Source organism: Lactuca sativa, chromosome 2 (assembly GCF_002870075.4).
Source record: "Lactuca sativa cultivar Salinas chromosome 2, Lsat_Salinas_v11, whole genome shotgun sequence".
Taxonomy (NCBI): Eukaryota; Viridiplantae; Streptophyta; class Magnoliopsida; order Asterales; family Asteraceae; genus Lactuca; species Lactuca sativa.
In genome coordinates, this window is record NC_056624.2 from 149,062,144 (window position 1) to 149,134,232 (window position 72,089).

At 38.7% G+C, this 72,089-nt stretch overlaps 1 protein-coding gene across 1 annotated transcript; it reads left to right on the top strand.

The window, feature by feature from the left end:
• Positions 1-30,362: 30,362 nt before the first annotated feature.
• Positions 30,363-31,151, top strand: LOC111909657 (pollen-specific leucine-rich repeat extensin-like protein 4). Its single transcript, XM_023905436.1, has one exon. The coding sequence runs from the start codon at positions 30,363-30,365 to the stop codon at positions 31,149-31,151; it is 789 nt and encodes a 262-aa protein (XP_023761204.1).
• The last annotated feature ends 40,938 nt before the right edge of the window (positions 31,152-72,089 follow it).

Genomic DNA, 72,089 nt, shown 5'->3' on the forward strand with positions numbered 1-72,089 from the left:
AATAGTTAAATAATTGATTTGTTAATTTATATGGTTAATAAATTAATAAGAAATCAATTAAAATTAATTTATTATTAATTAGAATTAATCTGAAATTAATTCAGGATTAATTGGAATTAGTTAAAGGTGTAAATGATGGATTGTAATTGTTTAATAGTTGAACAACAGAAGCAATTCTAGAACCCTTCATGTCATGAACGGTTTTGGAGGGGTTCTTAGGGTTTCTGGAAGCCTTCTAGATGCAAATAAGGAAATTATTTGAATGGTGATCAAATCTATTATTTAATTAATTTAAATCTAGCTTTTCCTACAATTTGTCAAAACTATAAATAAGACCCCTTGGATCATTATTTTCGTTCAAACATTTTCCTACAAAATTAGGAACGAAATATCCCTCTCCTCTCTCTCCTTTTCATTCTAGGGTGTCTAGGGTTTTGTGTACAAACCATTAGAGGCACTAAGCTTTTGGTGCTTGCTTTCCAAGGTTTTCAAGAATGATATTGTTGTGATTATTTGTCACAATAATCAAGAGGTATGTAACCCTAATCCTATGTATAATTCGTTTATAATAGTTTACCATTAGGTTTCTTGATTTTCATAGTTTATTACTATCAACAGAAAACACATAGATCCGAACAGGATGCATGTGAACTTAAGAGTTAAATATTTTTCCGCCTCATGCATAGATTTATAACCTATAAAACCTATCAATGGTATCAGAGCCTTGATTTTTTTCTATTGATTGTGTATAATAGTGAATGGATCAAATTTGGGGTTTATAGAAATTAAACCCTATATCCTACGCATTGTAAGGACAAATTCCTATTTTCAGTTTACTCTTGATAAAAGTGAAGTTTTGGTTTGTTTGGTTGCCTTATTTTATATTTCCTTGCAAAGGAATTTATGGAAGTGTTCGTTGTGTTTCTAATATTAGAAATATTAATTGTGGATTTGATTCCTATGATATCGCTTGTGGTATTGTCATAATTGATTAAGTGAAATGAAATCTCATCACCAAGTTTCAATTAGATAGAAACTTGGAGTCATACCATTCTAATTGCATGGTGCATGAGAATCTTGTTCATTGGAAAATTATGACTAATTCATGGTTCATATGTTTATGTGAGTCAAGTGAATGACTAATGGATCTAGTACATGTTGATATGAACTCTTTAGATCCACCATAAAGGAAGATAACTCTATTCGTCATGATTTCCTGATGTCTCAGTAAATATGGTTATATTTATAAGATTAAGCATAATTCTGATACTTTGAAAAGATTCAAAGAGTAGCAGAACGATAGAAGAGGAATCAGATATTGTTGGAAATAGTTGGATCAAGAGATAAATCATACTTCATTCCAAATCAAGTTTTAAAGCCATGCTCTAGTAACTGTGAATCATATCTTGAAACTCATTTCAAACTAAGAAGGTTGCAATCACCTAAAAAGATGTGGAGTAAAAGTGTTTTCTTACTCTAGCACATATAGAATTAGAGTTGTGATGTTTTTGTTAATTGAGAAACAAAAGATAAATTAAGACCTATTCTATGAAGTGTTTTCTTGACGACAATCCACATGTACTTTTGAATATTTGTTTTATATCGCCAAGGAATATTCCTTGAGAGAAAAATCATATGTCAAGAAGTCAGTGGGAGTCATATTGATCTTGAGAGTTTCAATAGTCAACCAAAAATAAACCTTTTAGTTATCAGTAGCATGCGACATGAGGTTGATAACATGTCGCGTTTGATTGACACATTCTTATTTTTGTTCAATTTGAGTTGAGTTGGCAATGCTTATGAGTACTATGTTTTCCATTTAACTACAAAAGCAAAGCGAGTTGGTCAGTAAAAGTACATTGATCAATATGGGTGAGTTGCTAACAACATGGAAGCACTAGTAGGCCCTTATACTACCAGAGGAAAAGAAATGTAGAATAGCAAAGTTCAGTCCATAAAGGAAAGCTAAATTCAAATTTGGTTTTGTCCTCAACCTTGTCTTATGATTTTTGGTTGGAAATGATAGATTCACATGGATGAACCATAAAATCTAAGTGGCAAATGTTTCACTCTAATTCATGAGAATGATTATGAGGAAATACTTTCGCTGATAGATTTAAAGATCTGATAAAGATCAATATGGACATTGTTTGTGTTAATTTTCTCATTCACAATATGATTACAAAATCCTTTTTCATATTTTGAATTATAAGGAATAGAAAAATATCGACTGAACTTTCAGGAGATATATTTTCCAGTCTTGAAGGATTTAAAAAAACACATATGTTATCCAATTTAGGTGTATAAGCTTAAGAATTCTAATTAGAGACTTAACGAAGCATCGCGTAACATAAATCTGTATTTCTGTAATAAATTCAAGAGTATTGATTTTTTGAAGTCCAGTTGATTTCTGGGTACATGTTATTGCTACTCGAAGCATAATTGTTATGCTGGTATTGCATGTTGACAATATTGTTCGTAAAGAACAATGTCTCCAATTTGCAAATTATAAAGTTTGGGAATTGTTTTGCTATAGTAGACTTAAGGGAGAGGGGTCTCATACTTCGTTTCGAGTCTAAAGGTTTAGATCCTATTGTTTAATAGGACTTAGTCAAAGACATATATGAATATCATGTTGAAATGTTTCAACGTAGGACATTCTATATGGAAATTTTATAACAAGATATTGAACACATATCAAATCCTTATGTGAGACATAATGAATCGAATCCCATATGCTTTGGATATAGGATAAATTATATATGTCATAATATTCACTTATTCTAATTTTTCAAATGCTCAAAGCATTGTTAGAAAAAGGACTAGATTTTTAATTGACTAGATTTGTTAAACAAATTGTCAAGAACATTCTAAGGTTTATCAAAGACTGGTTGCATATGGTCAGTTAGAAATATGATATTATTTTGGACGGAACATAGTGACACATTTTTGGATTGAGATGATTCTTGGTCATAATTAATGGTCATATGGAAATGTTTCTATAATGGGGTATGCTTATAAAATCTACATGTGAGTTGGAAGCTTTAATGCAAGAAAAGTATTCAAGGAGTGTACCTTGAAATTAAGACATTATTGTCATAGGATTGATTATAGTAACAAAATTATAGTGGAATATTCAGAACATCGAAGATTCAGTCTTTGAGACTTTGGAATCTCGATATCATAGGAGGTCAATACATGTAAAGATGAAATTCCACTACATCTTGAAATGTGATAAGAATTTGGAATTGTAAAATGAGCATCATTGGAAATATATCCAATCATTCGGTTCACAAAGAAAGGACCATAGATGCATAATATGGATGTTCATAACATGGCATGACTGGTGTTATTTAAATTAAATGGTTAGTTGATTACTCGAAACATTATAGAATGAATAAATTCATAATTGTTATGGTGATTAAATAACAATGATTTATTCATATTCAAAAGTATGATACCATAGTCAATTGGTTTATTATTGTTTTTCACTTTGCGTGATTTACATCCTAAAACATTTGAGTATTTAAACTCCACAGTTGCTCATACTTCTGGAAGTAAGTAATGAATTAAGATTGTCATGAGTTGAATTATAGATTGTCTATGGGGATTAAACATTGTAATAAAATTTGCTACAATGTTCATGACTACTTAGAAAAATAGGGATTTTAAGTATTGGATAAACCCACACTTAGGTAATTACTTCATGGATTCTATCACGAGTAATTCTAAGATGATAACATCTTTTATTCTTCAAATAGAGATATATAAGTTTTAATTTACAAGTCAGTTATACATTGGTATTGCAAAAACGCATCAGTAACATGATGTCATAAAATGTAATGTCATGTATGATTTTGTGTGTAAAAGATACAAGTATATAAGTCAAAGTTCATCCGTTCCTTTTGCCTTAATAGGCAAAGCAATATCTTTGGTCCCCTTGATCATTTGTTGATGACATCTGAAGTGGTTGGCCATGCCCGGACTAAATTAATGTGTTCAATTAGTAGTTAGAATTCAGTTATCATAAATTGGGAAAATTCGAGAAATAGAATCTTGGAATTTGAGCTTGATTTTAACCCATATGTCATGTACATACGATATCTTGTAGAACGAAGAAATATTTGGTCAATTATCTTTGGGCCAATGTCTAATTAGATCAGAGTTAGGCAGTGGCTTTGGAAAACACTCTTTGTTGTTTGGTTATAATTACAATTGTAGTTATAGACTTATCCAAGTGGGAGACTATTGGATTAAGGTGTCTAAGCTCATAACTAAATTGGTATAAGCTTGCAAATAGAAGCAGATTCCTTTTTGGGTTGCCCTCATAACAAAAAATAGCTAAAAATGATATTAAGAGAGAGAGAAATGATTTGTTAAAATATTATGTGATTAATATGTTAATTCCAAATAGATAATTGATATGTTAATTTGTTATGTGATTAATAAATTAACATTAGATCAATCGTAAATAACTAATTTGTTAATTTATATGGTTAATAAAGTAATAAGAAATCAATTAGAATTAATTAATTATTAATCATAATTAATCTGAAATTAATTGGAATTAGTTAAAGGTGCAAGTGGTGAATTGTAATTGTTCAATAGCTGAACAAAAGAAGCAATTCTAGAATCCTCCATGGAATAAACGGTTTTGGAGGGGTTCTTAAGGTTTCTGGAAGCCTTCTAGATGCATATAAGGAAAGGATTTAAATTGGGATTAGACTATTATTTAATTAATTCAAATCTAGCTTTGCCTGCAAGTTACCAAAACTATAAATAGGACCCATTGGGTCATTATTTTCATTCATACCTTTAGCTACAAGATACAAGATTAGGAACAAAAATTTTATCCCTCCCTTCTCTTTCCAATTCATTACAGGGTTTCTAGGGTTTTAGGTACAAACCTTTACCTACAAGACTAGGAATGAAAATTATATCAATCCCATCTCTTTTCTCTTCATTATAGGGTTTCTAGGGTCTTGGGTACAAACATTTACTTACAAGATTAGGAATGAAAATTATACACATCCCCTCTCTCTCCTCTTCATTCTAGGGTTTCTAGGGTTTTGCGTACAAACCTTTACATGCACTAAATTTTTGGTGCTTTCTTTCCAAGGTTTTCAAGAAGGATATCGGTGTGATTATTTGCTACAATAATCAATAGGTATGTAACCCTAATCTTATGTATATTTCGATTATTATAAGTTACCATTAGGGTTCTTGATATTCGAAGTTTATTGCTATCAATAGAGAAAACATATATCCAAATATGTTGCATGTGAACTTAAGAGTTAAGTATTTTTCTCCCTCATATGTAGATTTATAACCTATAAAATTCATCATATTGTTGTATTGGTGACTTGTAGTACCAGTTCTTGGATTGTGTGAGTTATGTTGCTATGTTATAGTGATCTTTTAGATTGGTATATATGTTAGATTACATGTATTGCGGCTTATTGTTTGTTTGAAAATTTCGACATATTGTGGTAGGGTTAAGGCGGTCCTGCTTTTTATTGTTGGCCAAGATACGTGGGCGGTCCAGGTGTGTTGTAGGCCTTACGAGGCAGTCCAGGCAGACTATACGCTCACTAATGCATAAAATGTGTGTAGGGTGGGGAACTCACTAAGCTTTGGTTTACATTTGTGGATTTAAATGTTTCAGGTACTTCAGATGATATGGGGAAAATGAAGGCATGGTCGTACACATCGTCCTCATTATTTTTATGTGAGATATGTTTTGATACTCTGATTTTTATGGTTATGTTTTGAAAAAATGGTTTGGATACTTGATGGTTTCTATGATAATGTCATTTGAAAAATGAAAAAAAAAAAACTATGGTTTTTGGGACGTTACAAGTTGGTATCAAACTATGGATCTGTAAAAAGATTTTTCATAAATAATTTTAAATTAACTAAAATAGGGGATGGGATGTGTACAATTAGCTAAGCTCAAGGAAAAGTTATTTGCTAAGATATCCACACTCGTTATATGTATATTGGTGATATGTTAGAACTGCATGCTAGTTCATAGGAATTGCATGATACCAACCAAAATTGTTAGTAGAAAAAGATATTGGTACCAAGTACACTTGGTATGATACTAGATGCAAATTTTTTTGATACCAACTATAGTAGGTATGGTATACGGTATAGGGAAAAAAGAATCAGTACCGTATTGTCACACCCTTGGTCGGCAGTGGAAACGTCGAGCTGTACGGCGTAGGGACATTGGAACACCATGACAGGTATACAGAACAATACATGAATATTGCACAAACATTTCTTCTATTTATTATATATTATTCTGGGGTTACATTATTGGAGTTTAAACACACTTCCTACTCATAACCAACATAAAACAAACGAACACGACTTCCAAAAAATTCCTTGATGACTTTTTTCCTTCCACAACTATTCTCCACACTCATCTTCCTGACAATACATGTATTTTGAAAATGTCAACAGAAAGTTGGTGAGTTCACGATTTTATAGTTTTCATTTTTTATTATTTTATTTGATCGAAAGCTATTTTAGTTTTAAAACCCTTTCTTTCGTTTAGGATATATTTTCTATCCTAAATCTTTATAATTTTATCAAATCGGATGTCACACCCCCAAACCGGAGCGGCAGAAACATTCGGGGGTGGATGACTTCATGTTAAGTACCACAACACATGCATCATAGTAATCAAAGTACAACAACCATTGCATTAATAATGTATAAGTTTTACATAGTGTTCAAGTCATTGAATATGACATCAAAAGTAGATATAGCAAAAGACAAAAAAAAGCAACTCTATACTGCTCCGTCTTCTCAAAATCCTGGGAATGTACCTTTCTACTGGTTCCCTGAGAATACAAGTGTTTTGAAAAAGACAATATCAACATTTAAGTTGTTGAGTTTATAAGTATTTATGTTTAGAAGTTTGTTATTTGTTCCTTGAAATAGTGAGTATCTTTACTATTCCAGAAAATCTAATATTTTCTAAAATAACTGACTGTAGTTTTAATACCATTAAACCATTATGCGTAAGTGTTGTTGTACTATGAAATAGAGTAACATAATTTTAGTTCACAATAAAACTATAAAAAGAATGTTTTTTGTATTGTTATGTTTTCCTTTGTTGTAAACTAGATTATTGTATTTGTACTCATTCCAAACCCTGTAATTGTGAGTGTTCCTGGCTCCACCAGCTGTAATTGTAAGCTGTAATGTAATACTGCAATTCATATTATTGTAAAATCAGTACGTTGTATTTGTACTCCTTTGTTTAATTATTCACACACTAATCATGTTGTTAATATCTTTTTGTAAGTTATTATAACCATTCTATGACTGAGAAGGCCTGATACGACACTTTGTAGACGTCAGAACTGTAACAAAACTTGTCACCCCCAGGCATACCAGCCTAACTGTAGCTAACAGTTTGGATGCAGGATTGCCAATCCTGTATAGATCTATACACATCAGTCTCGCTTTCTGATGGGAGATTCTGGTTATAATCACCAGGTCTTTAATAGTGTTTTCTTAAATAATTTAGCGAGTGAACATTCAATCATAAAAACCATATTGATGCTTATGTGTGTAATAATGATGAACAGTCATTCTGAAATAATGAACTGATAGTACTTTCCTTTTTTAATGTAAAGTGAATTGTACTTGTGTGCTTAGTCCTGTATTGTATTTATGTCTTAGCGAAATAGTGTAACCTTGTATACTTGACTTAGTAAAATAGTTTTGTATTGTATTTCATGAATGTACCCCTTTGCTCGGCATGTTACCAAGGGCAATGAATCTGATTGAAGTAACTTTTATATTCATATATATATATATATATATATATATATATATATATATATATATATATATATATATATATATATATATAATTAAAATTGAAACGACATTCGGACAAATAACTCTACCCTAAGCCCACACACAAACAAGGAAAATGAAATAAAGAGAATTATTAGTCCTAAGCCCTTTAAATCTTATATATATATATATATATATATATATATATATATATATATATATATATATATGATGTTGGTAAAATATATGTTAAAAAGACTTTATAAAACATTTAAAAGAGTTTAACGACATTTAAAAGGGTTTTATTAATTTAAAGTCGTTTTAGAATTATTTAGAAATCATTTATTTGTAAACACAATATTCATGTGTTAGACTTGTATCCCCCCTAAAACAATGAAAAATAGTAAAAACGAGGGGTATGAACTCACATTTTGTGAGTTTCCGGCGGAAGATACGATGTAGTAGAGCTAAATCCACAAGTTAGAACTCGTGATAAAAATAGAATCCTAATTTATATTAACATCAAATTAAGTATAAATTAGATAATCTAGAAATGTTTAAAGTGTTAAACAACACTTTATTATTGTAAGAAGACTTACAATAATTCTTAAAATAGTGTGTGGGTGTTCTTGGTGTTCTTCGTGAAAACTAGTGTAATTTGGTGTTTTCGGCCCAATATAAGAAGATTGGAAGGTGTTTTGGGGGTGATATCAAGCACAATACTTGATACTTGCAAGATTCTAAGAAGAATCAAGGGATTGTCGCATGATGATCAAGAAGATTGAGAGGTTTCACATATTCTTGAGAGGATATAGGAGTTTTCGGTTGATGTTCTTGAGAGAAAAGATGAAGATTTCGGCAGAATCTTGTAAGAATGAGGAATGTTTTCGGTTTACACACACACACACACACACACACACATATATATATATATATATATATATATATATATATATATATATATATGGGAGTATAGTGTGAAAGTTTAACATAAATATCCAGATATTTATGTTTTCGGTCGAGAACACAAACCGAGGAAAGAAGGTTCTCGGTTGGGAACTCTACCCGATAAGCTTCGTTTGTGGTCATAAGAGGATAAGATTTGTGAGGTTAAACGGTTTGCGATCCATCCGGGTTAGCGGTCCGAAGCGAGTTTTCAGTCCGAGGAGACAAGGCAATCCGAGGGTTTTCGGTCTAGATGAGAATCCTCGGTTTCTTGGGTGGTTTTCCTTCTTAACTTTACACAGTTTAACACAAGATTTATCCTAACCAAAATCATTAATTTAACTTTAATAAATTAATCAACACACAAAGTTGACTTTAATTTGATATGTTTGACTTTGTTTGACTTTTACATTATTGAAAAATAACAGGTTGTCAGATCGGATTATACAACTACTTGAAGGCATCCCTCTACGTAGTTAGGTTAAGATATTTAAAATAGTATTACCATGAGCCCCTATAATTGACGATGTGGACCAATATATCCCCCACACGACAATTCCTCGGACGTCGAATAATATTATTTTTATACTTAAGAAAATTATCATGTTGGGATTGTAGCTAGCAATCGCTGGTCGCGGTGTCAGTCTTGTATAGATCTATACATATCGTTCTGGCTCTCGCAAGATTAACGATTATAAGTTCGGTTTTAGCCGGATTTAATTAGGCTATAGGATGAATAATAACAACTCACCAACACGTATTTACTAATCTTAAATATGACTATCGTTTTATCTTTTTCCTTACTTTTTCTATCTTTGATACTAATTTCTTTTACATATTATTCATATAGACTTAACCATTTATGTAATAGTTATCTTTTATAGATATTTTTTATAGGTTATGATATAGTTAAGTACATTGCCTATCCCTACGTTTTCTTCCATAATTACCGTTTTATGTATATATACTTAATTTTACTATATATATATATATATATATATATATATATATATATATATATATATATATATATATATATATATAAAAGAAAATTATAATTAGTCAATATTCCATATCCGATCTTGTATATATATACTTTTCTTTTATCATATATAAATATATACAGTAATTATGATTTTTTGGATATCAAGATATTAGGGAAGAGTAAAAGTAAGCACAATGTCTATCCTAAAACTTGGCCAACATTACTTTTAGGTATTAATTTATCCTAGGAAATCGGCTAACATAACATCTAGGTATAATCTTTTCCTAGTATATCGGGTAGCATAACAACTAGGCATAATATAATTTCTTAAGTCTTGGCAGAGTTTCTACCGGCATATTACCCTATCTTTTGCTGGTTATTTATATAAACTACAAATTTATTTACAAATATGTATTGATAAAGAAGTGTAATAAGTTTGTATCCCCCCTCACCCGTAAAATCTTTATTACCGTAAAAGTGGGGTCGTGAACTTACCCTCGATGCGAGATACCATAGGTGTAGGGTTGATTTGGGCTCGAGACTCCGAGGCACCTCAAGATCGCAGTACCTCCAAGAGAAAGGGAGAGAGAGAGAGAGAGAGAGTGTTTTGGGTTGCATGATAAAACTGTTGACCCCTCTATGTATAGTTTGAGGTTTTAATGTCCGCGCAACACATATATATGTGCGCTTCGCGCGTGCTTATTATGGCTCCATGAGGGAGTCGCAAGGTGTCACTCTGTCCATGGGTCACATCACACATAATATGATCAAATCTGGTGTAATATGCACGATGTCCAAAGATGCATACCTCGTGTGCACATAAAATATTTTGAAAATTTTGTATGTTAATTAGGACTGCAACTTTCCTTTAGGTTGTTTTGGCTAGTTTTGACTTTCATCTTTTTACATACGGTAGTAAAAAATGGTTTTACAAAAATCCTATCTTTCTCATGTGGATCCCATTTTTGACATTCTTTTTCCTAAAGTTCTTATCTCGATGAGTACTACGATTCTACTACTTATAACTTTAGTCAAAACTTAACCAATCTCTACATATCGTTTCAACGTCGTAATAATTATTTAATTGGGTGATTTCATGTTTTTCAAAAATTATAAATCCACCAATCGGATTCGGATTTTTTTTCCAATTTTACATCCTTGGAATCACTTCGATGAGTACTTTTCAAATATATTAACCGTTTTAAAAGACAATATAACTTTTTTGGATGCTTATTGTTAGTCTAAACATCGAATTATTTTTAAATGTAACAATATATTTAATTATAGTTATTCAAAAGATTACACATTACAATACTAAGCTATTATGTTTATATATTCCTACTATTTGCTAACGGTGGTTGGTGATGGAAATTTTCTTGATTGTCACATTCTCCCCCCGTTTTAGAAATTTCGTCTTGAAATTTTATCTTATCGCCGGGATTCCTTCGAACAAGTGAGGGTACTTTTTCTTCATTTGGTTCTCATGTTACGAGGTATACTCAGGTCCTCGCTTAGAGTTCCATCATACCTTGAATATGGAAATCTGACTCCGCTTGAGTCGTTTGACCTCTATATCCATAATTTCAACTCGTTCCTCGACGAAGTTCAACTCAAGATTGATTTCGATTCCATCGAGAGGAATGCCAAGTTTATCATCAGAGAGACATTCTTAATATTGGACACACGGAAGACGTCATACATTGAGCTCTTGGGGAAGTCTAAAGTCGATAGGCCACCGGACCAATTCATTGGAGGATCTCAAATGGTCCTCTCTACCTATGGTTTAGCTTTCCCTGCTTTTAAAAACTTTATAACCCCTTTCCATTGAGAGACTTTAAGCATAACACTATATCCAACTTGGAATTCAAGGGGTTTGCGTATTATATCAGCATAACTCATTCGACGATCATGTGTTGCCATCATGCGATCGCGGATTTGCACTATTATCTCACTCGTCTTATGGATAATCTTTGCGCATGTTCCTAAGTTGTTTCCTGAAAACTTCTTGGGTATTTGGCTGTCTCTTACTTCCTTGCAACAACTAGGATATCGACACTTTCGGTCGTATAACGCTCCAAATGGTGCAACCTTGATGCTCGTGTGATAGCTATTATTGTATGATAACTCGATCAATGGAAGATGAGTGTCACATGCATTTCTGAAATGTCTCACATACGGTATTAGCATGTCCTCAAGCATTTGGATTTTCCTTTCACTTTCACTGTTGGTCTAAGGATGATAGGCCGTACTCATATCCAAATGAGTACCAAGGGATTTTTGTAAACTTTTCCAGAATCGGGAGGTAAATCTACCATCTCTGTCAGACATAGTAGATAGCGGTACTCAATGCAATCTGACAATTTATCTAAGGTACATCTTGGCCAGCTTCTCCATCTTATCTTTGTCTTTTATTGGTAGGAAGCGGGCAGACTTGGTTAATCCATCGACAACTACCCATATAGTGTCATAACCACTAGCAGTCTTAATAAACTTGGTCAGAAAATCCCTTGTGATATGCTCTCACTTGCACTCAGGTATTTCCTCATGTTGCAACAATCCCGAGGGTCGTTGATGTTCTTCCTTGACCTTGGAACATGTTAGGCATTTACTTACGTAGGTCACAATTTCATCCTTCATGTTCAGCCACCAATAAAGAGTTTTTAAATCTAGATACATCTTGTCTGATCCGGGATGGATGGAGTACCTAATCCTATAGGCCTCCTTTAAGATTAGTCTTTTGACATCTCCAAACTTTGGAAACCATATTTAATCCATGACGTATCTTGCTCGATTACCCCTAATCTTTAGTTGCTTTTCCATTCCCCTGATGCCTTCTGCCTTGATGTTTTCTTCTGCCAGAGCCTCGAATTATGCATTTCTAATCTGTGACATTAGACTAGATTGTATAGCCATTGAAAGTACTTTGACTCTACGAGGCTTAAATCTTTTTTTACGACTCTAGACGTCGATTACAACGTTAGCATTGTTAGGATGATAATGGATCTCAGATACGTAGTCAGTAAGTAATTCTAACCATCTCAGTTGTCTCATATTGAGTTCTTTTCTTTTATAAAAAATGTGTTAGAGACTCTTGTGATCTATGTAGATTATATATTTTGTCCTAAAAAGATAATGACACCAGATTTTTAATGCAGAAATTATAGCTCCCAAATCCAGGTCATGGGTGGTGTAGTTGTTCTCATACATCTTGAGTTGTTGTGAGGCATACGTTATGAATTTTTCCCTTTGCATCAATACACATCCCAATCCCTGATGCGAAGTGTTTCAATACAAAACGAAATTATCAGTAGCCTCTGGAAGGGATAGTATTACCCTATCATTTCATGTTTATATATATAAACTACTAATATATTTACAAATATGTTTTGATAAATCTGTTTACGCATGTATTCCCCCCGTAAAATCTTTAAAACCATAAAAAAGGGGTTGTGAACTCACCCTCGACGTGTGATACCGTTGGGGTAGCATTGATTTGGGCTCGGGACTCTGGGGCGCCTCAGGATTGCAGTAGCTCTAAGAGAGTGTTGTGGGCTCCATAATGAAAATGACGACCCCTCTATTTATACTTGAGGTTTTGACATGCACCCGACACAAATATCTACACGTGTTGCACATTATTATCGTGGCTCCATCAGGGAGTCGCCATGTGTCACTCTCTCTCCATGTGCCATGTTGGGTATTATGTGTTGCGTCATGGGTTGTTCTTTTGTATATCCGGTATTGGGCCTATCCAACTATGATTATAGATTACGGTTATGTATTATATATAGTGCATGCATGTATGCCTTAGAAAGAGAGTCATTGATTATATTTTGCATTGTAACCCTAATCACCTCTACAGTCAAAGTTCTTAATCGAGCTCTTCTGAGGTGTCAAAGTTTAATCATTCGACATCATTCAAACCATTCTTGTGTTCTTTATTGCTTCATTTATTGTTTTTCTGCTTGAATCTATTGATCATTAAGGAATATTATTCCAAAAATTGGTATCAGAGCAGGAGACTGTGTTTCTCATACGCATCTCTTCTGTGTGAAGAATTCTTTAGGGTTTCCGCTTTTATCTATAATTGATAAAAACCCTAATCTTTAGATTACCAGTTTGATTCTAGCAGATCCGAAATACAAGCTCATCATGTCACACGATGATTTTCAAACCAATCCCATTAACATCTCAAACAGCGTTGGATCCACTACAAGGGTTCCTATTCTCTACACTCAAGACTACGAAGTATGGGCACATCACTTTGAAGATTACATGATAGGATCTGAAGATAATGGCTATCTCATCTGGGAAGCCATTACGATCGGTCCATTCATCCATTCTGGAACAAACAGGACGATAAAGACTCAAAAGGAATATAATCAGCTTTTATTGGATGTAGAAAAGATACCACAAGATGAAAAAGAAAAGCTAACATGCAATCTCAAAGCTTTAAGGATGATCCGGTTTGCCCTACAAGCAAACACCTTCCGTCTGGTCAGTTCATGCTCTACAACAAAAGAGATATGGGATAGACTGAAAGAACTGTATTCAACCGATGAAGATCTAGAGCACTCAATTCAAACCTTGTTGCTCTCTGAGTTCGGTTCCTTTTCTCAAAAACCTGACGAGACTTTTCTTCAAACGTTTGATCGTTACAATCATCTGCTCAGCAAGATGATGAAGCATGGTATTGAAAGAAAAGAGATTGAACAGAAAGTCACGTTTATGAATGGCCTAAGACCTGAGTGGATGGTAGTGGTCTCAACTGTAAAAGCTCATGAACAGTTTAAGTCTTACTCCCTGGCAAAACTGATGGGAATCCTAAAATCCCATGAAAGCACACTACCAAAAGAAGCGAAGGTTGTGTCCGGCACGGGCTCCTTAGCCCTTATCTCGAAAGGAAAGAATGTGATGGAAGAAGATGATTCAGGTTTGTCTGAGTGTGATCTTACAAGCGAAGAATATGCAATGATGGTGTCCAATCTTAAGAAGTTTGCAAGAAGAAAATTCCCTGCCAATAAGAACCGAAACTGGCACGGAAGCTACAGCTCAGAAAAAGTGAAAGAAGAACAGAAGAACGTCACTCAAAAGGATGATGAGAAGAGAGAAAGCAAGCTGGCAGGAGATTTTGGATATGATTGCAATAACTGTCATGGCAAGAACCACTTTGCCAAGGACTGTATACCTACAAAAGTTGGATGAAATAAAGAATATGAAAGCAACAAATAGCCAAATGAATGCTTTAGTTGTGTAGGAGAATCTGGAAAATGACGAGTTTGGAGGAGTTGAAGTCTGGTCAACCGACTCTGAAGATGAAGAAGTAAGAAATCCCTCGCATGGTAGAGCGTATGTGGCTAAAGAAGGAGTTAGTAGTTCGGCTGGGAAGTGTCTGATGGTGTCTGCAGAAACACCAACCGAAGGTGAAGATAAGGAGCCGAATCTGAAAAGAGAAAAGTGTTTTGCAGCCAAGCCAGTGAGCGAAACGATCAACGACTGCGATCGTTTGATCAAAAAGGTACAATCTATCCTAGAATCATTGAAAGTTCCTGTCACTAACTATGAAGAAGAGCTAAACGAATTAAAATTTAAATTTTCAAACTTAAGTGGTAGTATCAGGAAAATCCGACTAGGTAATTCTAACCTAACTGATCAACTCAGCAGGGAAGCTTCCAAGAGTGAGGAAAGGAGAGCATGGATACAGCTGAAGGAGCAAGAGTTAGCTAGGGCTAGTGATGAGATTATTTATTTGCAAAGAGACAGTTTAAAGTTTTTGAAACAACGAAATGTTTTCTGTTTAATTGCAAAACGCTTATACGCTAACATAACTCAACTTCATCTAGATTGTGAAATAGGGAAAAGGCTTCATAAGATGATTTTACCTTTCCTTGAATTTAAGGAGGATGAAGTTATTGCTAACTGTGAATCAATAATGTCCTCTGACGAAATCAGTCGCTTATAAATATGGACTGTACAAAATTGAGACCTTTAATGACTCCAAAAAACACAAAAGTATGCTTCAAAATCTGTTGGATGAAAATGATAGCTTGAAAATTAAGTCCGACACCATACGAACATTTGACTCGTCACATGCCAAACTTTGTTCAGATCAAAAAATAAATGTCGAAAACACATCAAAATTCGATGAGGAAAGTGAGTTGAGCGAAATATATGTGGAAGACGTAGTTGATTGTTCTGAGTTCTTAAAGAATGAAACCGAGAAAGAAGAACCCCTTATATCTGAAAACTTTGTTGAGTATGCTCGCTTGTCGAATGACAAGTCCAAGAAACTCAAAGAGAAAGCAGTGGTTTATCAGAAAGTTCAAATCGTACAAAATCAGGTTTATGCAGTTGCAAGAGTAACTGGAAAACAAACAACAGAACTAAAAATCCTAGTTGATAAAGACAATGCTGAAGGGTGCGATAACTATTTCTGGTCTGCTCCTATCGATAATGCAGGCGAGACTGTCGGTCTGTCAGAACAAACCTCATGGAGGGTAAAGGGCAGATACGTAGCAAAACCAATCAACAAACCCTCAAGCTTTGACAAACTAAGCATGAGTGGAACTAAAGAGATACCGGAAGAACCAGGAAAGAAACCGGAAGAATCGAAGAAAACATTGAATTTATCTCCTAATTCAACCGAAACTCAAAAGAAGAAGCAACAGTCAAGCTTTAACATTCATAAATCTCAAAAGATACTGGTTGAATAGAAACGGGATAGAAACCGGAGATACATGAAAAATCTGAGTGAAAGAATAAGGTTTTGGCAGTCTCAGAACCCTAACCACACCTCTACTCAGAAAGAAACAAATGTCAAAGGAAGTGACAAATTCAAAAACAAACAACAGTCTAGGTTCGGTCCAAACTCTTATTATTTACGAAACAGCAAGCCCAACTTTAGTACATGTTCCAATCAGAACCGAACTTCAGGTTTCGGTTCTTCCACCAAGTATGAGAACCGAAAGTCAGGTTTCGGTCATACTCCAAACCCTCAACAGAATCATTCAACGAAGGACGCTAAAGGAAAGGGAAAGCTTGATTCTAACACTGACATACATAATACAAAAAATTCTGACAAACCCACAACCCAAAAGAACATTTCAAAACCATCTAACACAGCAACATTTGAAACACTAAAGTTTAAACAAGATGAAACAACTTTAATAAAAAGAACTTATTTAGTCGATCTTTCTGTTGTTATTCCCTTCTCTGTAAAAGACTTACCTGGGCCCAAGAAACTTTGGGTTCCTAAATCTGCTTGAATTTGCAGGTTATCAGTGACAAGCAGTTCGATGATGAATGGTATATAGACAGTGGCTGCTCGCGTCACATGAAAGGGAGAAAGGAAGAATTGAGGGAGTTTCGGTCCCTTAAAAATGGTGGATGTGTAAAGTATGGCACCAAATCTTTTGGTACAATCAAAGGTTATGAAATGATAACCAATGGAGATTTCACAATTCGAAAAGTGGCATATGTTGAAGGATTGCAGCATAACCTCATAATTGTATCTCAATTGGTTGTGGGAACAGGACTAAAAGTCTCCTATGATGATGAAGGCTCAGAAATCATAGAAAAACAATCAAAAAGAGTCTTGTTAAAATCTGAACGAAAGGGTGAAAAGTACCCCCTTAACGTCAGTCCAATTAAAGAGAAACCAACGATATGCCTACTGTCCAAAGCTAATTCTGATGAAAGTTGGTTATGGCACCGACGGTTATCTCATCTAAACTTCAAAGACATTAATAAGTTGGTGCTTGGAGATCATGTGCGAGGCCTTCCTCTGCTCAAATTTGACAAGGAACACCTATGTGCAGCTTGTGAGAAGGGCAAACAAAGCCGAAAGAGCCATCCTACACGTATCAACACCAAGATCATTGAAGCTCTTGAACTTCTGCATATTGATTTATGTGGAACTTCGGCTGTCGAAAGCATTGGTTGTAGTAAGTTCATACTTGTTATTGTCGATGACTTTTCTCGTTTCACCTGGGTTTACTTTCTTAAACAGAAATCATAAGCTACTCCCGAGTTAAAGACGTTCATCAAGCAAGTGGAACTACAGCTACGAAAAGTAGTAAGAAACATCAGAAGCGACAACGGACTTGAATTCAAGAATAAAGAGTTTGAAGACTTTCTGGCTGATAAGGGGGTATCTCATAACTTCTCTGCTCCCTATACTCCACAACATAATGTAATCGTTGAAAGACGGAATCGCTCCCTTTGTGAAGCAGCCAGAACCATGCTGAGCTTCGCTTCCCTCCCATTATACTTTTGGGTGGATGCTATTGCCACTGCTTGTTATACTCAAAACATATCTTTACTCAACAAGCGATTATCAATTACTCCGTATGAGATTCTGAACAACAGAAAGCCCAACGTCAGATTTTTTCACGTGTTCGGTTCAAGGTGCTTCATTCTTAACTCTAAAGAGAACTGCAACAAGTTCGATGTTAAAGCAGATGAGGGAATCTTTATGGGATATTCACTCACTTAAAGGCTTATTGGGTTTTGAATAAACACTCCAAATGTATTGAAGAAACCTATTACGTAACCTTTGAGGACCTTTACATAAAGAAAGCTCAGGCAATGGGAAATTTTTCTTGAATCAGGACAGGTCTTGGTTCCCATTTCAAATTTGTTTGAAGAGTATATGAGGTTATTTGATGAACCAAAAAAAGCTACACACTCAGAGGCGAATGCAGTTGACAACAAAATCGACCATCTGAAAAAGATTATCAAAGATGCTGCAAAAGACATGGCAAAGGATCCTACAAACCAAACTAATGATCAACCCTCCGAAAAACCTCCAAGTAACTACCCTCCTTTAACTAAGTGGACTAAAGATCATCCCAAATCACAAATAATAGGAGAATCATCTGAACGCGTTCTTACACGTTCTCAACCGAAAGCGAAACAAACTGCATTATTCTCTCACGTTGAATTTTGCATGTTTAATTCGTTTGTCTCCAAAATCGAACCAAAGACGGTCAATACTACACTTGATCATGCTGATTGGGTGCAGGCAATGCAAGATGAACTCCATGAGTTTGAACGCAAACGAGTTTGGAGATTAATACCCACTCCAAAGGATGCGTCTGTGGTAGGATTGAAGTGGGTCTTTAGGAACAAGATGGATAAAGAAGGCAATGTTATTAGGAATAAGGCTCATCTGGTGGTAGAAGGATATTGTCAAGAAGAAGGAATAGACTATGAGGAGACCTTCGCTCCTGTAGCTAGATTAGAATCGGTTCGAATCTTTCCAGCATATGCTGCTCATATAAACTTCGAAGTTTTTCAAATGGATGTGAAATGTACATTCCTCAATGGAGAACTAGAAGAAATAGTGTATTTTGAGCAACCACCCAGGTTCATCAATGAGAAATTCCCTGATCATTGCTATGTTTTGGATAAAGCCGTGTATGGACTGAAGCAAGCACCAAGGGCCTGGTATGAAACACTAACTCGTTTTCTAAAAATGTCTAAGTTTAAGCAAGGTTCTGTTGACCCAACCTTCTTTCGCAAGAAAGAAGGTGAACACCTTATAATTGTTCAGATTTATGTCGATGATATGATCTTCGGCTCCATGAATCCTAGCTTAACAGTTGAATTTCGGAAGCTGATGGAGACTACATTTGAAATGAGCGCAATGGGTCCTATTAACTTCTTTCTTGGATTAAATATCAGACAGGGACCAGAAGGCATTTTTATTAACCAGGAAGCTTACACGAAGAATCTACTAGAAATTTTTTTATGAAGGGTGACTTAACGGTGAAGGTTCCTATGGCGTTTGGCACTAAGCTAACGTCATCTCTGGAAAAAACTGCAGTCGACATAACTCTCTATCAACAGATGATTCGATCGCTCATGTATCTAACTGCCAGTAGACCAGATATTATGTTCTTTGTCTGTTATTGTGCCAGGTTTCAAGCCAATCTAAGAGAACCTCACATGGTACCAGTAAAGAATATTTTTCATTATTTGAAGCGAACCTCATCGCTCGGTCTCTGGTATCCAGCAAAGTCGAGTTTCTTTATTCAAGCCTTTTCTGATGCTGATCTAGGTGGATGTAGTCTGGACCGAAACAGCACAACTAGTGGATGCCAATTTCTTGATGGAAAACTTGTAAGCTGGCAGTCAAGAAAGCAAACTTGCGTTTCTCTTTCAACAGCCGAAGCTGAGTATATTGCTGCTGCCTCATGCACCTCACAAGTAATATGGATACAAAGCCAGTTAAGAGACTATGGAATAAGTATGAAGAAGATACCTCTTTATTGTGACTCTGAGAGTGCAATACGAATATGTCACAATCCAGTGCAACACTCAAATACCAAGCACATTACACTAAGATATCATTTTATCAAGGACCATGTTGAAGAGGGGAACGTATAAGTCCATTTTGTTCGATCATCAGATCAACTTGCTGATATATTCACCAAAGCCTTACCTGAAGCAAGCTTCAACAAAATTTTGCAAGGTTTGGGAATGATGGAAGCAGAGTCGGTACCGAATCCTCATTTCTCTCACTAAAAATTAGACAAGCGAAATAGAGCGAACGCTCGGTCTATTTCGGGTTCGGATTTTTCGGGAACCGAAATGAACTGAACGCTCTGTCTATTTCGGCTCCATAATTTTTGGGGACCGAAATGAACCGAACGCTCGGTCCATTTCGGATCTGGATCTTTTGGAACCGAAATGAACCGAACGCTCGACTTATTTCGCTTCATTCTTTTAAGACAAGGTTTCGGTTGTATATTATGTTTTTTTTTTACTTTCTTTGCTACGTTATTTTCTTTTCCTGTTTTTCATACTTTTCAGAAAACTTCAAAAATCTAAAAATATTTTTTATTATTTTGAAAAGCGTTTTTTTGTTTTGTTTATTTTGTTTATGTTCATGGTTCATTTCTTTCTGTCCATTCTCTAGGTATCAGGCATTTCATAACCACCAAAGTTGATGTGAGGTAGGTATAATTTGTTGGATTAGTGTTTAAGTCCATAACTATTTTGGTATGTACTTGACCCGATGGTGCATGATCCTTTTGGGTTGCCTTCACCAAAGCAACTTGATTGGAGAAATAAATAAAGAGAGAGAGGTTATTATGATTTATTAATATGTTATAAGAATAATATATTAAAGGAGAAATCATATTTGTTTAATTAATATTGGTCAATAATTAATTAAGAATTAATTTTGTGATCAAGTGTAATTAATTAAACTAGAGGGGCTGAATTGTAATTATGTGATAGTTGCAAAATAGGGCAATGGTTATCCTTGTTAAAGGATGGACGAATTCAAGGATAAGGATATCCTTAAAATCGTCCAAGGTCCATGAGATAGGGGTTTTCTAAGACTTATCTTATGGTTACTTGGTGGACAAGTAACTAGATAAGGATAAGGACTGAAACACTAATCCCAACCCTATATAAAGACCCTTAAGGGTCATGAATTCGTCTAACCCTTCCCAAGAGGTCCTAAGGACGAATTCTTATATCTCTCCTCTCTCTCTTTATACCTTCTCCACTTGCTTATGGTGTTTGTAAGCCATTAGAGGAGTGACACTTGTGACTCTAAGCCTTCCAAAGTCAATTCAAGGAGGATTAGGATTGTTATTGCTATATAACAATCAAGGTATGTTCTTAAACCCATTTATATGTTAATATTGATTTCCATATGCTAGAATTAGGGTTTATAGTCTTGGATTCAAAGCATGTACAATAGAGAAACCTAGATCCAAGCATTAGGGTTTGTATGAGCACATAGGATGTCTTATGACCAAAACCCATCAGTGGTATCAGAGCCTAGCCTGGTTTCAATTGTATTGATGCATTGTATATCTAAAAAATTCATTTTTTGGTGTTTTGGAGGCTGGACTCGCCGAGTCCAAGGTGACTCGACGAGTTAACTCGTCAAATAGAGCTTATCTCGGGATTTCTTGTTGTTTTTGCATTGGGATAGTTACTTTATCATGTTAGATCAATATTAATCCGATTATATGATATATTTGACTATATTTTTGATCTAATTGAAGATATTTATCAATTAATAAGATAATTGTTTCCTTATAAGATAATTGATTAATTATTTTGAGTAAATTGATAAATTGTTTTGCAAGAAATCATTAAACAAATCAAATATGGATAATTATGAAATTAAATGTTAGTTTAGATTATTTGTTATTTGATCCTTGTTGTTATGAAAAGTTTCATATTTTGCCCTTTAGGTTTTATAGTTTAAATTTGAACCCAATAGTTTTGTAGTGTTGAAATTTAAATAGTTGAAACCCTAATGTTTTGAAAAAAGGTTTCAAAACTTGCCCTCAAGTTTTGGAATATAAAGGTCGGTTAAAAGTTTAATTAGGAATGTTAAATTCTAAAACTCTAGTATAGTTTTGAAAAAGTTCAAATCACACCCTTATGGTTTTGTTAATTAATTAAGGTGTATAATTAAAAGAAGTTTAATAAATCCATAAAAGTTTAGGTTTACAATTTAACTGAATTAAAAGTATAATTGTTAAATTAGACCACCTAGTATTTTGAAAGTATAAAATACACCCTATACTATATATAACATTAAAAGTCTAACATTATATATATGTATGAGTAAAAGTCAGTCTTACCGTTAGTAGGCCTCATTTACGAAGCTAGTCTATAAGGGGTGTTTAAGGAAATTGCCTATAAAATGACGATTGAATGGGTATCCACTCTTACCCACCGCACTCTTGACTAGTGGAGGGTCGTTAGCCGAACGGGTAGGATAGGACGAAACCTTCCATTATAAGTATAATAAAGTATAAAAGTAACTAAATGTTTTCATAAAATTCCCAATCTTAGTTACTTAGGCAAAAGTGAATTGATGCAATTCCATGAAATTACACTTTGTGCCCTTGCGAAGACGTTAGTGGAGCGTGTGTGGTTTACTGGCACACTAATTGGTTCTAAGCAAAGGTAGCAAAGGGTTACTCAATGTTTGTCATAGTTCGGTGGAGCGTGTGTGGTTTACCGGCACATCGAATAGGTGACTGTAACATGTGAGGGCACCATGTAAGTTTGCATGGTTATTCACACCCGCTTTGTGATCCTCGGCATCCCAGTCACAAAAGAGAGGAGCATATCGAGATTTAAACATGCCATTGAAAGTTCAATGAATCTCAAAGGATCTAGGAGTTTTCATAGATTTAAAACTTAAATTTCTTTTTCATTTTTCGTGGTGGAAATTAGTGAATCGTCATTCACTTACCTTCAAATGTTCTGCAATTAGGGTTACAGCATCCCTCTCCCGAGTTGTAGAATATTGTGTTGGGTCCTAGCCTTAGTATTTCATTTGGGTGATTTAATAAGGACTCAATCAATCAACTAACTTGAATTCGTATTCTCCCGTATTGTAGATGTCAAAGTTTGACAATTATGGTCTTCCCAAATCCCGTGGAACAAGCTTTCCACATGAAGATGATATTCCACGATTCGATCCAGGAACAAGAAATCATGCTTCACTTCCTCCTCCTCCTCCTATTATTCTCCCTAACCCACAAGTTCGAAGGCTTGAAAAGTTCAAGCTCACTCAAGCCCTTTTGGCAAGTAAACATAAAGAAGGAAAGTCCGTGTGTGCACACGTCCTAGGGATGAAGTCACACATTGATAGGTTAAGAATGTTTGGATCCGTTGTCTGTGAGGAAATGGCTATTGATTGGGTTCTTCAGTCACTTCCCAACTCATATAGTGAGTTCGTAAGAGAGTACTATATGATGAACTACGACGTGACCCTTATAGATCTCACCTATATGCTTATTGTTGCTGAATCAGCAATGATTTGGCGCAATAGAAAAGTAAAGTTGATTGGTGGATCTGCCTTCGAGACCTCTATGGATATAGACAATGGCAACGAAAGACATGCTATGATCGAAAAGTTTGATCATAAGAGAAAGGCAATGCCTGAAGTAGTTCCATGTGTTGTTCCAAAAGAGTCGATCTGCTTTTATTGCCAAGAGAAAGAGCATTGGAGACGAAGCTGCCCTATTTACCTAAGAGATCTAAGAGACGGGAGAGTCGAAACGTATGGCTCTAATTTAGGTAAAATCCATTGACTAACTCTTTTAAGCTTCTATTCTAGATTCTTAATACATAATGTGATGAGATTACAATTGATGTTTTGTAGGATCAAAGAAAAGAAAGGAAGCTTAAGGGAAGAAGTGAGCAGAATCTAACCGTGAAGGAATGGATTTCGATCACGTTTCTCGAAGATTAGATTCTTGAGCTACTACTTAGAGTTAGAATTGGATTGCTAAGAAAGATGTATTAACATAGGTTTTTTCAATGAGTTGCATTGTAAGGAAAAAATTTTCCGCAATAAAATAAATTTTGATTTTAAATTTTATTTATTTATCCTTACAATGGCGTGTATGAAAAATTGATGTTAAAATGTTTCTATTATTAGCAATAATGAATTTGGTTCTTATTATGTTATTTATGGAAAGTTGAGAATTTACCAAATAGGGAGAGTTTCTCATCGCCCAAGTTTCAATTGGATAGAAACTTGGAATCATGCATCTTGGTTGCACGATGAATGAGAAATTTCATATTTGGAAATTAGACTAATTCATTGACAAAGTGTCAAGTGAAGGACTTGGAGATCGAATACACAAAGTTGCGTGTTGATCGAGTCCACCATAAGAGTAACAAGATATTCGTCATAATTTACTAAAGGTTTAGTAAATATGATTATACTTATAAGATTAAGTGTAAATTGATTAAAAAAGGTTTAAATCAATAGTAGAACGAATAACAAGAATCAAGTAGGCAGAAAGATAAAAGTTTCTCCATTCTAAGAAGAAGGGAGAGTACCTTTTATGCTTTATGATAGGTCTTAATGATTAAGAACCATATCTCAATTGATCCTCTAAGTGAGTCTTGGTACAATTGTATGTCCAAGAAGAGGAATCAAAGATTGAAGAAATGGTCAAATCAAAAAGTCAATCATACTTCGTTCCAAAACAAATCTTAAAGTTAAGATTGTGACATTGAGTGAATAGTATTAAGAAGGTTTAAAACATTCATTAAATGTGGTAAGTTGTGATGTCTTAGATAAGACAAAGACCAACTAGGACCAATTTATGAAGTGTTTTGTTTTGATAAAAGCTACACTAACTCTTGAATATTTGTTTGTCAAGAAATGTTTTGACAAGAGAATCGTATATGTCAAGGAGTTAGTGGGAGTCTTTATAGTCTTGAAAAGTTTCAAGAACAAATCAAATTAACCTTATCGATCATCACTAGCACACGAGTTGAGGTTTACAACCTATCGTGATAACATTATTCGGTTTCTGTGCCAATCCAATTGAGTTAATTATGCATGTGAGTTATATGAGTTCTCATTTTGAACGCATAAAAGGCAAAGCACATTAATCAATGAAAGGTACATTGATAGGAAAGGGTGAGCTGCTTGACTACTTGGAAGACATGGTGGGCAGCTGTGCTACCATAAGGTAAGAAATCAAGACTAAGAAAGTTCGGTCCATATGAGTTTGAATTTTTTGTAAACTTTGGTTTCAACAAATTCACATGGATAGGAACACATACACTGTTTAAAATCTAAGTGTCATAAGATTTCCTCCTTCATGAAAATGATTGTGAGGAAATGCTTTCACTAAGAAAGATTTTAAGAAGATAGTGATTGTAAAATTGCATTCTCGAATTCAATTATGGTTACGGTATCCCTTTCCATAATTTGAATTGTGAGGTTTGGCAATTAGTCTTAAGTGTTTAGACACACATATGAACTATCGAAGGCAAAGGTGTATAAGTTCAAAAAGCCTTGATAAAAGATTATCAAAGCATTAAGTATTAGAAACATGAACTTAAAAATAAAAATAAAAATAATTCAATAAGTATTGATTTTTGAAAGTCAAGATGTTTATGAATACATGTCGAAGCTAGTGGGAGCATAAGTGTTATGTTTTATAATAATCATCATGATAGTGGGAGCATAAATGTTATGATTGTATGATTATTAAGGCACATATTGCAAAGTTGGCAATATTAATTATAGAAAACAAGAGTCATACTTTGCAAAGTTGTAAGAGTTGAAAGGTTGTTTTGCTATAATTAAGGGAGAGAATATTATGCTTCATTTCAAATCTAAAGGATTAGGTTGAGAAATGTTAATAAACTTAGTCAAGGGTACATAGTGTGTTCTTAAAATTTCGATTATGATTACGGTATTCCTCTTCACAATTCGAATTTTGAGAACATAGCAAATAAAACATTATGCGTCGTGTCCCATACGCTTCGGGTATAGGATCGATTGCAAATGCTTTAATGTTTGACCATTCTAAAATTTTCCAAATGTCTAGCGCATTTAGAGGGAAAAGGGACTAGAATCGGTTTTGACTAAAATAATTAAACAACTATCAAAGGACAATCCAAAGTTCGACGAGGATTGGTCGCTTGTGAGTAGTTGGAAGTATAGTATTGGAAGATATGGAAATGTTCCATATTGGATGGACCATATCGACATTATTATGAATAGATAAGATTCTATTAAGAATAAGTTGTCATATGGAAAATATGGAAGCGTGTCCATATTGGGAATTGAATATTGAAAATCTATGTCTAGATTAGAAACTTTTATGCAAAGGATGTTCAAAGGAATGTACTTTGAGAGAGAGACATCATATCTAAGGAATTGGCTTGTAACAATCTCCGATAGAGGACTTTGTAATATCATTAGCAATAGTCTTTGTGACTTTGGTGCAGTAACATTACGAAAGGATAGTTGCATAGAATGTTAGAATCTAGCATATTCTATAAGTAACAAGAATTTAATATTCTTTAACTTATGAAAAACGGATTTGGAGTTGTGAAATGAGAATGATTGGAAATGTGTATAATGTGATCTATTTCACAAAGTAAGAACCATAGGTAAACATTGTGTGCATGCTAGGAGCATGGGACAAGTGTTGGAATTCAAGTAAGAAGTTGATTACCCGAAATGACAAATAATGAGTAATCAATATGGTGATAAATAAAAGGTGTTTTATTTATACTCAAAGGTTTGAGGCCATATGGGATTAGTATTATTCTTGTGTTTCACATTTGCATGTTTTTGCTTCCAGAATAATTGAGTTTATTAAGAATAATCGAATTATTCGAACGGGTCACAGTCATTCATATGTTGGAAGTAGATATGAATGAAGACTGTCATGAATTGGTGTGTGGATTGTCTAAAGAGCATTAGACATAAGCAAATGTTTGCTGCAACGTTCATGAGTGCTTATGAATATGATTTGAGCATTGGATTAAACCCACGCTCACTTGGATCACTCCATGAATTGTATCACGAGTAATTAGTGAGACGATAACATCTTATATTCTTGAAACCGAGATGTGTGAGTTGTATCTTGCGAATCGGTTGCACATTGATAATATGTAAACACACTAGTAACTTGGTGTTATAAAACATATTGTTGTGTGTGATTTGGTTAGTGAGTGCAAGCAAGCATTGTATCAAAGTTTATCCGTTCCTTTTATTCAAAGTCGAATAAAAGCGATATCTTTGGGCCCCTCGATGGCTTAGTGATGACAAACGTAAATGCTCGGCCGGGCTAGGGCTAATTTGATTTGTTCAATTAGTCAGTCGTCATAAATCGGAAATCGAGATATAGTACAAAGAGAATGATTTGAAATCATATCTCATATGATATCTAGAATGGAGGAATATATGATCCCTTATCTAAGGACACACGTATCTGATATGATCAGAGTTGACAGCGGCTTTGGAAAGCTACGATTGCAGATCGGGATCCGAAGTCATACGCAGAATAGTTGTTAGACTTATCCAAGTGGGAGACTATTGGATTAGTGTCTAAGTCCATAACTATTTTGGTATGTACTTGACCCGATGGTGCATGGTCCTTTTGGGTTGCCTTCACCAAAGCAACTTGATTGGAGAAATAAATAAAGAGAGAGAGGTTATTATGATTTATTAATATGTTATAAGAATAATATATTAAAGGAGAAATCATATTTGTTTAATTAATATTGGTCAATAATTAATTAAGAATTAATTTTGTGATCTAGTGTAATTAATTAAACTAGAGGGGCTGAATTGTAATTATGTGATAGTTGCAAAATAGGGCAATGGTTATCCTTGTTAAAGGATGGACGAATTCAAGGACAAGGATATCCTTAAAATCGTCCAAGGTCCATGAGATAGGGGTTTTCTAAGACTTATCTTATGGTTACTTGGTGGGCAAGTAACTAGATAAGGATAAGGACTGAAACCCTAATCCCAACCCTATATAAAGACCCTTAAGGGTCATGAATTCGTATAACCCTTCCCAAGAGGTCCTAAGGACGAATTCTTATATCTCTCCTCTCTCTTTATACCTTCTCCACTTGCTTATGGTGTTTGTAAGCCATTAGAGGAGTGACACTTGTGACTCTAAGCCTTCCAAAGTCAATTCAAGGAGGATTAGGATTGTTATTGCTATATAACAATCAAGGTATGTTCTTAAACCCATTTATATGTTAATATTGATTTCTATATGCTAGAATTAGGGTTTATAGTCTTGGATTCAAAGCATGTACAATAGAGAAACCTAGATCCAAGCATTAGGGTTTGTGTGAGCACATAGGATGTCTTATGACCAAAACCCATCATAATTTTCTTATCTTGAACTAGCTAAGAGTCCCTAGAAGCATGCTGCTGCATGTAGACTGACGCCTCAATGACTATAAGTGAAGCCTTAATGAACTGATTCTACCTATCGGTTCTTCCCAATCAGGCTGCTAAATTCACTTTCGTCCTGAGCTACCTTTCTCCTCTCAAATAAGTAAGGAGAGTTCTGCTTTGTCAATCTTATTCAGCAGAGGTACTTTCGGTTCTTTAAACCCCTCCTCTAAAAATTTCTCCATCACATATCATTTCATAAAAGTAACCCTTGAGACTCTCAAAAATAACCACTGAGGTCTATGGTTACACAAACTCTGTGTTTATGATCTTGGATGTGAATACCACGCGCTAAGTGATATCCAAAATTCAACACCTTTATAGAATTGACGGAGATTTTTAATATTCAAGCTTTGACTTGTTACCTAAAGAAGTCTCATTTTATTTTCTTGCGTGATCTTTATGAAATTGTCTAAAACCAAGATATTTCTTCCCAAAATATCCAGTTTAGTTTTTGTTTTTGAGATTTCTATTCTACATTCTGCTACTTACCATGTATCCAACCTACTTGTTCAACATACCACATTGGTCTCACAAGTACTTCTTCTAACGTTCGGTCTTCTTTTAAGAATCGAAGTTCGATTGAAGTTTAACCACCCTCTAAAGCCTATGTTTAAAAAGAAGCCTTTCAATGTTCATTAACAAACAGTTGATCGTATTCTCACGGGAAACCATACAAGCACTTCAAGTCTCTCTTGACTTTGAAGGAAGAGATTCGTGCCCGGGATCCTCAGCTTTATGTCATACTTGACATCACTCGCCTCCCATATACTAATTGCTTTATTTCTTTTTCTTTGGCACACTAATGCACGAGAATCATTATGATTTTCCACCACACTTGAATGTATTGATTATGAATTTTCATAATGTTGTTGATCAGTTGAGAAGTTCAAACGTACTTTTGGATAAGGATGTGTGAATTTGAAACGACTCCTAATATCATTCCTGCTGACGTCTATCTGGGGAAACCAAACTGTCATATCCCTACTTTCCAGGCGCCTTTTTAGAGATTGTATCATCATTATAACAATATTTTTTCTCTCTTGGGAATTGTATATAAAGAATTTGTGGCACTGTACCATCTTATTACCTCCCTCAAAACTCTCTCCAGAATTACAAGCAACGTTCAACTGTTCATCTTCTTCCCAAAGCTCGACAATGGCGGATTCTTCATCAATTCAGGATCAAACTGCATCGCCATCCCTGCTTTCGATCAAGCCCAACCAAAATATTATCATTCAGATGACTCCATTCTTGTATGATCATTGCATGCTTCAAGTTGTGGAGTGCCTCAAGTATTCCCCTCTCGCAATTGCTCTAACTCAGGTGGAATCTGTTCCCATGTCACTCCTATCTCAAGTATACTCCACAGCCCATTATGATAAAATCAAAGAGTGCATCTACTTTCAGGTTCATACTCACAAAACTTCAATTTCCAAAGGACGATTTTGCTCTCTTCTAGGGCTTGCAGTAGACGCCTCCGTCATCTCCCCAGACTTCATCACTACAACTCAACTGTTCAAGATGTTCTATGAGATGGGATACACTGAGATCCTTACCACCTTTACCAAGTTCAAGAAATCATGCTTACCTCCATAGTAGAATGGGTTGCTCACCCTTCTGCACAAGGTATTAGCTGAGCGTGTTGGTGGCTCTGATGGATCCAACAAATGCTTCATGACGATCCTATACAGTGTCTACAATGGAATCAATCCGGACTACGGGACCTTGATTTGGTCTTAACTAGTGCAGAGTCTGTCCTCCTTGACCAAGCATTCTGAGATTTCTTGTGGTTGCTTTTGGACCATCATCGCTCAAAGGGCAATCACCTCTCTAAATGTTCCAATCATGAAGGACTATCTGCTTTCCTCCATTTCATCCTTCCATACCAAAATGATCATCGTTTCTGATCCAACCAAGTTCTTGCACAAAGGGTCTATTCTAGAATCTATGTACCGGTCTGTCTCTCAGGAGAGTAAACTCATCTCTGAGTACAAATTGCTTCCTCCGAAGAATCCACGACAATTAAAGCCAGAGATGCAAGCTGCTTTAGACGAGGTGGATAAAACGGCTAAGCGAGGAAAGAAAGTTGTTGATAAGAAAGAAGCTCCCGAAGAGCCCTCTTCTAAACCCTCTAAGTCAAAGAAAAGTAAAGCTGACAAGGGTGAATCCTCTGCTACTAAGAAAATCAAGAAAATGGCTCGTAGAAATCTCACTTCTTCACCTTCCCATTCAGACCCGAAGGACAACCAGTCTGCAGGTGATGATGATGAAGGGCAACATCAAGGTTCGCCTAGGGGTAATACACCTCCTCGGTCTCCAACTCCTGAGGTTCTTGTTAATGATTTTGTTCCAACACCCCCTCTATCTCCACACAAGACAACCATTCAGGTCACTGTTGCTCCTCCACCCCCATCTTCAACACCAATAGTTTCCACTATTGCTCCACCACCACCTGTCATTTCTACTCCAATCACTACTGCCCCATTACCACCACCTATTTTCTCTAACGCAACCGTCGCCTCTATACCTATCATCACTTCAACCGTAGATTCTTCTGTCAAAGTCAACACATATTATGTGGGGGCGAAGACTGAAGAATCTCCTAAAGTCACCACAGAGCCTCTTTCACCAACTCCTTATAATGATTCTAATCTAGTTTTTGGAGGAGCTGATTTTTAATGTGATTCTACATACTATAGTCCCTACCAAATTCCCAACGAGGAAGATGACTCATCTCCCGCAACAAAGCAACACATCGATAGTGTTCATGAATAGCTCGATAGCCTGATCGCTTCCACAACAAAGTATAATGTTGTTGTTCTCAAAGCCTTCATGGATACCGCCATGAACCAATACATAGAATCCATCGACAAATGTACTGTTGCAGTCGATGATTCTACCTCTCTGTGCAAACGAGCCTCTGCTGATGTTAAAGATCTCATTCAGGACTCTAAGGTTTTTCTTGACTCTCTCAAAGGTCATGCTGATTCCAATGCTACCAAGCTCTCAGGATCCATTGATTTGCTTTCTCAATCTCTTCAAGCGGAGCATACCAAGTTTGAAACTGTCAGGTCTGACCTCTCTGCTGACAACAAGACTTTCTTTTCTTCCATCGAATCTCGGTTCGAAAATCTCACTGTTGATCTTCTCATGGAAAGACAACTCAAAGATGATCATGCTCAACAGACGGCAATCAATGCAGTGCAGCAAGCAGCACTTGCTAAGGCTGAACACGAAGTTGCCTTGTTGAAAACCGAACGGGCTGTTTTTCATAGCTGTGCTTGGGATGTTTTGTCTCAGCTACATACTCTGCTTCAGGCTCATGATCCTATTCTCACGCTCACTATTCACAATCATTTGACCTCCAAACTTCTTCCCTCTATTGAACTCTTACGCAAAATGAAGGGTGTTTCGGAGAGAATTGTTCCTCAGCAACAAGGGGGAGAAGAGCAGCCACAACCGAAGGTCAAAACCGAACCGATGGATAATGTAGCTTCGGGTTATCGTGTCAAAGAAAGGAAAAAAGCGTGTTATTGGAGAAGATGATGAGGATGAAAAAGATCAAGCAACTATTTCTGAGATCTTGAATCGAAAGAAAAAGAATGAGGATGATGATGAAACTCTTCAGGCAGCTAAGGAGGCTGAGGAAAAAGAAAAGAAGAAGAAAGAAGAGGAAGATGCATTAAGTTGCAAGAAGGTTTTATTCCCTTACTGGACAAGAGAGACACTTATCAGGGAGGCGATAGAGTTTCCAAGCACTTACTGGCTGGAGCCTGTAACCTCTTTTAACTGTGAAAATACAAGGGACTCATAGTTCGACATGTCGATTACTGAAAGGCATTTGTCTTTCACTGTTTTGAGATGACAGTTGAGTTTAGTCAGCCTCAGTACCTAACCTGGAGTGCTTAGAAAATTACTATGGTTAAGGTGCTGAAACCATCATTTGTGGGAAGTTTGTCAATGTTTCATTCTGGATAAACTGAGGATCAAATAACTCAGTATCCATTATCTCCCTGGCAGATCTTCCTAACTTAAATCATCATGATTGGATTCTACTCTTCAATATTTTGCTTACTAATGCAACAGAGTATGAACCAATCTTAGGACATCTAAAAAGGATGCTGGCCTCTTATATTCATGAGGTTGCGAAGATGGATCAAGAGGTGGCGAATGTCATGAGGAAGAAACCGACGGCGAAGCCTACTGTGAAGCCAGGAGATGTCAACAAAATGACTCTCGGTCAGATTGATCCTGCTCACCTCACTGTGATGTTTACAAGAGCTAAAGGTCAAAGATTCGTTTTCGCTCTAGTGGACAAACATTTGTTTTCAACAGATTGCCTGAAACACATCATCGACATTATTCATCGGTGCAAGGCAAATTCTGAGACTGATAAGAAGAACTTCACAGACATGCTTCGGTGGTACATCACTTTTCGACAAACTCTTTTAGCCATCATACCGAGCGTGTTCAAGACTATCAGTAAGTCTGTTTCAGATCAACTGAAGTAAGCTCTCAGCTCCATTGACGCAAAGGGGGAGAGTGTTGGGTATTATGTGTTGCGTCATGGGCTGTTCTTTTGTATATCCGATATTGGGCCTATCCAACCGTGATTATAGATTAGGGTTACGTATTATATATAGTGCATGAATGTATGCCTTAGAAAGAGAGTCATTGATTATGTTTTGCATTGTAACCCTAAACACCTCTACAGTCGAAGTTCTTAATCGAACTCTTCTGAGGTGTCAAAGTTTAATCATTCGACATCATTCAAACCATTCTTGTGTTATTTATTGCTTCATTTGTTGTTTTTCTGCTTGAATCTATCGATCATTAAGGAATATTATTCCAACAGGCCATGTCACTCGGATTCCAATTGAATCCGGTGTCACATGTGCGCCCGACAAAGACGTCTACCTCGCATGCACAAAAATATTTTGAAAAATCTATATCTTAAGCATACAAGATCCGATCTTTACCCCCTCCATATCTATGTAAAGATCTCAACTAGTACTATAACTTTCCTTTAGGTTGTTTTGGCTAGTTTTGAATTTCATATTTTTACCTAACATGGGTATAAATAAATGATTTTATAAAAATCCTATCTCTCTCGTGTGGATCCCATTTTTGGCATTCTTTTTCCTAAAGTTCTTATCTCAATGAGTACTATGATTCTTGATAGTTTCATTTTATTTACTTCTTTTCCTAGTTAACTTTTAGTTCATTCCACCTTATTTTAGTTAATATCTATGCATATTTTCCCTTTTTGTTATTTTTCACCATTATTGGGTACTTTCTAGTCTTTTGATCTTAATTTCAAGATTTATCGAAGACTTTTCGACATGGAGGTATGGAAGGAGTGTGGGACCTTTGTAGGCTTGCGGTTTGCTTGTGGACTTGAAGTGGTGCGATTGGGCTTGTTGTCAACATGAACAAGAAAGCGAGATGGGCTTAATTTTTGGATAAATAATGATCATGAAGTGAAGAGGAATCGAGATATGGAAGATTAAAAGAGCAATTGAACATCTTGGAAGAGTTTGGAATGCATAATTGGGCTCTCAAGAACTTGCACAAATGGGCTGGATCATGGGTGAGAAGAGTAAACTATTAGTGCCAATTAAATGGGCCAAAGAGCCCATTCAGCAAGACCCACACGACCCGCATGGATCCTCAAACAGTCTGCATGGATAGTGCTGTGAAGAATCTAGATTTTTGCTATAAGCCTCTATTTGGGGAAAGTTGGTAGGATCTTTTTGGCCAACTTTTAGATCCTTATTTGTGACACTTTTTACTGGAGTTTTTGAGGTAGAGAAGGGAGAACACATGGAAGAACAACACACTTTTTCTCTCTATAAGGTTTTGAAGACTTGGAAGCTTGGAATATTTTTTTTGTTTCATCTTTGCATCTTGAATAATATTTGGTACCTCTAAACCACTTTGTATTTCTTTCATTTTGTCCATTCTTGGCTTGATTTTTGTTTGGTTAATTAGGGTTTAACCCATGAATGATTGGTTGCTTTGAAGACTTCATATTATCTTGTGTTTGAAATTTATGGAAATGTTTTTTAGTAAAACATCTTCTTCTATTTATTTGTCTTTGATCAGGCACTTTGATAAATGAATGCTTATTTTGTTGACTAATTTCTTGGTTATGTAATGGACAATCAAATTAGTAAGCAACAAATGCTTTCTAGGTTTGTGTTCATTTCAATTAAACCATGGAAATGTTTCCTCCGTAATCATAATGTAAGCATTTGATTATCTTTTGGACTTTGAGACTCTTAAAACTTAAAGCTAATTTATTTTCATAAGATTATATGCTTCATTGGTTTTGTGACTTTAATTAAGGGAATGTGTTTTGAGTTCCTCTAACCATTTTAATAACAAAGAAGAGTTAAGGTAATTTGTACTTATGAATTGTTATAGGTAAGTTAAAGTAACTCACAAATGTTGTTCCATTTAGTCTAAAGATAAGTCAACTATGTCATCAATGTGGTGTATTCCAAAATCAACCAACTTTAGTTCATTGAACTTAAACCAAATCATCTACTTGTTTATTTTCCATCTCTATTCTAGCATAGTTTTAATTCTCCCAAACAATAAAAGACTTAACCCCCCCCCCCCCCCCTCAATTTTACTTTTATTTTGTTTTAAAAGTATTTTGAGAATTGATTTTCATAGAGATATAAATTGAACCAATCTTCGTGGATACGATCCCATTACCACTATACACTATTTTAGTGTGTAATATTTAAGGTATTTATTTTGTTGGCCTCGACAACCACCAATTCTACTATTTATAACTTTATTCAAAACTTAACCAATCTCTACCTATCGTTTCAACGTCGTAATAATTATTTACGTGACTGATTTTACTTTTTACAAAAAATTATAACTCCTCCAATCGGATTCGGATTTTTCCAATTTTATATCCTTGGAATCACGTCGACAAGTACTTTCCGAATATATTAAACATTTTAAAAAACATTACAACTTTTTGGACGCTTATTGTTTAGTCTACACATCAAATTATTTCCAAATTTAACAACATATTTGATTATATTTATTCACAAGATCAAACATTACAATACTAAACTATTGCATTTATCTATCTTTATCTATTCCTACTATTTCCTAACGGTGGTTGGTGATGGAAATTTTCTTGATTGTCACATTCTCCCCTCGTTTTAAAAATTCCGTCCTGAAATTTTATCTTATCGTCGGGATTCCTTCGAACAAGTGAGGGTACTTGTTCTTCATTTGTTCCTCACGTTACCAGGTATACTCATGTCCTCACTTAGAGTTTCATCATACCTTGAATATGTAAATCTGACTCCGCTTGAGTCATTTGGCCACTATGTCCATAATTTCAACTTGTTCCTCGAGGAAGTTCAACTCAAGAATTATTTCGATTTCGTCGAGAGGAATGGCAAGTTTATCATCGGAGAGACACTTTTTAAGATTCGACACAAGGAAGACGTCATGTACATTATTGAGCTCTTGGGGAAGCCTAAATTCAATAGGCCACTAGACCAATTCATTGGAGGATTTTAAACGGTCCTCTCTAACTAGGGTTTAGCTTTCCCTACTTTTAAAAACTGTATAACTCATTTCCATTGAGAGACCTTAAGCATAACACTATCTCCAACTTGGAATTCGAGGAGTTTGCATCTTATATCAGCATAACTCTTTTGACGATCACGTGTTGCCATCATGCGCTTGCGGATTTGCACTATTATCTCAATCGTCTTGTGGATAATCTATGCGCATGTTCCTAAGGTGTTTCCTGCAAAATTATTGGGTATTTGGCTATCGCCAACTTCCATCCAAAAAAAAGGATATCGACACTTCTGACCGTATTAAGCTCCAAATGGTGCAGCCTTGATGCTCGTGTGATAGCCATTATTGTATGAGAACTCGATCAACTAAAGATGAGTGTCCCACGCATTTATGAAATGTCTCACATATGCTCTGAGCATGTCCTCAAGTGTTTGGATAGTCCTTTCACTTTGACCGTTGGTCTAAGGATGATAGCCCGTACTCATATCCAAACGAGTACCAACAGATTTATATTATCTTTGCAAGAATCTGGAGGTAAATCTATTATATCTGTTAGGTTTAATAGATAGTGATACTCCATGCAATCTGAAAATTTATCTAAGGTACGTCTTGGTCAGCTTCTCCATCTTATATGTGTCTTTTATTGGTAGGAAGCGGGCAGACTTGGTTAATCCATCGACAACTACCCATATAGTGTCGTAACCACTAGCAGTCTTAATAAACTTGGTCAGAAAATCCCTTGTGATTTGCTCTCACTTGCAGTCAGGTATTTCCTCATGTTGCAACAATCCCGAGGGTCGTTGATGTTCTTCCTTGACCTTGGAACATGTTAGGCATTTACTTACGTAGGTCACAATTTCATCCTTCATGTTCGGCCACCAACAAAGAGTTTTTAAATCTAGATACATCTTTTTGATCCGGGATGGATGGAGTACCTAGTCCTATAGGCCTCCTTTATGACTAATATTTTGACATCTCCAAACTTTGGAACCCATATCTAGTCCATGAATTATCTTGCTCCATTACCCCTAATCTTCAGTTGCTTTTCCATTCCTCTGATGCCTTCTGCCTTGATGTTTTCTTCTGCCAGAGCCTCGAGTTATGCATTTCTAATCTGTGACATTAGACAAGATTGTATAGCCAGTGAAAGTACTTTGACTCTACGAGGCTTAACTCGTTCTTTAAGACTTAAGGCTTCGACTACGACGTTAGCCTTGTTAGGATGATAGTGGATCTTAGATACGTAGTCATTAGGTAATTCTAACCATCTCTGTTGTCTCATATTGAGTTCTTTTTTTATCAGAAATGTGTTAGAGACTCTTGTGATCTATGTAGAATATACATTTTGCCCATAAAGGTAATGACACCAGATTTTTAATGAAGAAACTATAGCTCCCACCTCCAAGTCGTGGGTGGTGTAGTTGTTCTCATATGTCTTGAGTTGTTGTAAAGCATGCGTTATGACTTTTTCCATTTGCATCAGTACACATCCCAATACCTAAAGTAAAGCATCACAATACACAACGAAATCATCAGTAGGCTCCGTAAGGGATAGTATTACTCTATCGTTTCATGTTTATTTATATAAAAATACTAATATATTTACAAATATGTTTCGATAAATCAGTTTAATCAGCATGTATTCACCCCCCCCCCCCCCGGTAAAATCTTTATAACCGTAAAAGTGGGGTTATGAACTCACCCTTGACACAAGATATCATTAGGGTAGGGTTGATTCGAGCTCAGGACTCCAGGGAACCTCGGGATCGCGGTAGCTCTAAGAGAGAGTGAGAGAGAGTGTGTTGTGGGGTCCATAATGAAAATGACGACCCTTTTATTTATAGTTAAGGTTCTGATGTGCGTATGGTAAAAATATATGCACGCGTTGCACATGATTATCGTGGCTCCATCAGGGAGTCGCCACATGTAACATCACTCGCAATCTGATCGAATCCTCGATGTCAGTTGCGCATCTAGAAATGACGTGCACCTCGCGTGCACAAAAATATTTTGAAAAATCTATATCTTAAGCATACGAGATCCAATCTTTACCCCCTCTATATCTATGTAACGATCTCAACTCGTACTACAACTTTCCTTTAGGTTATTTTGGCTAGTTTTGAATTTCATCTTTTTACCTAAGATGGGTAAAAATAGATGATTTTATAAAAATCTTGTCTCTCTAATGCGGACCCCATTTTTTGCATTATGTTTCCAGAAGTTCTTATCTCGATGAGTACTACGGTTCTCCTATTTATGACTTTAGTTAAAACTTAACCAATCTCTATGTATCGTTTCGACGTTGTAATAATTACTTACGCGGCTGATTTTACTTATTACAAAAATCATAACTCCTCCAATCAGAGTTTGATTTTTACCAGTTTTATATCCTTGGAATCATGTCAAAAAGTACTTTTCGAATATATTAACCGTATTAAAAGACGGTACAACTTTTTGGATGCTTATTTTTTAGTCTAAACATCGAATAATTTCTAAATATAATAACATATTTGATTATATTTATTCATAAGATCAAGCATTACAATACTAAGCTATTACGTTTATCTATTCCTGCTATTTCCTAAAGGTGGTTGGTGAAGAAAATTTTCATGATTATCACACGTACCAATTCCACCCCTAGTATCAACTATCTTGGAAGGGGTAAAACAATCCCATAGAGACTGTTTCATTCCTTGCTTTTCATCGACACCATATGTAACAACCCGATATTTCAGGGCAATGTAATGACTAAAAGTCTAATATGATAATCCCTTTGTGAATTAATAAGAATCACATCAAAAATGAATGTTTAAAAATCTCACTTTGAGTGTACTAAGTGGTAGATATCGTAATAAGGTTTCCAAAAATATAAAGAACACTAAAATCCGAGTTATAACGAAGAAGTTATGACCAATTTAAGAACCGTAGCAAATCCGGTAAAAAACTGTTAAACATAAAACGAGAAATTTCAACAAAACACTTTTCAACCTTAGGTGTCTAAATGAAAGTCGTAGATCTCCCAAAACCCTAAACATACATAAAAAGAACGCCCAAATCTGACTTCATATGAGGAAGTTATGATTTTTCGAAGTTTCGGACATAACAGTAGACAACTAAAAACTCGAAATAGAGATCGAGCGACTTTTAGCCAATGCGACCTAAACGATAATCGAAGATCTCACTAGTACAACGGTAAAAAGACTGACAAAAATGGACATCATATGAAGAAGTTATAGATTTCTAACGGACTTTTCCTATCTCGGCCTGTTAAAAATATAATATAAAAATTAGTCAAAATTAGCCGACGAAGTCTAAACGAGAGTTGTAGCGCATAATCTCACCTATGCGTTCATATAAAGAATGTAAAAATCGGAGCTCGTATGCGAGAGATATGAATTTCTAAAGTTCGAGACATGAAAAATGAAGCTGTCAGACAGCTCACGACGTGATCCTGTGACTGATGGGTTCCAAAGCTGGCAACAGACATCTCGTCAATAGGAGAGGATAAGGATCGACCTCACGACATAAACAACTCTATTCTCACATCGTGAGACCCTAAAAGATGGCCTATAAATAGAAATCAAGGGTGTTCAGGGTTTAGTTGCTCACTTCTTCTCTTTCATATGCTTTTGCACTGCGTTCAATCCCTCGAAGCCATCCCGAAGTCCCAGTTTTCATATCCAAGTTCCGAAGGAAGTTTTACGCTCCCGAGATTCCCGAGAATCCCAAGAAATCAGCTTTCTCTAGTCAAAGTTCTGCTCGAGTTTTGTCTCCCCTTCTTCAAACTACCAAGTGAGTTCATACCCCCATCTCTACACTATTAAATACTTTTTAAATGCTTTTAACACGTTATGGGGGAGAATACAAGTAAACACACGGCTAAACTTGTGTGAAAACATCTATCTTACGTTATACATTTTGATGAGTTCAAAAACTCTTAGATCGATTAGATCTTTCACAAGTACAATAAAAGAAATCAAACAATTTAAGAACAATATGAGAATGAACACAGAACATAATCAAATATGTGCTTATGATTCAAAACTGAGTCACGCCTCAGCAGAGCTCGATGAAGAACTTTCGTTGTAGAGGCGAGCTAGGGTTTACAAAATTATGAAGCAAATAAACAATGAAAGCGATAACTACTAAGTCTGCATGCATGCAACTTATATACTAAACCCTAGTACAAAATAATGCACGGTTGGACAGGCCCAATACCGGCATTCAAACTGGGCTAAGGACCGAGCCCATGACGCAATCTAATAGACTCAACAATCTCCCCTTTGCGTCAAATGAGGTGAGAGAAGAGTCTGTCTAAACTGTATGTACCACCTCAACATGTCATTGAATAATTTCTTATCAGCAGCACTATTCTGATCGCACCTCTGAATGATCTCCAAGATATGCTCAAGGAAAGACGTTGAGAAGAGGTGTTTGTCAACAAGAGCGAACAGACATTTTTGACCTTCGCCCCTAAGGAACATAACTGTGTGATACTTTGAATCGATTTTCCCCATGATCATGGTATTAACAATGCCAGCTCTGCCCATAGTCTTGATCGTTGTTAGCTTGTGTATGGCAGAAGCAATCTCCTGGTCCATCTTTGCTACCTCATGTATGTAGCAAACAAGAATACGCTTGACATGATCGATTATTGGTTGATACTCCAGAGGATTCGACAAAACAATATTAATGAGGAGTATCCAGTCATGAAGATTAAGTTTTGGTAGATCAGCGAGGGTAAAATGGTAGACTGAGCCTTCGGTTCCTCGAGTCACCCTAAATTTGACATTAATAAATTTCCCTGGTGAATAGGGCTTCATCACCTTGATTGTGGTTATTTTCTTTGAGCTCCAAGTCAGGTATTGGGGTTGAGCAAACTCCAAGTAAAATTCCAGAAGATCCCTATCTACCTTCGGGTATGGGGATGGAATAGCAGCAGTTGAGTTGAAGTAGTGGAAGATAAATGCCTTTCGAGTGATTGGCATATCGAACTGTGCATCCTTGGAATTTTCAAGATCAAAGGACATTATTGGCTCAAGCCAGAGAATACTTGGCTCATTAATTGCAGATCTTTGAAGCGAGTCTTTTGTCCACACAGGAAACATGGACTTTTTTTTCTCTAGGAGCTCGGCCTCCTTTCGCTTTAGCTCTAGCTCAGCTTGCTGTTTCTTGGTGTTTTCTTCCATTTCTTTTTCAGAAGCGATAACCTTCTAGACGGGTTTCTTGGGATTCTTAACATAGACATCATCTTTATTGTCTGTGTTGTCCTCACCAATTTTCTTCTTCTTTTTGTCTTTGTTACTGAATGATGCTTCATTACCATTCGGTTCAGCACATGGTTTTGATCCAGAAGGAGGAGGTTGCTTTGACACTTTCTCTCCCCCTTGTTTCGGTTGGACCCCGGTCACTGGAACACCCTCGATATGGCTAAGAACGTCCAGTGCCGGTCTGAGCTTGTCCGCCAGATGACGTCTGACAGTGATAGTGATGATTAGATCATGAGCCTCAATAAGATGAAGAAGGATGGAGTGAACATCTGCAGCAGAACTCCTAATGACCTCCCTTTCTGACTTGAGGTCATTAATCTCACCATTAGCAGTACGCAGCTTGTGTGTTTGCAATTTAAGCTGGGCAGTACGTCTGTCGAGCTCATCCATAATCCAATTTTCCACTGCTAACTCCGCCTCTAGTTGAGTTAAGCATTCGTTGACATTAGCATGGAGCGTTTCGTTGGCTTCTTCAATTGCTTGGCGTGCCGCTTCAAGGTTCGAGCGCTCAGATTGAAGAGACCTTTGAATATTCTCTACTGAAGCGTTGACAGTTTGAGCATTTTTGGCAGTAGCAGCCTGCAAGCAGTCTAGAAATAAGTGAGCTTCGGAGACTTGTTTGTCGAATTTTGTAGTCGCTTCCTTGCACTCCTTAGTAGAGGCATCAACGGCTAGAGAGGCCTGTTGACATTGGGAAGTGGAGGCTTCGATAGCCTTGGATGCAGCAGATAAAGTAGCATTCTGTTCGGTGACGACCGAAGAGAACAAGGCCTTCAAGGCAGTATCAGAAAATACACCAGAGGAAGAGGATGAAAGCAGTTGATCAAGCTTATCGTTTACTGCCTTGAGATGACGTTTTGTAACAGGCTCATCGTCATCATCATCTCTCTGCACTCGATAAGGACTGAAATGTGTGGAATCGAATTCCAAGTCCTCACCGCCTAAAATAGGTGTTGTTTCAGTACATTGTGTGGGAGATAAGGGTTTTGAAGAAGGTGGAGGTTCGGTTGTGACAGGAGGTTCGGTTACAAGTGGATTGGGAACAGTAAAGTCAGGTTTTGTGGTAGTAGTGGTAATGGTTGTATCTGTGAAAATGGGAGTGGGAATAGGAATTGTAGTGAATGGTTGAGAGGTGGTAATTGGATAGATAGGAGGGATGGAGACTGGGATTGTAACAGGTGGAGGTGAAGGAGGAGAAGAGCGAACCAGAATTTCTAGAGTATGGGAGCGAGGCGGAGTATCACCTCGGCCCGAAGCCTCTTCATCAGTGCTTTCGCTCTCAGATTCAGAAGGAGGAGCATTCTTCTGCTTAGGAGGGACATATTCTGAATCCGAATCACTGGAGGATAGAAGAATAAGTCTCTTAGCGGGCTTCTTCTGCTTTTTCGGTTGAGCCTGAGAAGTAGCAGCTTTATCAGATTTTTGCTTCTTGGGGGTTTTCCCATTGGTTGGTTTAATGACCGATCCCTCTTTCTGTGTTTCAGGCTTCTTACCCCTCTTGGCTGGCTTGTCAGCCTCTTCAATTGAATGAACCATAGCCGATGTAAGCTCTCTTGGACCAACAGATGGACGCTTCATGTACAGTTGAAGAACGTTACTCGACGCTGAAATACGACCGAGCATTGCTTCAGGAATGGGTCCAATAAACGAAAACTTGGTTGGGTCAGTGACGATGATTTTCGTCGTATGAAAGGTAGCAATGGATGAGAGCAAGGAGTCCGCCATTATTGGAACACGAAGACGATCCATTGCCCAGTTGGTGATGAGAGACCAGAAACACCCACATGAGACCTCAGAATGTCTGGATGAAGAAACCAAGTTGTGAACCAATTGCTGCCAGATAATGGACCCATAATCTAGGTTAAGTCCATTGTACAACCCATACGGCACCGTCATGAATGACTTGCTTGCACCATCGGAGCCAGCGCTTCTCTCAGAAAGTCCTTTGAACAATAGTGTAAAAAGGCCATTCCATTGAGGAGGAAGGTAGGACTTCTTGAACTTCGTAACAATGGTTAGGGTTTCGGTATACCCCATCTGATAGAACATAGAAAATAGTTGACCAGTTGTAATAGAGTCAGGGTTTACCAGAGATGGATCTTGAGAAAGACCAATTAGGGCACATAATCGATTCTTGGAGATGGAGGTCTTCTCATCGTGGAGTTCAAAGTGAATCCGTTCATTAATATTGTCATAGAATGCAGTAGAGTAGACAAGAGACAAGAACGACATGGGAACAACTTCAACTTTTTTCAGTGCGTCGACGAGTGGTGAGTATTTGAGACACTCAACCACATACATCATATAGGGCTCATAGATGAATGGATTAATATCAATGATCAGGTTCTATTGGGGTTAATGGTGAGAAGCGGTTGACGAACTGAAGTATCGTGAACTGATGATGAGTCTGCCATTGTAGTAGCTTGGAGAAGATGATGAACAGTTGTAGAGAATCACCGGGTTTCTTTGAGAGATTTTGGGAAGTGATAAAGGTTGAGAGTGTACCGTTCCAATTCCTTTTATACGTACAAGGAAGAGAGAGAAAAATACGGCTGAAATCTTGGATTATCTCAAAAATAGCGCCTGACTCGATAGGTGAACAGTTGGCATGCCGAAGATGACGCGAAAGAGAGAAAAGACGTTTCCCTTTTACACCCCCTTTCATAAAACTCACTTTTTCAAATCGCCAAACCGTTTGGATAGCCATTGAGTCAGCTTCCACTTTATCCCAATCGTTTCTCCACACGACGTTTGAATCTTTGTTGCCTTTAGCGTTTGAATTATCATTCTGAACAAAACTAGAATTTGGAAAATTAAAAATTTTCGTGCAGAGGGTGTAAAAGACAAAGAAATAAAACAAAATATTAGGGATAAGTTGTGATGTCATAAGCAGACATAAGACAATTGATTCTGGGAAAAAATCACTTCCTTCACAGTCAAAAGAGACTGTAGCACATGGTTCCTGGTAAGTAAAATTTATCTAAGTATTTTGCATTTTTGGCCTTGGACTCGGCGAGTTGTAGGCCCGACTCGCCGAGTAGAGACGGGTTTAGGAGCACGTTTAAGTTGGTGACTCGGCAAGTCCACATTCTAGACTCGGCGAGTCCCCGCTGTCTGATGAAACCCTAAATTTCAAGGGTTGCACCCTATTTAAACCAACCTTATGCGCCCCCAACCTCGCCCCCTTCACCCTCAGAGCTCCCAACACCGTCCAAACCCTTATTCCTTGAGATATTGAAGTGCTTTGGTGTGTTTCTTGAAGATTTTGAGAGAAAAGAAGAGTAGATCAAGAAGAGAAGAAGGAGGCCAGACATCCTTGTGTTATCTCAATGATTTCCTTGAGGTATAACTCAGTTTCCCTCTGTTTTCATGCTTATATTCCTTTAAAGCTCCATTAAACTCCTTCTTGAGCCATTTCCAAGCTTGATTTCGAATTAGGGTTTGTAATAAGTTGATTAACCCTTAGATCTAGGCATGATTGAGCTCCAGGAGCTCAAATCTACTGCCTTTATGGAGCCATATTGCATGAAAGCCCTAGATCTACTCTTTTAGTGCATTTTGAGCCCTAAAACCTTCATTGGTGTTTATTTACACGTAAAGTTGGAAACTTTACGTGTCAATCAGGCCTTAGAAACCCAGATCTATGCATGACATGAGCTAGATTCGAGCAAAATCACGTATATAGTTTTTGCATGTGGACAATTCGGCGAGTCGTTCATCGGACTCGGCGAGTCGAGTCATGAGTCCCCGAGTTTTCACCCTTTTTCGTGGTTGCGGAGTGGGGTAGTGAGTCATGCGGTGTGACTCAGTGATTCGGAAGCCAGACTCACCCATGAAGGAACTCGGCGAGTCAATTCCCTGAATCGGCAAGTCCAAGGCAATCTTCTTGCCTCAAGAACAGACTCAGCGAGTTATTCATACCACTCGGCGAGTCGCAGCATAGCATGTTCTTCGGATGAAGATGAACTCGACGAGTTGTTCATACAACTCGGCGAGAAGGATGAAGGACTTGGACTTTGGTTCAGAAGGAAAAGTCGTCGAGTCAATGCCTAACTCAACGAGTAGAGACGTGAGTATGGTCAATCAAATGAGTAGGGACTCGGCGAGTTGGTGAGCCAACTCGGCAAGTCGGGTCAATTGGAAGATGAATTTGACCTTGACTCTTGGTTTGGTTAGGGGTAAATGGTCATTTTACCGTGAGGACGGTTAGCAGTATTTGACTAAGTGTTTTGTGGGAATTATAGTCGGAGGATTTCCGGGGCAGCAGCAGCAGAAGACAGTTAGTTCCCACGCAGACCAGTAGCTACTTTTCGAGGTGAGTTTCCTTCCAGTAGGAACGGGTCTAAGGCACCAAGGCCAGACCGTATAGACGATATGATAGTATCGGAGTGTGGGCAGAACCCGTATCTCTTAGTTGAGATCCTCTTGGGAATTTGTACTCTAACGATATTATGTTTTTTATAAATGTTTTTCAAGACATGCGATAACTTTTATGAAATGCTATGATCGATGAACGTTTTATTTCTAATGTTTGCTAAGTATATGTTTTTAAAAATGAAAATTTTGGCTCGTATTTTTGGGACATTACAAGTTGGTATCAGAGCCCTGGTTTGAGGGATTCGGACACACCTTCGGGGGTGTTTGAACTCAAATTGAGGGATTAAAAGATTTTGAAAAAGAAAATGTTTTCTAAAAGGCTAAGTAAAGGGTTTTAAGAAAGGACAAAGTGTGTGATGTGCGCGACCGGCCAAGCTCAAGTAAGTATTCCCCAAAGTACCCATACAAGCTTATGTTATGTTTATCAGTTTCAGTAGAACAGCATGCTAGAATAGGACTAAGGATCTAGGAGTGATGCCTTATGTGCCTGCTTTATGTGCTTTAGTGTATGAAAAACTGCATGCTAGAATTGAGTAGATAGCAGTAGGATAGCCTGTTTAGGTTATGCCTGATACTACGAGTTTAGCATTGTATGTTAGTTCAGTTTCTCTCTACGAGGATAGAGTTGCTTGAGATTGTTTCCTTTTATCCAAATGTTGTTTGCCTTGTGCTATGTGGGCTTTGAATGATGGGAGTTAGCTGTTAGGTGAATACGTTAAAGTCACATGTGATCAGGGTTGAATAATCTCAGAGTGTTGGATTTGACCCTATTGCGTAGCTCTTGTTTGATTCCTAACCGTTGTAGGGATGAGTCCCTTACTCGAAGGATTATCCGAGCCTCGTCACATGTGATTGTATTCAGGTAATAGCTAATTGGCATCATAAATAGACCTTCAGCAGCTGAGGGCTGGGTTGGGTGGAGTCAAGGCAGTCCTTGGAGAAGGTACGGATAGATGTGTAAGGTAGTATGGGCCCGTACTACAGAAAGCAGAGGATCCGTACCCGAACCGAGGAAGGCTAAGATAAGACCAGGGAACTTGTAGTAGGTGTGATCCCTCCAGAGGTATCAGTATCGCTAACGGTTATTATTTATGTATTTTAGAATGGTGGTACTACGCTCGAGGCCAGCAGTTGGCAGTACAGGAGAGGTATCGGGTTCGGGATCAGGTTCCGAGCCAGTAGATGAGGGGCTACGCGAGTTCATCGCGTCAGAGATCACCAGAGGCATCCTTGAGTCGACCCCCATTATCTTCGAGTCGAACAAGGAAGGGATATTGGAGCTGATGGAGGATCGCCTCCGGGCATTCAGGAGCGACATGGCATCTGGCCAGTCGGGATCTCGCACACTATCCTTTAAGGACTTCAGGGGAAGTGGTGCGCCAGATTTTCACCGGCAAAGGACCCCATAGCTTCCAAGCGATGGATTGCAGACATTGAGTCTGCACAGTTGACTAGCTTCTGCCCTGAGGGGTCGAAGGTGAGATATGCAGCAGGATGTTTACGAGACCGAGCAAGGGATTGGTGGGATTCCATTGGTGACTCGTTGGGAGCCTCGGCTGTCGAGGCTATGACCTGGTCGGACTTCGTGACTAGGTTCAGGGCAGAGTTTGCGCCGGATGTCGAGCTTCAGCAGCTGGCCAGAGAGTTCTTAGACATGAGACAGATGACGGAGACTGTGGCGGAGATCACCGCTAAGTTCCGGGAGAGAGCATTGTTGGTGCCCCAGTACGCGGGTGACGAGGACATGAGGAGGACCCGCTACCATGACATGCACCGAGCTGATATTCGGGAGCATCTCCGTTTTTCAGCTTGCCCACCCTGGACTCTATGATTGACAGGGCAAAGGAAAGGGAGATAGATCTAGAGCACATCCGGAAGAGGAAAACAGAGGAAGGACAGGCAGGAGGGGCTTCGGGGAAGAAGCCCAGGGGATCAGATGGTAGGCCGAATGGCCAAAGAGGATCAGGCCGCTGCGGGAAATGCGGCAGGTCACACGAGGGAGCATGTAGATTGGGATCGTCGGGTTGCTACAAGTGAGACAATACGGGACACTTTAGCAGGGATTGTACTGCCCCTGCACCTGTGATTCAGACATCGGAGTTGCTGTGTTTCCACTGCAACCAGAGGGGCCACAAGAAGGCTAATTGCCCCCAGTTGACAACATCAGCGTCGGTTAAGGCGCCAGCTCCAGCGACCATGTGGATCACTGATGGCCGATAGGGCAAGGCAGAGGCTCCAGTGGTGAGGAGTCAGGCATTTTAGTTGACTACCGAGGAGGCACGCGCCGCACCCAATGTGGTGACGGGTATGATTCTTTCCCTCCATCTTATTTTTATGATGTTATGATATTGATATGTGCTCTGTGTATATGCGTTAGGATCGTTCCATGTGAACGGTATTCATGTTCATGTGTTGTTTGACTCGGGTGCCACCCGATCATTTGTTTCCCTTGCGCTTAGCAAGAGGTTTACTAACTCTTCGGACATGTTGGAATTCCCTTTAGAGGTAGAGATTGTCGATGATCGATCGGTTCGGGCGTCGGCAGTATTCAGGGATTGTGTCCTAAGGTTATTTGAGGAGCGGTATTTGGTGGATTTGGTTCCCATCCCTTTGCGGGGGAACAAGGTGATTATAGGCATGGATTGGTTTAGCCCTAATGGGGCGGTGATAGATTGCGCGCAGCAGTTAGTGCGGATCAGGACCCCAAGTGGGGGAGAGTTGGTGATCCACGGCGAGAGGCCACAGCGTGGACCTGCAGTATGTTCAGCCGCGAGAGCTAGGCGCTACCATCAGCAGGGTTGTGCGGGATATGTCACGTATGTTATGGATACCCGGGAGACGGGTAAGGTGACGGTGAGCGGGGTTCCAGTGGTGCGAGACTACACTGATGTGTTCCCGGAGGAGCTTCCTGGAATACCTCCGGAGCATCAAGTAGAGTTCAGGATTGACCTAGTTCCTGGTGCGGCTCCGATAGCCAAGGCACCCTATCGGTTGGCTCCTCCCGAGATGCACGAGTTGTCTACGCAGCTTCAGGAGCTGCTAGACAAGGGATTTATTCGACCGAGCAGTTCACCCTGGGAAGCCATGATCCTGTTTGTGAAGAAGAAGGACGGGTCGCATCGGATGTGTATAGATTACCAGAAGCTGAATAAAGTGATGGTGAAGAACTGTTACCCACTCCTGAGGATCGATGACCTCTTTGATCAGTTACAGGGAGCATCTTGGTTCTCCAAGATCGATTTGTGTTCAGGTTATCATCAGATGAGGGTCAGAGATGAGGATGTACAGAAGACCGCGTTCCGGACGCGTTATGGCCATTATGAGTTCGTGGTGATGACGTTTGGGCTCACCAATGCTCCTGCCGCGTTCATGGACCTCATGAACCGCGTGTGCAGACCGATGCTGGATCGTTCTGTGATAGTTTTCATTGATGATATCTTGGTTTATTCAAGATGCAGGAAGAGCACGTGGAGCATCAGAGAGAGGTTTTGGAGACCTTGAGGAGGGAGAGCTTGTATGCCAAGTTCTCCAAATGTGAGTTTTGATTGCGCGAGGTGCAGTTTCTTAGGCACCTAGTCAACCAAAACGGGATTTCAGTAGACCCGGCCAAGGTGGAGGTCGTGATGAGATGGGAGGTTCCGAAGTCTCCATCCGAGATTCGGAGTTTCCTAGGATTAGCAGGCTACTATCGAAGATTCATTCAAGATTTCTCAAAGATAGTCGTACCCCTGACACGGTTGACTAGGAAAGCCATGGTCTTTCCATGGGGGCCTGAGCAGCAGGCCGCGTTCGAGATTCTGAGACAGAGATTGTGCGAGGTGCCAATCTTAGCCCTGCCGGAGGGTGTAGAGGATTTTGTGGTATACTGTGATGCGTCTATCTCGGGATTAGGCGCAGTATTGATGTAGAGGGGACATGTCATTGCCTATGCCTCGAGGCAGTTGAAGCCTAACGAGGCGAACTACCCAACGCATGATTTAGAGCTGGGGGCGGTGGTCTTCGCCCTCAAGATTTGGTGGCATTACCTCTACGGGGTTCGATGTACCATTTATACGGACCACAAGAGTTTGAGGTACCTCATGGATCAGCCGAATCTGAACATGAGGCAGCGTCGGTGGTTGGACGTGGTGAAGGATTACGATTGCGAGATCCTTTATCACCCGGGGATGTCCAACGTGGTAGCCGATGCAATTAGTCGTAAGGCGGCACCGATCAGGGATGTGTGTATGAGGATGATGGTGGTGACTCTACTGTTAGAGCAGATTCGGGAAGCTCAGCTGGAGGATATGAAGGAGGAACATCGGAAGAGTGAGCGAATAGTGGGTCAAGTCACCTCCTTCGATTATGATAGCCGAGGGTTATTGACACTACACCGTAGGGTGTGGGTGCCGTATCACGGAGGCGTGCGCCAGATCTTGATGGAGGAGGCGCACAAATCCTCATTCTCTATTCATCCAGGGGCGACGAAGATGTATCGGGATCTTCGTCTAGACTATTGGTGGCCCTGCATGAAGCTGGATGTGGCGTGGTACGTCGAGCGGTGTTTGACCTGCAGGAAGGTAAAGGCCGAGCACCAGAGACCGCACGGCAAGATGCAACCGTTGGATATCCCGTTGTGGAAATGGGAGGATATTACGATGGATTTTATCACAAAGCTTCCCCAGACGGCGCGAGGAGTAGATTCGATTTGGGTCATCGTGGATCGGTTGACCAAGAGCGCCCATTTGATTCCGATTCAAGAGAGTATCTCGGCCGAAAAGTTGGTCGATATCTATATCAGGGAGATAGTGGCGCGGCACAGGGAGACAGTGTCAGTAATATCAGACCGAGATGTGCGGTTCACTTCGAGGTTTTGGAAGAAGTTTCATGATGAGTTGGGCACTCGTCTGCATTTTAGCACTGCCTTTCACCCGCAGACGGATGGTCAGAGCGAGCGGACCATCCAGACATTGGAGGATATGTTGCGGGCATGCGTGCTAGACTTCGGTGGTAGTTGTGATACCTATCTTCCCTTGGCTGAGTTCTCGTACAACAACAGCTACCACGCGAGTATCGACTGCCCTCCATTCGAGATGTTGTACGGACGGAGGTGAAGGACTCCGATATGTTGGGGTGAAGTTGGCCAGAGGGTCATGGGGAGCACAGAGGTGGTGCTCAAGACGACCGAGAGAATCCAGTAGGTTCGAAGCAGGCTATAGACTGCGCAGAGTCGGCAGAAAAGTTACGCCGACAAGCGTCGGTCAGACCTAGAGTTCCAGGTCGGGGATATAGTTCTCCTGAAGGTGTCGCCTTGGAAGGGCGTCATTCGATTCAGGAAGCGGGGCAAGTTGGGCCCAAGATACATTGGTCCGTTCAGGGTTGTAGCCCGGGTGGGCAAGGTAGCATATAGGCTGGATCTACCAGCCGAACTCAGTCAGATCCATAGCACCTTCCATGTCTCCCAGCTGCGAAAGTGCTTAGTGGATGATTCAGCGGTGGTGCCACTAGAGGATATACAGGTTGATGACAGCCTGAATTACATTGAGCGCCCAGTCACAATCCTCGATCGGAAGTCGAAGGATCTGAGGAACAATATGGTGGAATTAGTAAAGGTGCAATGGCAGCACCGAAAGGGTTCGGAATGGACTTGGGAGTCGGTCGAACAAATGATGGAGCATTACCCCGAGCTATTTTAGGATCGAGCAGCGGACTTTGAGGACGAAGTCTAAAATAAGTGGGGGAGATTTGTAGCACCTGGTTCCTGGTACATAAAATTACCTAAGTATTTTGCATTTTTGGCGTTGGACTCGGCGAGTTGTAGGCCCGACTCGCCGAGTAGAGACGGGTTTAGGAGCACGTTTAAGTTGGCGACTCGGCAAGTCCACATTCTGGACTCGGCGAGTCCCCGCTGTCTGATGAAACCCTAAATTTCAAGGGTTGCACCCTATTTAAACCAACCTTATACGCCCCCAACCTCGCCCCCTTCACCCTCAGAGCTCCCAACACCGTCCAAACCCTTATTCCTTGAGAGATTGAAGTGCTTTGGTGTGTTTCTTGAAGATTTTGAGAGAAAAGAAGAGTAGATCAAGAAGAGAAGAAGGAGGCCAGACATCCTTGTGTTATCTCAGTGATTTCCTTGAGGTATAACTCAGTTTCCCTCTGTTTTCATGCTTATATTCCTTTGTAGCTCCATTAAACTCCTTCTTGAGCCATTTCCAAGCTTGATTTCGAATTAGGGTTTGTAATAAGTTGATTAACCCTTAGATCAAGGCATGATTGAGCTCCAGGAGCTCAAATCTACTGCCTTTATGGAGCCATATTGCATGAAAGCCCTAGATCTACTCTTTTAGTGCATTTTGAGCCCTAAAACCTTCATTGGTGTTTATTTACACGTAAAGTTGGAAACTTTACGTGTCAATCAGGCCTTAGAAACCCAGATCTATGCATGGCATAAGCTGGATTCGAGCAAAATCAAGTATATAGTTTTTGCATGTGGACAACTCGGCGAGTCGTTCATCGGACTCGGCGAGTCGTTCATCGGACTCGGCGAGTCGAGTCGCGAGTCCCCGAGTTTTCCCACTTTTTCGTGTTTGCGGAGTGGGGTAGTGAGTCATAGGGTGTGACTCAGTGAGTCGGAAGCGAAACTCGCCCATGAAGGAACTCGGCGAGTCAATGCCCTGACTCGGCGAGTCCAAGGCAATCCTCTTGCCTTAAGAACAGACTCAGCGAGTTGTTCATACCACTCGGCGAGTCGCAGCATAGCATGTTCTGCGGATGAAGATGAACTCGACGAGTTGTTCATACAACTCGGCGAGTAGGATGAAGGACTTGGACTTTGGGTCAGAAGGAAAACTCGTCGAGTCAATGCCTAACTCGACGAGTAGAGAAGGGAGTATGGTCAATCAAATGAGTAGGGACTCGGCGAGTTGGTGAGCCAACTCGGCGAGTCGGGTCAACTGGAAGATCACTTTGACCTTGACTCTTGGTTTGGTTAGGGGTAAATGGTCATTTTACCCTGAGGACGGTTAGCAGTATTTGACTAAGTTTTTTGTGGGAATTATAGCCGGAGGATTTCGAGGGCAGCAGCAGCAGAAAACAGTTAGTTCCCACACAGACTAGTAGCTACTTTTCGAGGTGAGTTTCCTTCCAGTAGGAACGAGTCTAAGGCACCAAGGCCGGACCGTATAGACGATATGATAGTATCGGAGTGTGGGCATATCTCGTATCTCTTAGTTGAGTCTGATGATGCTATATGCTAGTGTGGTAGACCTGTTTATACTCGTTGTCTGTGTGATACTTGTATGTTATGGTTTAGTAGTGGAGGGTGGGGGAGGCCCGTATCTCCTAGATAGCGGAGTGTGGGGGAGGCCCGTATCTCCTAGATAGCGGAGTGTGGGCGAGGCCCGTATCTCCTTGAGTGTGGGCGAGGCCCATATCTCCTAGCTATTCATTATATGATTGTATGGTATGGGGTAATATGGGGGAAACTCACTAAGCTTCGTGCTTACAGTTTTCAATTTTGGTTTCAGGTAACTCTTCTTCGAAGCGGAAGGAGCTGGCGCGGTAGCGGCTCATCACACACATGCCTTGTATTCCGCACTATGAGATCCTCCTGGGAATTTGTACTCCGACGATATTATGTTTTTTATAAATGTTTTTCAAGACATGCGATAATTTTTATGAAATGCTATGATCAGTGAATGTTTTATTTCTAATGTTTTCTAAGTATATGTTTTTTAAAATGAAATTTTTGGCTCGTATTTTTGGGACGTTACAGAGACATTAAAGTGGTTGCTTGGTTTCCCATTGAATAACGATCAAGAACTTGTTGAGAAGTTTTGAAAGCCATCTTTTGAAGGTTAAAGAGGGTGGCTTTCGCTTCAATTCATAATTTCGATACTTAACATAAGACCGAAACTGAATGAAGTACTTGTGAGATCATTGTGATCTGTTGAACTAGTAGGTATGATAAACTTTATAGTGACGAGGGAAGTAAGGAAATCTCAAAAAAAAAATTAACTGGATCTTTTAAGGTTAGAGAAGCCTTGGTGAAAGGCATGCTCATAAAGATCACTCAAAACAAAAATAGATTTCATTGGGTAACAAGTAAGAGCTTGAATTTTCGAATTCACCGTCAATTCATTAGTGGTGTTGAACTTTGGGTTTCACTTAGTACATAGTGGCATGAAACTAAGATCAAGAACACAGACTTGGGATAACCATAAACCTCAGTGGTTAATACTGAAAGTCTCAGGGGTTATATTGATGAAACGAATTATAATGGAGAAAGATGATGGAGATGGTATAAGAAGCAAATGTACCTCTGCTTTAAAGAAAAGGACCAAGCAGAAAACTCTAAACTCAATTTGAGTAGAGTAAGGTAGCTCATGATTAGAGTGAACTTGATAGCCTGGATTGGGAAAACATGATTGGTATATATCATGTTATTAAGGCTTCCCTCAAAATCAGTCGAGGCTTTAGTCAACATACATCAGCATGCTTCTAGGGACTCCTAACGAATAAAACTATTTACCTGCCGTAGCTTTGCCATTGAGAATCATACTTGGACAAAAATAAAAACATTAGATATATAAAAAAAATAAAAAAAATATTTTTGTGTTTTGTGAGAATTGACCAATTGAACTGAAAAGAAAAATATTTTTGGATTTCATAAGTATTTAAAAAAAATTTGGGGTTTTATAAGTAGAAAAGAAGTAATGAAAAAGGTGTACATAAGAAAACAGTTAAAATGCCTTGATAAAAAAATAAAAAAAATAAAAACGAACGAGTTCAGAAGGACCGAACCCGAAATAGACTGAACGCTCGGTTCATTTCAGTTCATGGTCGAACTTCACCCAAAATAGACCGAACCCGAAATAGAACAAACGTTCGGTTCATTTCGGTTCGCTCTATTTCGCTTGTAACCTTTATGGAAGCGATAGCGATTTCGGTACTGACTCGACTTGCATCATTCCTAGGCCTTGTAGAATCTTATTGAAGCTTGCTTCAGGTAAGGTCTTTGTGAATATGTCTGCCAGTTGATCAGTCGTTCTGACGAATTGAATTTCTACGTTACCATCTTCGACGTGATCCTTGATGAAATGGTACCTCAGGGCAATATACTTGGTCTTCAAATGTTGCATTGGGTTGTGACAAATCCTAATTGCGCTTTCAGAGTCACAGTACAATGGGATTTTCTTCATGTTTAGCCCATAATCCCGGAGTTGACTTTGTATCCATACAACTTGAGATGTACAGGATGTTGCAGCAATATATTCGGCTTCTGCAGTGGATAGCAAAACACATATTTGTTTCTTCGATTGCCAACTGACTAATTTACCATCTAGATATTGACATCCTCTTGTGGTGCTTTTACGATCCAATCCACAGCCACCTAGATCAGCATCTGAAAATGCTTGAACGAAGAATCCGGAGTTGGCTGGATACCATAGACCGAGAGAGGAGGTTCACTTCACATAGCGAAAGATGTTCTTCACGGCTTGAAGATGAGGTTCTCGTGGGTTGGCTTCAAATCGCGCACAGTAATAGACAAAGAACATGATATCATGTCTACTGGCTATAAGATACATCAGAGACCCAATCATCCGTCGATAAAGTGTTGTATCAGCTGCTGGTTTTTCCAATGATGGTGTGAGTTTAGTTCAAAAAGCCATAGGCACTTTCACTTTGGAGTCTCCCATCATTCCAAACTTGGTTAGCAAAGTCTTGGTATATGCTTCCTGATTAATAAAAATGCCTTCGGGTCCCTGTCTAATGTTCAATCCAAGAAAAAAGTTAATTAGACCCATTGAGCTTATCTCAAATTTAGTTTCCATCAACTTTCTAAATTCAGCTGTTAAGCTAGGATTCGTGGAGCCAAAGATGATGTCATCAACATAAATTTGGACTATCATAAGGTGGTTACCTTCTCGCTTACGAAATAAGGTTGGGTCAATCGAACCTTGTTTGAATTTAGATATTTTTAAGAAACGAGTGAGAGTTTCATACCATGCTCTAGGAGCCTATTTGAGGCCATAGACAGCTTTGTCAAGGATATAACAATGATCGGGATACTTCTTGTTCACGGAGCCTGGCAGTTGCTCAACATATATAGTTTCTTCAAGTTTACCATTGAGGAAGGCACATTTGACGTCCATTTGATAGACTTCAAAGTTCTTGTGAGCAGCGTATGCAAGAAAGATACGAACAGATTCCAATCTTGCCACGGGAGCGAAGGTTTCTTCATAATCGATTCCCTCTTCCTGACAATATCCTTTGACGACCAGCCTCGCTTTGTTACGAATGACATTCCCCTCTTTGTCCATCTTGTTTCTGAATACCCATTTGAGACCGACAACCGAAGCATCCTTTGGAGTTGGAATAAGACGCCATACCTTGTTTTGTTCAAACTCGTTTAACTCATCTTGCATGGCTTGAACCCAGTCTGAATGATCAAGAGCTGAGTTAACATTCTTTGGTTCAATTTTGGAAACGAATGAATTGAACATACAAAACTCGACTTTTAAAAAGAGTGCAGCTTGTTTTGCTTTGATTTGAGAGCGAGTTAACACTTTTTCTGAGGATTCCCAAATAATTTGAGTTTGAGGGTGATCTTTGGTCCATTTGATAAGTGGAGGAAACTTTGGATCATAGATAGGATCCAATTCAGCATTGATTTCTTCCTCTAGTTCAAACAAAATGTCATCATCACCAACATTGGTGTTCTCCCCCTCGAAGAATGATTCCTGTTCAGAACCAGCATTTGTATCCCCTTCATTGGCTGGAATTTCAGTAGAGCTTGATGTATTTGGCGATGAGTTCCCCCCTGGAATGAAGACCCTTGATCGTGATGAGGAGAGGAACCCTCCCCCTGGACATTAGGACGGTCACTAGAAGGCTCGCTTGCGTCTGCACCTTCGGTTTCTTTGGATTGATCATCAGCCATCTTCTTAACAGCATCATCTATAACTTGTTTCAGATTACCAACTTTGTTGTCTTTTGCAGTTGATTCAGAGTCAATCGCCTTTTGAGGCTCATCAAATAGGAGCATGAATTGGTTGAAAAGATTCGATATGGAGATAGTAACCTGACCATTCTTTGGAAATATGTCTCGCGATGAATCTTCTGTTGATTTCATTTTCTTAACATAACTATCTTCAAAGGTGACATAGTATGTTTCTTCAATTTTCTTTGAGCGTTTATTGAGAACTCTATACCCCTTGGAGTTCAGGGAGTAGCCTAAGAAAATTCCTTCATCTGCCTTAACATCGAACTTGTTTCGATTCTCTTTGGAGTTGAAAATGAAACATCTTGAACCGAACACATGAAAGAATTTCATGTTTGGTTTTCGATTGTTCAGGATCTCGTAAGGGGTAATTGAGAACCGCTTATTCAAGTATGATCTATTCTGAGTATAACATGCAGCAGCAACTGCATCAGCCCAGAAATACAAAGGTAAGGACGCGAAGCATAGCATTGTGCGAGCAGCTTCACACAGGGACATATTTCTCCTTTCAACAATGCCATTTTGCTGTGGAGTATAGGGGGCTGATAAATTGTGAGTCGTCCCCTTTTCAACAAGAAAACCTTCAAAATCTTTGTTCTTCAATTCTAGGCCATTGTCACTCCTTATATTATGAACTACCTTTCTTAGTTGCGTTTCAATCTGTTTAATGAAGAGCTTGAGCTTTGGAGTGGCTTCAGACTTTTGCTTGAGAAAGAAAATCCATGTAAACCTTGAGAAATCGTCCACAATAACTAGAATGTATTTGTTTCCCCCAATGCTTTCGATGGACGATGGACCACATAGATCGATATGCAGTAACTCCAACGGTTCTATCACCTTAGTGTTAATAATAAAAGGATGACTCTGCCGACTCTGCTTTCCCATTTCACACACTGCACAGAGATGTTCTTTATCGAATTTTAGAACTGGAAGACCTCGAACGTGATCACCTAAGACCAATTTGTTGATACCCTTGAAGTTCAGATGATATAGTCTTCTATTCCATAACCAGCTTTCATCAGAGTGAGCCTTTGTGAGTAAGCACACTATTGGCTTATCTCTTATTGGGTTGAGGTTCAAAGGATACATTTCCCCCTTTCTCTTTGATTTCAACAGAATGTTGTTTGATCTCTTCTCGACAATTTCTGAGCCTTCATCGTCGAATGATACTTTTAATCCAGTACCAACCACCAGCTGTGATACGCTGATGAGATTGTATTGGAGTGCTTCAACATAAGCTACCTTCCTTATAGAGAACTCGCCATTAGTGATCATTCCATAGCCTTTGATAGTTCCAAAAGAGTTGTTGCCATACTTTACAATGCCACCATCTTTGAGAGAACAAAACTCTCTCAATTCCTCCATCATTCCTGTCATGTGACGTGAGCAACCACTATCGATGTACCATTCTTCGTCAAACTGATCGTCACGTATAACCTGCAAAATATTAAGCAGATTTAGGAACCCAAAGTTTCTTGGGTCCTTGTGAGCCCTTTACAGGATAAGGAATAATAAGATAAATATCAACCATATATGTGAGTTTATTTAAAGTTGTTTCATATTTTCTTTTAATGGTGAAAACTTTAATTTTTGTTGATTTAGGAGGACTGGAGTTTTTGATGTTGACATTGGTGCTCTTTTGATTCGCTTTTGGAAGATTGTTATCTTCAGGGTAGAGTTTTGCTTTTCCCTTAGAAGTAATTGAGGGACTGGAATTTGAATGGGAAGAATTGAATTTAGAAGTGACTTTAGATTCCCGGTTTTTCTGATTGGACTTGTATGGATGAGGACCAAAACCACTATTTCGGTTTCCATGGGATGAAAGACCGAAACTCTCCTTTCAGTTATTATAGGATGAAGAACCAAAACCGTTCTTTCGGTTGTTATTGGACGATGAACCGAAACTCTCCTTTTGGTTGTTTTCAGTCGAGGGACCGAGACCAACCTTTCGGCTCCTATTGGCCGAAGGACCGAAACCATCCTTTCGGATCCTATTGGTTGAAGGACCGAAACCATCCTTTCGGCTCCTATTGTGATGAGGACCGAAACTGCTCTGTCGGTTCCTTAAGTCTTCTTCTGATTTGTTCTTCCTTTCTATCCTTACAAAATCAGGATTTTGGGAATTCCAAAACCGTTTTCTTTCTGAGAGATTCTTCTTATATCTCAGATTTCTTTGATGCTTTCGATCAGCCACCTGTTTTGGATTTCTATGAATGTTGGCCTTTCGTTTCGAAATATGGGCACAACATTCACTTTTTGCCGAAGAAGTATCACTTGTGGTTTGCATTGGTTCGTCCAAAGGGGGTTTAGTTCCACTTGTGCTAGGCACATCATACTTTGTAGGCTCATTTAGTGGTTCATGTATGTATCTACCTTTTACTCTCCATGAGGTTTTCTGAGAAAGACCCTTCGTCTCATCTGCGTTGTCTATTGGGGCCGACCAGAAGAATTCGTCACATCCTCCAGCATTGTCTTCTTCTACCATAGCTTTTAACTCTGTAGTTTGTTGTGGAGTGACTCTCGGTATAGTGTAGACTTGGTTTGGGGTAGTTTGAACCTTTTGGTATACAACAGCTTTAACTTTGAGAATTTTGGTTTTGTCGGTAGACGAACCAGCAAACTCAACGGAGTTTTCAGAAATTAGGTTCTTGTGTGACTTAGGTTCATTTTTGGCTAATTCAGAACAGTCCACCAAATCCTCTATAGAGATTTCACTCATGTCATCATCCTCATTAAGTTCAGAAGTATTTTCAACATCAATTTTATTTTCTGAACTTAAATTGGCATTCAAAAAGTCAAATTTTTGTATAGTTTCAGCTCTCAATTTCAACCTATCATTTTCGTCTAACAGATTTTTGAGCATGTCCTTGTGGTCCTTCGACTTTATGTAGGATTCAATTTTGTCCAGACCTATTTTATACGCTGGAGACAATTCATCAGAAGATACAACACTTTCACAGTTGTAGGCTTCAGCATCGATTTCATCCTCCTTTAATTCAAGGAAGGGCAAAATCATATGATGTATCTTCTTCCCTATTTCACAATCAAGATGCAACTGAGTGATGTTAAAATAGAGTCTCTTAGCAATTAAACAAAACACATTTCGCTGTTTAAGAAGTTTAAGATTATCTCTTTGCAAATAAATAGAATCATCTTTAGATCTAATTAACTCCTTTTCCTTTTGCTCGATCCACATCCTTTGTTCCTCACTCTTTGAAGAAATCCTGCTGATTTGATCAGTTAGGTTAGAATTTGTGACACGGGTTTGGGTGAGACTGCTACTTATGCTTGAGAATTTTGATTTTAAGTTATTTAATTCCTTTTCATAATTATTAACAGGTATTTTTAGAGAAGCAAGAATATTTTGTACCTTTTTGATCAACTCATCACATTCGTTGATCTGAGCACCGACAGGCTTGGCAGCAAAACAGCTGTCCTCTCGCTCCCTTTCTTCTTCAACTCCTCCATCAGTTGCGTATCCTCTCATTTAGGACACACCCTCGGTCACAACAAAACATCTTCCCGCTGCATGATCTACTTTTGCCAGCATAGCCTTTCCATGAGTGGGCTTCCTGACTTCATCATCCTTAGAATCTGTGGACCAGACCTCCACGCCACCAAATTCATCACTGTTGTTTGTATCCTACACAATTAAAGCATTCATGGCAGAGTTATTAGCAGCAGACTTTCTTTTCTTTATTTCCTCCAATCTTCTCAGGAGGTTCGCTTCCTCATCTTCTACGTTTGTCTTTTCTTCTTTCTTTCTCAACATACAGTCTTTAGCAAAATGATTTTTGCCTCCACAGTAATGGCAGTCGAATCCTGAGTCTCCTCCAACTTTAGCTTCCTTCTTTGACTCTTCAGATTTTGACCCCATCTTCGGTTCCTCCTTGATCCTTTCAGCGCTATAACTACCCTGCCAGTTTCGGTTCTTGATGGCTGGGAATTTCTTCTTAATGAATTTTCTGAGATTGGACACCATCATGGCGTATTCTTCACCGGTTAGATCATAATTTGCAAGATCTAATTCCTCTTCTTCTTCAACCGAACTTTTTCCTTTGGAGACAAGAACTAAAGAACCCATACTCGAAACCACATTCGTTTCCTTAGATATAGCATTCTCATGGGATTTTAAAATACCCACTAGTTTTGCCAGAGAATAAGACTTGAATTGTTCATGAGATTTGACTGTTGACACAACAGCCATCCATTCGGGTCTGAGGCCATTCATGAAAGTAACCTTTTGTTCGATAACTTTCCTTTCAATCCCATGCTTTATCATCTTACTTAAAAGATGATTGAAGCGATCGAAAGTTTGAACAAGTTTTTCTTCTGGCTTCTACTTAAAGTCACCAAATTCAGACAGCAAGAGAGCTTGGATAGAATGTTCCAAGTCTTCGTCTGTGGAATATAATTCCTTCAATCTATCCCAGATCTCTTTAGCTGTAGCACAAGAACTCACTAAACGAAACGTATCCGACTGCAGCACAAACCTTATCATCCTCAGGGCCTTGATGTTGCATTAAAACTTCTCCTTTTCATCCTGAGGAATATCTTTGACATCATTGACAAGCTGATTGTATTCTTTCTGTGTTTTAACAATCTTTGATGTGCTTGAGTGAGCGAATGGTCCTGCCGTAATAGCTTCCCAGATTAAATACCCATTGTCCTCCGATCCAATCATGTAGTCTTCAAAGTGATGCGTCCAGACTTCATAGTCTTGTGTATACAAAATTGGTATTCTTGTTGTAGACCCTATGCTGTTGGAGATATTGATCGGATTGGTTTGTGAATCAGCCATGGACATTGTAAATACTTTTGATCGATAACTTGTAAAAGATCAGACTTGTAATATATCGTTAGGTTTAGATCAACAATTAATGAGATATGTCAATATAGAGTGACGGCTCAATAAATATCAATCAATGCGGAATTAAAAACCCTAAGAACTTCTTCGACAGAAGAGATGTGTATGAATTACACAATCTCCTGCTCTGATACAAATTGATGAGTTCAAAAACTCTTAGATCGATTAGATCTTTCACAAGTACGATAAAATAAATCAAACAGTCTAAGAACAATATGAGAATGAACACATAACAGAATCAAATATGTGCTTATGATTCAAAACAGAGTCACGCCTCAGCAGAGCTCGATGAAGAACTTGCGCTGTAGAGGCGAGCTAGGGTTTACAAAACTATGAAGCAAATAAATAATGAAAGCGATAACTACTAAGTCTGCATGCATGCAGCTTATATACTAAACCCTAGTACAAAATAATGCACGGTTGGACAGGCCCAATATCGACATTCAAACTGGGCTAAGGACCGAGCCCATGACGCAATCTAATAGACTCAACACATTTCATATTGTTTCTAATAACTGTCATATGGATTTGTTGACATGTAAAACATCTTACCCTACTTTACCCTCTCGGGATAAAACATGATTATAAATACTACAAGCTTATTTATACGTTTGAATCATATCAAGGGAACCATTTTCAGTATACCATTCTTATACATACAGGAACATACACCTCTTAATTATGCCTTTGTTAATATTGTGGAAAAGAGAAATCATTTCATACAAAAATCATCATTTTCAAGAATACAAACTTAGTTGAGAATCTGTGAGTCATTCATCTTCACTATACCTATTTAAGGTACCGCCAGAAGTCCTGTTTTATAACCAGAATCTCGCATCCGGGGAACATGACAAGTGTGTATAGATCTATACGGGACCAATGATCCTGCGCCCTGACTGTTAGCTACAGTCCTCGAGGTAACAAGTGTCTTCTCATTTCGACGCCTAAAGAACGTCGCTACAGGCAAATTATGATAGTACGGTTATGAAAACTCACGAGATAAGACAATTATTATGGTATTATGTTTTCACGGGGAAAGTGACTATTATAGTCACTTTTCATTTACAAATACGATCTTCTTATAGTCTTGTTTTATAACAAGACTATACATCATTCTTTCGAGTATGTCATAGTTGCTTACAGCCTACGGTCTTGGTCATTTGAGACTGCATTTCACTTTTAGGAAAATAAGAGATTTTCTTGGTTCAAATACATACAATTTATACAACGATCTTTCATACTCATTTCATACATTTAATAGAAAATAAGGGATTTTCTGGAAAACATACACGAACTTTCGAATGGCATTCATTTTCTCAAAATACTACTTATGAACTCACCAACTTAATTATTGACACTTTTTCTTGAAATAACTTATATTCTCAGGAAACCGCTAATCAAGGTTAGCAACTACTTTTGGGGATTACGCTCTGGCGTTAACATCATCTTTTGGAATTCATCATGCTGTATTTGACTTTTAAACATGTAATAGATACAATCATGTAAACTTTTCAAATATATGCTTTGGTGGTGTGTACTTTCTTTACTATTCAATTGTTATGATACTGAATATGACGTCCTCCGCCCCCGAATGTTTCTGCCGTTCAGGTTTGGGGGTGTGACACCGTAGAAGACAATAAATTATCGTTGCAAATCTTTTTCTTTTCCTTTGACAATTACCCCAAGATGCAACGAATTCTTAGAATTTAACCGCGCTAACCGGATGCAATAGAGGTAAACCACACCATTTTAGAATCAGATCTCTTGCTTTGGCTTCTACCTCACAGTGAACTAGAGCTTGAGCAACCAATTCATCATCTTCACTACAAATGTGTAACATCCCGAAATATCAAGAGCAGAGTTGAAGGGGCTAAAAGAGCATGTTGTAAAAGAGTGACTCGGCGAGTCCATGGATGGACTCGGCGAGTAGAGTCACGACTTGGTCGCGCGTTAAGTAGCCGAGTCGGCGAGTCAGTGAGATGGACTCGGCGAGTAGGCGCTGAGTGGAGAAAACCCTAATTCTCGAGGTTGAGCCCTATATAAACATCATTATGTTTTCCTCCCAGCCTCTTTATCACCCCTTGAGCCCCAGAAAACCCTAAATCGCGGAGAAGCACCATTGTTGAGTGGATTGGAGCTTGGAGAAGTAATTGTTGAAGGAATTTTAGGAGATTGAAGGCTTGGAGCAAGGGGCTTTGCTTGGATTCGAATTACATTGCAGTTGGGGCACCTCTTGGAGGTAATATCTCGTTCTTGGGCTATTATTATGTTGTTTCTTCATTTTGGGGTTTGTGGGAATTTGTCTATGGATGTAATGGGAAGTCTAGAGGTTAGATATGAGGTTGCTACCTCAGATCTGGAAGGGAGAAGAATCAGAGAGCATGAAAGTCCCTGTGTTGGAGTGTTTAGTGAAGCTTACATGTCCCAAACCCTAGCCCAATGTGCAAACGGCCTAGATCTCTTTGGATTCACGTAAAGTTTTCCACTTTACGTGATGGATGAGTGGTAGGAGGTTAGATCTATGTTTTGGAGCAGTTGTATGGCCTGGAATGCTTCTGAATGGATTCAGATCGGTGGTACTCGGCGAGTCACATGGGTGTACTCGACGGGTTGCTTGAAGATGAGTTGGGACTCGGCGAGTTGGATGAAGATGGCCTGGAACTCGGCGAGTTGTATGAACAACTCGGCGAGTCTGTTCTTGGACTCGGCGAGTCTTGTCGAAGGGTCCCGATATTCTCTGGTTAAGTCGAGAATCGGTGAGTCGAGGGTTGACTCGGCAAATAGGGTCAGTCAGGGGTTGACTTTGACTGAGGACTTTGATTTTGACCAAGGGTTGGCCTTTGACTTTTAGAGTTTGGTCAGCGATGTGGCCTTTGGGCCAAGAGAGGGGTAAAATAGTCTTTTACCCTTAAGAGGGTGCCATGAGAGGATTGATTCTAGTCTCGAGAGTTATATTCATGAGAGTATTTGCCTTACGTGTTAGGCGTTGGCGAGTTCGAGATTTAAGTGTGGGGATATCTGCTTTCTGCTTACCAGGTGAGTCTTCTCACTATACTTTACCTTGAGTAGGTAACCAGAGTTATGTGACAGAGTATTTGTATGCTATGTATGTTATGTGTTGTACTGCATTATTTCTATGTGATTTATGTTGTGCATGTTTACAGAGTTGGAACCGGAGGGTTCCTAGAGTTAGAACCGGAAGGTTCACAGAGTTAGAACCTGAGGGTTCACAGAGTTTGGGTGCACGGACCCATAGAGTTATAGCCTCGAGTGGCTAATATGTGTTATGTGTGTGGTATTTTGGGGAACTCACTAAGCTTCGTGCTTACAGAGTTTTGTGTGATGTTTTTCAGGTTTCTTTCAGTATCACGGGACGGCACCGGCTTGATTGTACACACCAGAGAAAGAGTCATATTTTGGAGGATCCTGGTCTTCTATGCAAGTGAAAATGGAGTTATGTTTTGTAATTCGACTATGAATGAGATTTTAAACCACTGTTTCTAAGAATAAAATGATTATTTTAAATGAAAATTTTGTCTTGAAATTTACGGTGTTACAAGTTGGTATCAGAGCCTTGGTTTGAGGGATTCGGATGCGCCTTCGGGTAAATCTGGACTCAAACTGAGGAAGTAAGAAAAGTTTTTAAAGAAATAATTTTCTAAAAGTGAATAAGAGTTCAAAGAGAAAGCAAGAAAGAGCAGTGTGTACAATCAGCCAGAGCCCAAACGGTGATTTCCTAAAATACCCTTACTTTTGTGTTATGAGATATTTATGATGCACTATATGAGATATTATTGCATGATAGAGACAGGCTAGGTATTTCATATCTTAGGACTAGAGTGGCCTGATTTGTGATGCCTTAGCCTAGGACTCGTTGTTATATGTGTCATGCTTTTGAGTATGCGATGAGTGAGAGTATCCAGTTAGAACCCATGAGGGGTTGAGTTACAAAGTTCGGTGGTACTTTCGAGGATGAGCCGAGAAAGTGGAGTTATCACAGAGAGGGAGTCCTATGTATTCTTTGATGCTCGAATGCTGCTTGCTTTGTGCTTTGTGGAACTCTCGATGATGGGAGTCAGCTACCAAGTGAATATGACGATATTCAGGAGGTAGATGGCTGGCATCATTAGGAGCTCTTTAGCAGCTGATAGCAAAGAAGTGGGAGGACAACGGAAGAGCCTAAGGAGTAACCCTAGCCAGATGAGTGCGCTGGTAGAGTAGAGAATTTCACTGGGGAGCGAGCACGCGCGATGGGATTGGTGAAAGAGCAGGTTGAGCAGCTACTTAGGAGCTCTGGGATGGTCCGTGTGGAAAGTATGGGTAGATGTGGCAGGTAGTATGGGCCCGTACTACTGAAAGAAGAGGAACCATACTTGATACAGGGAGTATTCTGAAGGTTCTAAGGAGCGGATTGAGGAGTGATGTTATGGTCCGGGTACCATACATCGGAGCGGATTGAGGAGTGATGTTATGGTTTGAGTACCATACATCGGAGCGGATTGAGGAGTGATGTTGTGGTTCGAGTACCATACATCGGAGCGAATTGAGGAGTGATGTTATGGTTCGAGTACCATACATCGGAGCGGATTGAGGAGTGATGTTATGGTTCGAGTACCATACATCGGAGCGGATTGAGGAGTGATGTTATGGTCCGGGTACCATACATCGGAGCGGATTGGGGAGTGATGTTATGGTTAGGGTACCATACACCGGGGCATATTGAGAAGACATGTCATGGAATGAGTACCATGGTTCGTAGTGAATGATGTTTGTGGTTCTCCGGTTATCCGGTCATGAGTAAGTTCGAAGAGGCGTCCCTTGAGAGGGAGATCGAGAGCCCCTCAGAGTATTTTAGTAAGGAGTCAGTGAGAAGGGAGAATTTCGATCTGAGTTGAGCGATCAGTCGATAAAGGAGATGTCACCTCCTATGATCTGGGAGGTACTGATTATGTTCGTGTGAAAAATATGAGAAGCATGATGTTTTAGTTTTGGGTTTAGGGGTAAACCCTGCTGGTCGTTATTGATGATGATTTCCCACAGAGTATCAGGTAGCATGTGTGCCGCGAGGCAGTGATTTATCATGAGCAGATAGTCAGTTGGGACTGAGATAGTCGAGGACCACACTACACCTATTTGTGTATAGTAGGATGTATTGTAGTGGTATCAGTGGGGAGTTCATTCGAGTTTAGCGGTGTAGAGAGTTTTCTATCTATGTTGGGTGTTGAATATGGGAGTGGGTCCCTGTTCTTGGGATGATCCCGGTGTTGGAGCGTTGGTTGATGAGTTGAGGTGAGGGGTACGATGATTTTGTGGTTCACTCTATGAGCCAGGGATGTTATTGAGCAGTTGAGTTGTTTGGTACTAGATTGGTACGAGATTTGGAACGACTAGAGGCAGACGTGACGAGAAGTGCTTGAGGAGTTCATCAGAGGTTCAGAGTATATGAGGTCGATGTTGGATATAGTGTCTAAGTCCATAACTATATTTGGTATGTACTTGACCCGACCCGGCATGGTCCATTTGGGTTGCACTTCACCCGAACAATTATTGGATAATATTTGAGAATAGTACAGGTTATGATTTATTAATATATTATAAGTTCTAATATATTAATATAAGATCATATTATTTAATCAGTAGTGATATATCATTAATCTAGGATTAATTTAGTGATCAAATATATTACTAATTAAATATGGGCTTCTATATTTATATAGTGTGGGCCTATGCTTATTTGGAATGGGCTAGGCTTGGATGGAGAAGTCCATGGATACTCCATGGAGCTTTAACCCATGGATCTCATGGAAATGAAGAGACATGGGTATTAGGGTTTACATGGATGTAACCCTAATCCACCATACTATATAAAGGAGGCTTTGGTTCTTGAAATCACACTAGTTGACACTTGTTGAGGTGAGGGCCGATTTCAAGAGAAGTGGTGACTATTCTCTCAAAGTTCCAGGTTTGTGGTGATTTGTGACTTTCATTTGAGGCATCCACACTATTGGTGCTAGGCTCAAAAACTCCAAGCAATCAACTACAACTACAAGGTAAGTGTTTCTACTAGCTTTATTTGATTCAAGTTCCCCATGCCATGCTAGTTAGGATATAAGCCTTGGAAAAATAATTATTTGCATGTATCTTAGACAAAAATAGATCCAAGGCTATTAGGGTTGCATGTACACTTAGGAAGTGTTAGAATGCTCAAAACCCAACAGTGGTATCAGAGCCTAGGCTTGTTTGTTTGATACTTGTTGCAATACGCTTGAAAAAGTCGAAAAATTGTTGTCTGACTGCTGAACTCGCCGAGTCCATGGGGGGACTCACCGAGTTCACTTGTATCTTCAACCTACTCGCCGAGTAGGTTCATGCACTCGGCGAGTAGGGTCGACAGAGTGCAGGTTTTCGACTTTAGTTGCTGGAAATGGATTAGAAACATTACCCTAAACTGTTTTGGTACTTGAAAACTTGTTTTAGAAGGTGTAATGTCTTTTCTAACTCATTTACAACAACTAGTTATCAAAATTACAAAGATTAAGTGTGATTTTGATATATGAAGTGTTCATGTTCAAGATCTTGTTCTTATGATGTTTAGATGATCATAGGAATTATGTGTAACCTATGTGGTAGATTAATTCTTGATCATAATGTGATTTAATGGAGTCCATAACTTGTTCTCAAGTTATGGAAAACCAAAAGTCTCTTGGATTGAAAACCATTAAAAGAACACAAGAGTTAGAAAAGTGAAGAGTCTTCATTTTATTACTCTATTAAACTCATAAGTTACAAGAAATGAAAAGTTTTGAAAGTTTACAAAACTTGCCCTCAAGTGTTGGAACAACTAAAGTGAAGATTAAACTTTAGTTCCAACCCTTGGAATTTTAAAAGTTAAAATTCAACCCTTATACTTATATTATTATGATTTAATAATTATATATATATATATATATATAAGAACAAAGTCGTCTTACCGCTAGTACGCCTCATTCACGAAGCCAGTCTATAAGGTGGGTATAAGGTTGTTGCCTATAAAATGGTGACTTAATGGGTGTCCACTCTCACCCACCGCTTGCTTGACCAGTGGAGGGTCGTTAGCCGAACGAGTAAGACAAGGACTTATAAATTCTCATTTAAAGTATGATGAATATTATAAAGTAACTAAATGTTTTATTAAATTCCCAATCTTAGTTACTTTAGGAAAAATGTGAATAAGGTGCTAATCCATGAAATCACACTTTACACTTTGATTAAGTCGTTGGTGGAGCGTGTGTGGTTAACCGGCACACTAACTTGGACTTAACAAGGTAGGTAAAGGATGACTTAGGGTTTATTATAGTATCGATGGAGCGTGTGTGGTTTACCGGCACATCGATTGAGTGATAAACCTTAAGGGTACCAAGTGATTTGCATGGTTACTTCACACCTCGTTTTGTGATCCTCGGCATCCCAGTCACAAAACTTGGAGGGCACACTCGAGATTGAAACATGCCTTTGAAAAGTTCATTGAATCTCAAAGAATCTAGGAATTTCTAAGAACCAATCAAAAACCTAATATTTAAACATTTCGGTTTTCGTGGTGGAAATTGGTGAATCGTCATTCACCTACCTTTCAAATATGGTATAGCTTAGATTACGGCATACCTCTTCTAAGTTATATTATATTGTGATTGGATCCTAGCCTTAATATTACATTTGGGTGTTTTATTAAGGACTCTCTTATATCTAAACTAATCTTGTTCTCTTCTTTTCAGATGTCTTCAAACAATGCTGCTTCTGGCTCTAATCCTAATGGCTCCTTTACCCTTATGAACTTGTGTGGGAATGTCACCTTTGATGGATCCAACTTCAATGAGTGGATCAGAAACATCAGGATGATTACCCGCTACGAGGACAAAGAATATGTCCTTGACAAGGAGCTTAAGGAGATTGATGAGACCACTACAACTCCTCAGGAGATCGCTGACTTTCGGGGACATGAAAGGGATGCTACGAAAGTGGCTTGCATCATGATGGCCACGATGACAGCGGAACTCCAAAAGTCTTATGAGGATTTCTACCCTTATGAAATGCACCAAGATTTGATGGAAAGATACCATCAAAGTGCAAGGCAAGAGAGGTATGAAATCATCTGCTCCATGATAACAACCATGATGAAGGACGGGGAATCCGTCACGAGCCACATGCAGAAAATGCAAAGGTATGTGGATCGTTTGCTGAAGCTTAATGTGAACTTCCCTGAGGATCTTGCAATAGATATCATTTTGCACTCCTTACCATCGTGCTATGATCAATTTCGCATGACATATCACATGAATAAGGAAGAGGTCACACTCAGCAAACTTTTGGGACTTCTCAAGACCGCAGAATCAGGTCTTAAGGGGAAGTCGGTTGCTATCACTCCTACTCCAAACTCAACTCCGGTTTTGGCAATTGGGAAAAGTCGATGGAGGAAGAGAAAGAGGTCCTCGAAGGGTACCAAGGCTCGGACCCTTGATGGCTCTTCTTCAAGTGGAACCAAGAAAGGTTTCATCACTCCTTCTTCTGACCCAAAAGAGGCTGAATGCTTCTATTGCCATGAAAAGTCACATTGGAAGCGGAACTGCCCAAAATACCAGCAGGATGTGAAGGATGGGAAAGTCAAACCCAACCATGCAGGTATTTACACTATCATTTCTAATAACTCACCCCATTCTAAATCTTGGGTCCTTGATACCGGTTGTGGTATTCATATTTGTTGTGACTTGCAGGGACTAAGAAGTGAGAATGTGGAGCAAGGAAGAATAAACTTGATCATGGGGAATAGGAAAGCTTCAGCTGTCACCAAGATTGGAGTTTATACTTTATCGCTAAGTAGTGGGTTTAATTTAGAATTGAATAAATGTTGTTATTCGCCAGGAATGGCAAGAAATATTATTTCCTTTCATGCTTTGTACAAAAAAGGGTTTACCTTTTCATTTAATAATGAAGTTGGTTCTATTGATGTTTTCTATAATAATGTCTTTTTATTTTAAAGCATTACCTTGTGATGGTGTGTATGAAGTTGTATCGGTTGTAGATAACTTAGGAAATAATGTTTTGTGTATTGATTCTACTAATCATAATAACTTGGATAAAGCATCATTATGGCATTGTCGTCTTGGACATATAAGCAAGAAACGCATAGGCCAACTCCAAAAGGATGGAGTCTTGGAGTCGTTTGACCTAAAGTCAGATGATAGTTGCGAATCATGCTTACTTGGAAAAATAACAAAGTCACCCTTCATAGGCTCGTGTGAGAGGGGTGAAGGTTTGTTGGACCTTGTACACACGGATGTGTGTGGACCATTCAAACATGCCACAAGGGATGCTAATCGTTATTATTTGACTTTTACTGATGATTACAGTAGATATGGATATGTCTACTTAATCAAGAATAAGTCAGAGACTTTCGAGAGGTTTAAGGAATTTAAACAGGAAGTCGAGAATCAATTGGGCAGGAACATTAAGATGCTTCGATCCGATCGAGGAGGTGAGTATCTTAGTTCAGAGTTCCTCGACTATCTTAGGGAATGTGGGATTGTCTCACAATTGACACCTCCCAGGACACCACAGTTGAATGGTGTGGCTGAGAGGCGTAATCGAACCTTGTTGGACATGGTTTGTTCCATGATGAGTCGAGCTACGCTACCAATTTCATTCTGGGGGTATGCCGTAGAGACTGCCGCCCATATTCTTAATCTTGTCCCTACAAAGAAAGTTGCCAAAACTCCTCACGAGATGTGGACTGGTAAAGTACCTAAGCTAGACCACATCAAGATTTGGGGTTGCGAGGCTTTCGTGAGACGCGAGACTCATGATAAGCTCGAACCTCGAAGCGAGAGGTGTATTTTCATCGGCTACCCACAGCAATCCTTTGGTTACCTCTTCTACAGACCTAGTGATAATGTGGTCTTTGTAGCAAGAAGAGGAGTTTTTCGAGAGAGAGAATTTATAAGCCAAGGAAACAGTGGGAGGCAAATTGATCTTGAAGAAATTCAAGAGTCAAGTGGTGAAGGAACTTCAAACCCTAGCCCTCAACTTGAGGAGGAAACTCCTGTTGGGCCAACTGATGTGTCTGTACCTCTTAGGCGTTCCACGAGAGTTAGGAATGCACCTGAGCATTATTATGGATTTCATATTACTGCGGAAGGTGAGACACTTATTAGTGATGAGACACTAGTAGGTATGGATGAACCTAACAGCTACACGGAAGCCATGGCAGGCCCTGAGGCTGCTAAATGGAAAGAGGCCATGGATAGCGAGATACAATCCATGTATGACAATCAAGTTTGGAACTTGGTTGAGAATGTACCTGGTCGTAAGACTGTAGGGTGCAAATGGATCTTCAAGAAGAAGACTGACATGGATGGTAATGTACACACTTATAAGGCACGACTGGTTGCAAAAGGTTATTCTCAAACTCCGGGAGTTGATTATGATGAAACCTTTTCACCAGTGGCCAAGATAAAATCTATTAGGGTTCTGTTAGCCATAGTTGCGTTTCATGACTATGAAATCTGGCAAATGGATGTCAAAACCGC

Excerpts from the sequence above, each read along its gene's own strand:
- LOC111909657 (XM_023905436.1), top strand. The coding sequence starts at position 30,363 with ATGATCATCGTTTCTGATCCAACCAAGTTCTTGCACAAAGGGTCTATT.